The sequence below is a fragment of the Elaeis guineensis genome, chromosome 16 (genome assembly GCF_000442705.2).
Source record: "Elaeis guineensis isolate ETL-2024a chromosome 16, EG11, whole genome shotgun sequence".
Taxonomy (NCBI): domain Eukaryota; kingdom Viridiplantae; phylum Streptophyta; class Magnoliopsida; order Arecales; family Arecaceae; genus Elaeis; species Elaeis guineensis.
The window spans coordinates 29,121,090-29,193,178 of NC_026008.2; the positions used below are offsets into that span (position 1 = coordinate 29,121,090).

At 34.2% G+C, this 72,089-nt stretch overlaps 1 protein-coding gene and 1 non-coding gene across 2 annotated transcripts; both read right to left on the reverse strand.

The window, feature by feature from the left end:
- Positions 1 to 11,823: 11,823 nt before the first annotated feature.
- On the reverse strand, positions 11,824 to 11,929 carry LOC114912659 (small nucleolar RNA R71). Its single transcript, XR_003798365.1, has one exon. It is a non-coding gene; the product is annotated as a small nucleolar RNA R71 (small nucleolar RNA).
- A 12,369-nt stretch (positions 11,930 to 24,298) lies between these two features.
- On the reverse strand, positions 24,299 to 51,654 carry LOC105059366 (phenylalanine--tRNA ligase alpha subunit, cytoplasmic). The gene is made up of 18 exons (XM_010942640.4): positions 51,420 to 51,654; positions 51,203 to 51,325; positions 50,994 to 51,086; positions 49,422 to 49,478; positions 43,416 to 43,474; positions 43,040 to 43,132; positions 41,277 to 41,367; positions 35,680 to 35,717; positions 35,553 to 35,591; positions 34,817 to 34,893; positions 34,646 to 34,730; positions 34,478 to 34,577; positions 31,039 to 31,135; positions 30,594 to 30,665; positions 25,888 to 25,954; positions 25,678 to 25,803; positions 24,995 to 25,049; positions 24,299 to 24,922 (listed from the first exon to the last, which is right to left on the reverse strand). The coding sequence occupies exons 1-18, from the start codon at positions 51,564 to 51,566 to the stop codon at positions 24,869 to 24,871; spliced, it is 1,473 nt and encodes a 490-aa protein (XP_010940942.1). The 5' UTR covers positions 51,567 to 51,654; the 3' UTR covers positions 24,299 to 24,868.
- Positions 51,655 to 72,089: the final 20,435 nt, after the last annotated feature.

The following is a 72,089-nucleotide window of genomic DNA, read 5'->3' on the forward strand; positions in this document are numbered from 1 at the left end:
AAGCATTCTTTATTAGAGCTGGTTGAGGTGTCACCTGAAAAATTTCTAAAGCCGAAAGCATCTTATACTTTAACAAGGGAGCAACTGAAGGATATTTGTGAATGGTGTCAGAATTTTAAATTTTTAGATGATTATGCAAGTAATCTAGCTTGGTGCGTCAATATCAAAGATTGTAGATTTTATGGGCTAAAGAGCTATGATTGCCATGTATTCATGCAATGATTACTCCTATTGGCTTAGCGTGATCTCCTTTCCAACTTTATATGAAGTTTTTTGATCAAGCTTAGCCTTCTATTCAAAGACATTTGTGCTACCAAACTATCTACCGATCACATCTCCAGTCTTGAGGCTACTAGTGTAGAGACCATATATAAGTTGGAGAAGATATTTCCTCCCAGCTTCTTTGACTCCGTGGAGCACCTCTTGATTCATCTGGCATATGAAGCTAGGGTGAGGGGTCTAGTGCAGTACAGGTGGATGTATCCATTTGAAAGATGCATGCACAGTCTCAAAGTGAAAAATAAAGTCTGAGTCGAAGGTTCTATTGTGGAGGCTTATATAATAGAAGAGATTTCAAATTTCAGTCGATACTATTTTAATCCCAATGTGCAGACCAAGCTGACTCAAGTGAGCCGAAATGATGACAGTGGTGCTGAGGGATCAAAGCTGGAGATCTCAATATTTGCCTATCTCGTTTGAGAATTTGGGCATGAGGTTCATCAGATTTTCTCCGATACTGAACTTTGACAAACAGAGGCATATATTTTGCTAAACTGTGTAGAAGTCGACCCATATGTCCTATAAGTGTCCATCATAATCTCAATTTTTTAATCACTTATTTCAGTATATTTATCTTATGCATGTTTAAGTAATATGATGAGATGTTGAAAGGAAAAAATCCGAGCATAAGTGATGAAGAAATATCAACACAACGCTCAGAGAACTTTGCATGTTGGTTCCGTCAATTGATAAGCATACATTGTCATTTTATATATTTTAATTTTTTAATTTATTTTTTTATAATATGCAGGTCATCCAAAGGAGCGAGTCCATACCAATGAAGCTGAGATCATTAGGTTACGGATCTGAAAAATATGTGACATGCTATAATGATTGTTACGTAAATGGTTTCAAATTTTATACCCAGCAATATGAAAATTATAAAAGCACAATAAACAGTGATGTGTGTATAAAAGACAGCTAGTGAAAGATAAGATGGAGAGTGACTACTATGGAATCCTCGAAGAAGTGATCAAGATAAGCTATATTGGAGGTAATAGTGTCATTCTATTTAAGTGCCAATGGTTCGATACTGATAATGGTATGAAGGTTGATCCATGGCATGGGCTTATTGAAATCAAACATGGATCAAAAGCTTATGCCAACGAGCTATTTGGACTAGCTGCACAAGCTGCTCAAGTGTATTATACTCTTTTTCTATCAAGAGAAAGAAGAAGGAAAGATTGGTAAGCTATATACAAAATTAAGTCTCGAGCCGTTCATTACGCGCTCGAAGAAAAAGAAAAACCCCAATTACCAAAATACTTTCAAGAGGATGAGACAGTAAAAGTTCATTAATCATTTGATGATGTGGAATTAGATGCTCCAGAAATTCTCCTATGTGAAGATGGCCAACATGAGGAGGTAGATCCAATTGAGATTATTTTAAAGGATAATCTTCCTTAAGAAGGAGAAGAAGAGGAAGAGGTGGAAGAAGAAAAAAAATCAGAAGAAGATTCCAAAGGATACCAAACATCTGAAAAGGCTGATGAGTAGTGCTAAGTATATAATTCTTGGATCATTCTAATTACTTATCTTACATCATTTTAAATCTTGCATTGCCATCCATAATTGCACAATTAATTTGGTGAATCTATTTATTTTTATTTTCAGAGAGCATACATCATGTCTTCCAGAGGCTGGAGCCGCACCAATCGAGGACAAAGCTCTCGAGGAGAGAACAATCATGCGGCTAGCTCGCATGGTTCTGCACCTCTCTCATCGAACGATAAACTCTAACACTTAATTTATATATTTTTGTTTATATTATTTTGCCTTTTGTTAACTGATATAACATTCTTTGTATTAGATATTTTATGTTTAGGGTCGGAGGATAGGGGGTCACTAGTGACCCCACAGTTGCATGTAGTAGCGACCATCGACTCTCAGACACAATGCCGTGGTTGAGGACCCATCCGACTCATGGCATCTCCTACTCGATTGGAGGATAGAGATATCATCCATATCCAAAGTCGCTCGTAAGTACTATATGCTTAATTAATATGTTTAGAATTTAGTAATTTTAGAGTTAACATTTATTCTTTGAAATCAATTTTGCAACAAGCCTTCTACATCTCATGTCGTTACCGAAATCATACACCAATTGATGTTGAAACTGATGAATGAGTTCTTGAGTTAGCGGTCGAGAGCTCATGATGCAGCCTGAGAGATATTTCTGGTAAGTCAAAACTATTTTAATTTTTAATTTTTTGATACGTTGGTATTTTAATTACATATTAATACATGCTTGCTTCTATCTTGTAGGAGTACTGCTGATTCGAGACTCTCCAAGTTGAGGAGGCTAACCGTCGGACCTTCGAGGAGATGGCTACATAGAGGTTTCGAGATGGCCTTTACAGCCTCAGATAGTCCACCATCCAGCACACCAATTTTCAATCGCCATCAGACTGGAGGTCCTTCATAGATCACTAGATGTGGGAGGACATATGGCAGGCCTTCTATGATTAGTGGAGCAGCAAGAAGTATTCTGATAGGCAGCAAAGGGTCTGATAGAATCAAACTGTCCAGCAGGATTCGATCAAGCACACGGGCAGCTCAATTGGCATACATGTTGTAGCCGATAGACTAGTAAAAAATCTATATCAAAACTCTTCACTAAAATTGTAAAAATTTATATATATATATATTTTAATTAATTTAATTTTATTATTTACTTATTGTAGATATAGCAGCTGGATCGTCCATCAGACCAGCTGCAGTTATGGGAGGCCACACACCAATCTAGGAGAACTGATGACTATTTAGATTCTACGTCATAATAGATCATGGTAAGAACTTCAAATTTTATTTACTAATTAAGTTGTTACAGGATCTAATTTTTATATTAGAACTAATATATTTCTGAACTATGCAGATACGTTATGTGGGGTACGTTGCTGAGAGATACAGCGATGACCGATCTTCTCAGCCCCTTTGACCTTGAGGAGGGATGGTTAAGCACCATCGAAGGGTGAATAGGAGTCAGATCATAGGATTCAGCCACAGCTTCGATCCTCCATTGACTCGATATCTTTCGATATCCTCACAGACTTCGATATCCCAAACCTAGAGTGATGCGCACATAGAGGAGGTCATGCAGAGGCTTTTGAGCCAATGACCTCAGAGCCTCCTGGATGCCATTTATGATGCAGTCGTAGAGCTTTTTCAGAACCTACAACTATGCGATCGGTTGGGTTCGTCATCCCAACTATCACATCAGGTAATTATACTACTAAACTCATTTATTTGTTTTAAGTTTTCATATTTAGAAGCTTCATATATTTAAGTTTGAGTCAGAGAAGGAGATCTAAGGGCTAAAAATTTAATCTGATTATTCAATCGATGGGTCGGAGGTGTCTATAGCTCTGTATCATCGAATAGAATATATAAAAATAATCTGTTCTAGAATCAGAGGAGTATATCGAAAGATACATCTTCATATCAAAAGATAAACCTCTGTATCAAAATTTACTGATATTATTTTATTTTTTTTATTAGAAGATGCTGGAACATCCGGCTCTCATCCACCAGTTACTGGAGAGGAGCAGGAGATGGAGGAGGTGGACGACAATGAGGATCAGACTTGATTTTTTTTATATATTATATTTTTTTGATATTGATTATAAAAAATTATATAATTTATATTTTTAATATAATATAATTAATTTTTAATTTTTATTATCATATTATCTTTGAATTTTAATTATAATAGATATTAAAAATTATAATTCATTATGATTAATTAAAATAAATTTTAAAAAATATTTTTATTAATTTTTAAAAAATAAAATTAATTATTAACAACAGTATTAGCAATGAAAAATATCATCGCTAATAAGTATTAGCGATGGTATTAATGATGATATCATCATCTTTAATATTTTTTAAAAATTTATTTAATTTAAAAATTAAAAAAAAATAGAGACAGTATTAGCGACGGCATTGTTTGTCACTAATAATTATTAGTGACGATATTAGCCATGAAAACACATCGCAAATATTTTTTTAAAATTTTTTAAAAAATTTAATTTAAAAATTAAAAAATTAGCGATAAATTTTTTTTATCACTAACATCATCTCTAATAGTCATATTAGAGACAGCAATATTTTTCATTGCTCATAAGAATATTTAGCAATAAAATTTTTTCAGATTGACTGTTACGATAAATTAGCAACGGCAATATTATTAACGATGGCTGGTGGACTATTAGCGATGGCAGATAGCCATCGCTAATAGTCTGGATTCTTGTTGTGATTAATAGAAAAAGAACTAGTACATATCAATTCTTTAAGTTGAACTTAATCTCTTTATTTAGCAAAAAAATAAAATTCAATAGCATTGTCTACTGTCGAGGCCGAGTGCGTTACAGTCAAAAATTACTGTACTCAATTTTTTTAGATTAAGCAACAACTTAAGGATTATGGCATTGATCAAAATAATTTTTTTTTAAAATATGATAACACAAGTGCCATCAATTTAACAACAAATCACATTCAACACTCAAGAATAAAATATATTAAAATAGGACACACTTTATTAGAGATTATGTTCAAAATTATGATATTGTACTTGAATTTGTTTCAACTGAAAATCAATTAGCTAACATTTTCATAAAATCTTTGAATGAAGATAGATTTAATGTGATTAGAGGTGAGTTAGAAATTTGTGATCCCTTATAATGAAAAATCACTCAATAACTCCTTGCTCATATATTTGTTGGCTTGATCCAAGTTTTTCAAAAATTTTTGAATTGATTTTGAATTTTTTTTGAATTTCTATTACTATGACTCAAGCTGGCTCGACTATGCCATTGAGCTAACTCGACTATCAAGTCGATCCGAATAGGGTATGAGCTGACTCGATGGTCGGGGGCTCAATTTTTTATTTAAAATGATTGACTTTTCAAAAATCCTACTCATTTGCATCCGAGCCTACCCAACCAAACTCTCTCTCGACTCCACTCCAAAACCTTCCAAAAACTCTCCCCACCTCCCTCTACCTTCCAAATCCTTTGGATTTTGAGCAATGGCTCTCACACTACCATCATGAAGAGGAAAGAGATAGAGATGCAGCATGAAGCTCGAACGAAGAGGAAGAGATAGCTCGAGGATCTCCATCTGGTACCCTCTACTTCAATTTTTTTTCTGAATCGAGTCTCCATGGCTTCATGGGCAGTTGTCATGGGAAGAAGGTCAATTTTCAGTTCTTGGATGAAGAAAATTTTTACATTGGGTCTTGGATATGACAGCAAGGATGGAAAAAGTTATGCTCTCTTGAGGTGCCTACTTATCCAAATCTAGTTAGAAAATTTTTTGAAAATTTGAAGTCAGATATAGATTTCTTCTGGTCCATTGTTAAAGGGATAGAGATTGTACTTGATCAGAGGAATTTAGGACACCTGTTAGAAATGCCATCCCCTGGAATCTTCGTTGCTGAACTAGAGAATGATTTTGATGGACTTAGGAGGATTTTGGGCAAAAATGATGTGGAGAACTTTGATTATCACAATGCCAATGTTCTACCTGCCGAGCTGAAGCTTCTACACAGTATGATCTGTTGGATATTCTTTTTTAGGATTGGTCGGTTTGATTAGGTTTATAGGAGAGACTTAGCTGTTATGGTACATATGGTGGAAGAAACTCCAATGAACCTGCCATTCATGATGATTGAGCAGATTAAGAGTGCTGCTGGAAAGTTGAAGACCAAAGTTTGTTTGCCTACGGTATGGTTTTCACCTTGATATTTGTTGATGCTAGCATTGACTTAGATGGTGAGGACTTCAAATTTCTCATCCACATTGATTATTACACCATTCATACTCTACACTGCATGAAATATTAAAAGATGAGTGATGAGTGGGTTAGAGAAGCTGAAGCAGCACAGCCTCATGATTTTGGATCATCTTTCTCCTCTTCTTCAAATTCTGCTGAGCCATCTTCACCTGCACCAGATGCTAGACCCTCATCTCCTGCATTGGCGTCGACCCTTGCTTCAGTGGCTGAAGAGCATCATCTTGGACCCTCTATTTCTCTTCACACACCTGCTATGACTCACAATTTTTTTGCTAACAGGATCGTGGAGCAGGTAGTGGAATGGATGACTAAAAAATTTGGAGCCATATTCTCAGGCCTCAGACAACACATTTCTCAGAGTCTTGAGGAGCAAAGAGTATCATCTGAGGGACAGCTTGAGATGCTCCATCAGCAGATCAACAATTTATCTCAGAGGTTGAAAATTTTGGAGAAGAAACAAAATGGGACATCTGTGAAGATTGAGAGTTTGACTGTGGAGGTTGCTAGAATTGCTAGAAGAGCTAAGGAAATTATCATTTCTCGGCACGGCAGTGCAGAGATTATCATCACTATTATTCGAAGAGTTGAGGCACAGATTGGTTAGCTCTAGGCTTGGATATCCTCATCTTCTACTTAGCCTACACCCTCCTCTAGCCAACCTTACTCATCCACTATTAGACACGCCCTTCAATGTCACTATTAGACCTGACACTAGTTTCCCTCATACTCACCCCGAGCCCTTTGCAAGAACTTGGAGCAAGAAATCAGCACCTTCCTCCTCATCCTCTGATCTAGTTGAACCTATCGTAGAGTTTTCATCTAATGAGTAGTAGTCTCTTTAAGACTTAGATTTTACTTTTTGCTTGTCTTTATGTTTGAAATGACTGAAATTGTGTTGTATTGTTTGGTTGGCAACTTTTTGTAAACAATACAAACATATAATGATCATTATCTATTAATGAATGTTTACTTTAGCTTATCTCGAATGTCTATATTATTTATACTTTTAAATGTTTATTTTGATGTTAACAAAAAGAGAGAGAATTACTGATTGAGCATATTAATTTTAAAATTATAAACATTAAAAATTTTATTTAAAAAATTTTGATATGAAAAATACTTCATAAGAAGCACTTATTAAGGGGGAGTTTAAACTTTAATAGCTAAAAATCTTTTGAGAAGTTCACACATCTAGATTTTGTAAAAAATACAATCCTTTCATATAGCTTATCGAATCAGAAATTACTTATGCATATAGTGTATACTAAAATGTAAAACTTTATTACATTTATACTGTATATCTCTTCACATTGAGTAATTCCTTTTATATATAATATATACTACTATATGCTTAATATTTTGTTAACATCAAAAAGGGAGAGATTGTTATCTCCAAGAATGATTTTGATGATCACAAAATGTTAGAGCAAAATTTGATACTAACATTTTTCATAAATGTCAAAGAATATTTTTTTTGTAAAGAAAAAATGCCATTGAAAGACTGCAAGTGTAATTGAAGATTAATTGAATCAAGTAAAATTGACTTTGAAGATTTTCGGCACAAAAAAAACCTTCTCAAAGATTTAGAGCCAACCCACCTAAGAATCGAGCCAACTCTAACACAAAACGTCCCTGATACTTTCACTTGGTATGCAGCCAAGCCGGCTCAAAATGGATCCGAGTCGACTCTCTCAGGGTGATTTTTGAGTTCTGCAGCTCGAGCCAACTCGAAATGAGATCCAAGCCAACTCTCTCAGGTTGACAGAAAGAAGTATTTTTATGTTTGCAGTTCGAGCTAGGTCGAAGCAAGATCCGAGCTGACTCTCTTAGAAGAACAGAACGATAACTTTTAAAGTCTGCAGCTCAAGCTAGCTTGAAGCAAGATCTGAGCCAACTCTCTCAAGGGGATAGAATGTTGATTTTTTGAGGTCTACAGTTCGAGCCGACTCAAAAGCCAATTCAAGCCGACTGGACGTCTTCTGACAGACATAACGGCTAGTTCTGCAGTATCTATTTTTGTCCAGAAAAAATTTCTAATGGCTATTTTCCACCTCCAATGATAAAAAATGATTAGAATTGAGTTCAAATCAATTAGAGCTTGGAGGGAAGGATTAAGGGATAAAAGAAAAAGTAAGAAAACAAGAAACGAGCACTGTTCATGAGAAAAAGAGTACTTTGAGCATTCAATAGCCTTCAAGATAGTTCACCCACTTCCAACAACTTGTCTCTTGAATTTTCAGAGTGCATTTCAAGGAGAAGAAAGAGCATTCATTGTCGATATTCAAAACATCCTCAAAAGAGAGCTGCAACGACAACAAATCAACTGCTATAGGATTTTTATTGTTGTATTAAATTTCTTCTCTCTATTTGCTATTAAAGTTTCAACAGGGGCTGAAACTTGAAGGGCTAATTTGTACCAAACTTGGATTAGTTTGGAGGAGTCTTAGGATGAGGCTTATAAAGATTTTGATTGGTTGACCTATGTTAAAATCATTGGGTTAGTTTGTGAGCCCAGTGAAAACAAACTTGCTATAATCAGGTCAATTATAGGAAAATTTTTCAAAAGGTTGCTTGGAGAGTGGATGTAGGTGCTTGGGACACACCGAATCATTATAAATTTGCTGTGTTTGTATGTGTGTGATCTTTCTCTTCTTTGGCATTTACTTTCTGATCTTTAATTTGCTACATCTTTTGTTTATATGCATTTTAGTACTACACACACTTGCTTAAATTTGTAAAAGTTTTTAATAACCCAATTCAACCCCCCCCCCCTTTCTTGGGTTGTCTAGCTGGGCAACAGAAACTGGGAGTGCTTAGGGTTATTAATCTCAGAATGCTCAATCACTACATTTTGTTGAAATGGTGGTGGAGGTATTTTATGGAAGAATAGAGATTATGGAGGAAGATCATCCATAATTCACACTACAAATATAAACCACCTAATATTTCAATGGGTTTTACAACTCTCGAAGCCTCTGCCCTGATGAATATTTAATTTAAGCCACTAGAGGCACTAAATACTATAATAATTGATGTTATTTTATTGAAATTTGATGCTCTCTAGTCTATTTTGCAGGTGATGAAGAGTTTGGGTTCATACGATTCAAATTAGACTTAAATCAGATCGGATTTAAGTGAACCAGGCAATCAGTTCCCATTCCAGTATGAATGCGACTGAAAAATCAAGGATCAAGAAGCAGTCTCTCCAATCAAAGATCCAGATTAGAAGATAAATGAAATCAAGTGTGAACATGACTTAAATCTCAAAGGCTCAGATTAAAAGATCACTGTTCATGAAGATCTAAGGATCCTTATTCACGCTCCCACCACTCTTTTCATGAAACTCTAGCCTCTCCACTCTATAAATAGAACCCCAAGACCTCCATCTTCTCCAATCAAGCCAACCTTAAGTTTTCTTCAAGCTTCTCTCTTTCTCTCTCCCTCTTCCTCTTCTCCATAAGTCTATGGTAGGTACTAACCCTAGCACGACACCATATTCCTCCACAGATCTCTTTTTCATATCCCATCAAATCTAGCAGAGGTCCTAATCCTAGTGCTACTATCTTTCTTTTTTATATTTTCATACTACCATCTATCTTTCTTTTTTGGAGTTTCTGTACCAAGCCTTTTAGCCATTCTGTCACTGTCTGCATGGAGGAAGACGAAAAAATTTAAGGAAGCACATCACCATCGAACGCAATTAGAAGATCAACTTGATTTAGTTGTCTTGTATCATAATTTTATTTCTTTTTCTTTATGTATGCTTCTTTATTTGATTAATAAAAAATAATTTTATTGTAATTTTTTTATTTTATTCTTAGTTTTTTACAATCTACTATTTTTTTGTTTGTATTTTCGAAATAATCAATCTAAGATCTCTATAGATACAATTTTGACTCACTCTATCTACATAGTAGTGAGTAGGATTATTTTTGGTGTACTATGATACGCATCAAATTTTGACACTGTTGTCAGAGATCTTAGTGTAATTATTTAAAAAAAAATTAAAAAAATATTTATAAAATAATAAAAAAAATATTTTACTGCTTTCTAAATTTTTATTTCTTACTTTAGATTGCTTGACTGCCTCATATGCTTTACTGCTTTATATTTCTAGTTGATTATTTCCTTTCCTTGCACTCTTGCTTTTCATACTATATTTTGCTAATTGATAATTTATTTTTTATTATTAATTAATTTATTTTAATTACTTAATTACCATCTATTTACTCTTTTTAAAATTTTTATCTTATATTATTTTTTATATATAGTAGATTTACTGCTCTCTAGCTAGATTACTTTATTTGCATGCATAAAAAAATTTTTTACTTTTTATAACCTAGTGATTTACTGCTTTTCATAGCATAAAATAATTTATTATCCTAAAAGTAGATTTGATTTATTACTTTATTTATAGGTTACCTATTTGCCTTTTAATCTTAGCATTATTTACTTTTCATTTAGTTAGATTCACTAGATCTTCTCATACCTAATTAATCTAATTTAAAACTTCTCTCATTCCCTCTTGCTTAAAGATAACATAATATAAAAAGAATACAAAGACACCACATAACACTTGACTAATATAAATAAATCAATTAAATCTTAAAAGCTACTTAATATGTTTGGACACCTTTTCTTTTTGCATTGCATATTTTCATAAAAAATCTTAAGGGCAAAATCTTAATCAACATAAGGTGAAGATTTCATCATCCTTCTTTGGCCCACAAACCACCATCTTATAATTGCATTAACCTAAACCTCTAATTTAAAATCGATTAGATATTGACCCCTAAAGATTTTCGAGCTCAGTAGGACAAGGAACCCTAAAAGTTGGATCGAGTTCAGGTTAGTCAGTTTAACTGGTGTCTAGAAAAGTGGTTCAAAAATTATATCCCGAAGGAAGGTGGTTCATTAATTGGTTCCGTTTGCTTATCTGGCCAACGTAGTTGGTGTCTAAGGAAAGCAACGGGAGGACCCCCACCAACCTTATACTTATCTGGCCAGTTGAGCGGCTAGTCTGCTACTTGGAGTGCTTGAAGGTGATCTTGACAGTTAGGAGCTATCTAGATTTAGGATAACTCATAGTCAGGATTGATTGAACCATTTGTTTGTTAACTAAAAACATCAAACCTAATTAATTCTTCTCTCTCTTCTTAGTCTTAGAACTCCTTAGGTTCTCTTCTTTAGAACTCTTTTCTCTCCCCCTCCTTTTCTCATCTTCTTTTTCAAAAAAAAATTACTAAAATTAAAACTCAGTGAGATCTTTTGGGTGCATGCTAGGATGCCGATCATTACAACCTGATTTACACTCATTAGACCTAGAGCTAGAAAGAATGATTCAAACAAACCAAATCAAAATCATGGATCCAAAATAAGAGATTGACCTACCATGATAATTGAGGGAGTATTTTACTCCCTCATCTTACACCTACTCGTCATGTATCTAACCTCCTCCTGTGGAGGCGGCATAATATGAAATCAAGTCTAGCATTGTGCAAATGCTACTATCATTTTATGGATTGATGAATGAGGATCCGTACAAATATTTGGATGAATTTCTTGAGATATGCTCCACAGTAAAAATCTAAAACTTCTCTGATGATGCTCTCAAGTTGAAACTATTCTCTTCTTCACTTAAAGACAAAGTCAAGCATTGGTTAAACTCCCTAGATTCCATAACCATTTCAACTTGGGACCATCTTCAAAGAGAGTTCCTCAAGAAATACTTTCTAATTAAAAAAATAAATCAAATTAAAAAAGCCATCACTAGTTTTTTTCAATTGGATGGTGAACTTTTTCATGAGATATGGGAAAGGCTAAGGGACCTTATTCGTAAATGCCCCCACCACACTATCCCTAAATGACAACTTGTTTAGTGTTTCTATGATGGTCTATCGAAGAAATATCGACAAATGATCAATGCATCGTGTGGTGGGATATTCATGCTAAAGAGTGAGGATGAGACTTGGCAGCTCTTTGAAACACTTAGTGAAAACTCTCTGCATCACATGTCTGCCACTTTTAGAGAACAACCCATGTCTCAATAAAAAAGAGGTAGAATTAATCTATCAGATTGAAAATGTTATGGATATCCACAGTAAGGTAAATAAGTTATCCCAAAAATTAGACCGTCTTCTGAATACTGGACACTCTCCGATTCTACCAAACCCAGTCCAAGATGTTTGTGCATTATGTGCAAGTTCGACCCATTTTATTAGTGAATGCCCAACTGTATCTCAATTTTCTGAGTTTGTGCATGAGCAGGTCCAGCAAGCTCAAACCCAACAAGCTCGTAGATCAGGAAATGATTCATATTCGAACATTTATAATCCCAGCTAGAGAAACCATCCAAATTTTTCTTGAAGACCACAGCCAGTGGTTGGTCCTGCTATACCTAGACCCAACTATCAAGACCCGACATATAGACATGGACCATACCACCAGTTCCAAAATGCTCCTCAACCATCTACCACTGGTCACAGCTCAGCTTTTGAGGAGAAGGTTCTAAAAGCGCTAAAATGATTAAAAGTCAACACCCAGATCTTAACTCCCATACACAATCCATTGCTCAGCTAGAGATCCAAATAGGTCAACTAGCAACTGCAGTCAGTAGAAGGGAAGGAGAAAAATTATCTAGCCAATTTGAGAGCAATCTGAGAGGACAATTCATGGTTGAGAGCTCCAATGCTTCAGAAACTTTTCTGAACATGCCAAATCAACATGACTTTCAAAAGTGGGAAGGTCATGAAACACAAGAGTAAAACCAATATGATCGACCCTAGACCTCTGACCAAGCCCTAATCGCCCAAGAACAAGGAAGACCCAAAAGTAGAGAATGGACCAACTACATCAGAATCACCTTACTTGCCTAAAGCCTTATTTTCGAGTGCCTTAAAAGCCCCTACTCCTGCGGATAAGAAGGGAGGAAGACTCGATGAGATGTTAGAATTATTTAAGCAAGTCCAAATTAATCTCTTTCTTCTAGATGCAATCAAACAAGTCCCAGCTTACACAAATTTTTGAAAAAATTATGCACCCAAAAATGTAAATCCCGATCACAACTCCCGACGAAAGTATGCCACACCGAACAAGCTAGCTTTGTATTCCAGCATGCTACCCCTCCAAAACTTAAAGATCCAGATGCCCCTACCATTTCTTGCATTATAGGAGACTTTCACATCAAACAAGCTCTCCTGGACCTAAGGGCCAGTGTGAACCTTTTACCTAGCTCAGTTTATAAACTTTTTGGGTTCGAAGAACTGAAACCCATGTCGGTCACTTTACAGTTAGCTGATAGATCAATTAAGACACTACGTGGAATGATCGAAGATATTTTGGTCAAGATAGATGAGTTCTATTTTTCAGTTGATTTTTTAGTCCTTGACATAGAACTGAGTGGCAATCCAAGATAAATTTTTATTATCTTAGGCAGACCCTTCCTAGCTACGACAAATGCGTGTATCAATTGTAGGATAGGAGTCATGGATGTATCGTTTGGAAATAAGAAACTGAGACTAAATGTGTTTAGTGCATCCCAGGGACCATCAACTGATAGTTGCTTCAAGATAGATACATTCGAGGACATCATAGAAGAAGAAACATCAACGATTTGCCCACATGATTCTCGAGACACCTACTTGACGCACTTTAGAGTGGATGACTGTGATATGGAGGGAGGTAGTGAAGAAGTAAATATTCTATTTAATACATCAAATACTGAAACTACTCCCCCTTAGATAATCAAATATGAGCCATTGCCTGCATTAGTCAATACACCCACAGTCCCATCATTAAAATCACCACCTGCACTAGAATTAAAGTCACTTCTAGCTGCACTCAAGTATGCATTCCTAGGACCTAATAACACCCTCTCAGTGATCATTGCATCAGACTTGACCCCAGATCAGGAAGCACAATTGGTTGGTATTCTGAAGGAAAACAAAGAAGCTATCAGCTGATCCATTACCGATCTAAAAGAAATTGACCTCTCCATCTGTATGCACCACATTCATTGTGAGATAAATGCCAAACCCCATCGAGACATGCAGAGGAGACTGAACCCAAACATACGGAAAGTAGTGAAGAAAGAGGTGGTAAAATAGTCAGATGCTGGAATCATCTACCCCATATCCGATAGTAAATAGGTCAGCCCTACCCAAGTTGTACCTAAAAAATCAAGTATTACTGTGGTGGAGAATGAAGAAGGTGAATTATTCCCCACTCGCACTCCATCTAGCTGGCGAGTATGCATTAACTATAGGAAACTAAACGTTATTACTAGAAAGGATCATTTTTCATTACTCTTCATCGATCAAATCTTAGAACGGCTAGCGGGTCAATATTTTTTTTATTTCTTAGATGGTTATTCGAGGTACAATCAGATACCTGTATTCTCGGATGACCAAGAGAAAATCACCTTCACTTGCCCCTATGGCAGTTTCACTTTTTGGCGTATGTCATTTAAGCTTTGCAATGCATCCGCTACATTTCAACGATGCATCTTGATCATTTTCTCAGATATGATGGATAAATATCTCGAAATTTTCATAGATAATTTTTTTATATTGGGAACCACCTTTGAAGATTGTCTTCATAACCTCTCCAAACTCCTTAAGTGCTGTACGGAGATAAATTTAGTTTTAAGTTGGAAAAAAAGTTATTTCATGGTTCGAAAAAGAATCGTATTGAGACATATTATTTCTGAAAAGAGGATTGAGATAGACAAAGTCAAAATTGAGATCATTTCAAAACTACCACCTCCCACTTCAATTCGATAAATACGATACTTCTTAGGTCACGCTGGATTTTACAGATGCTTCATCCAAGATTTTAGCAAGATATCAAGATCCTTGTGCAATCTACGGATCAAGGAACGTCATTTATCTTTAATGAAGAATATCTACAGGCCTTCTACACATTACGAACAGCTTTGACAGCAGCACCCATAATAAAACCCTCTGATTGGTCCTTCCTATTTGAAATCATATGTGACGCTTCTGATTTCATAATAGGGGCCATCTTAGGTCAAAGAATCAATAAGGAGCCACATATGATCTATTATGCTAGCAAAATTCTATCCGATGTCCAATTGAACTACACCATGACAGAAAAAGAGTTACTAGTGATGGTATTCGCTCTTGATAAATTTTGTTCATATCTATTAGGGTCTAAGGTTCTAGTGTATTCTGATCATGTGACTCTGAAATAATTGCTCTCAAAGAAAGATACTAAACCACAATTGATCAGATGGATCCTTCTGCTTCAAGAATTTGACCTAAAAATTTAAGATAAGAAGGGTTCTAAAAATATGATCGCTGATCACATTTCTAGAATTTTAGTTGATCATACGATAGATACAGATGAGGTCAAAGAGAAATTCTTCAACGAATAACTTTTTACAACCTCCTCTGATCAAATCTCATGGTTTGCCCACATCATTAACTATTTGGCAATAGGGCAAGTTCCTCTCCATTGGACAAAATAGGAGAAGGATCAATTTTTCACATAGGTCAAACATTATTATTAAGAAGAATCTGAATTGTTCAAACATTGCCCTAACCAAGTGATTCGATGCTATGTCCCTGAGAGTGAGTATCAAAGTATACTTACTTTTTGTCACTCTCATGCATGTGAAAAATATTTTAATGGGAAGAGAATGATCGCAAAAATATTACAAAGTGGATTTTACTAACTGACATTGTTTAAGGATACACATAAATTTTATCTTGAATACTTGCACTGTTAGCAGACGAGGAATATTTTTAAAAAAAATATGATGCCCCTATCCCCCATCTTGGTCATGGAAGTTTTTGATACCTGGAGAATCGATTTTATGGGCCCCTTTCCTCCATCCTATGGATACGAATATATTTTGATTGCGGTGGATTACGTATCTAAATGGGTTAAAGCTATAGCAACCAGAATAAATGATCATAAGGTGGTAATCAAATTCATCCAACAGAACATTTTAAATCGATTTGATTGTTCAAAAGCCATTATTAGTGATGGAGGTGCACACTTCATGAATAGGCACTTTAAAAATTTAATAAAAAAATATAGAATCACTCACAAAGCTGCCACACCATACCACCCCCAAACTAGTGGCCAAGTAGAAGTCTCCAATAGGAAGATCAAATGAATTCTCGAGAAGATAATTAGGTCTGATCGAAAAGATTGGTCTGGATGATTAGACGGTGCATTATGGGCCTACCGCACTACATACAGAATTTTGATAGAAATATCTCCTTACCGGCTCATTTTTGGAAAAGCCTGTCATCTACCGGTAGAACTAGAACACCATACATTTTGGACCATAAAGTAATTTAATTTCGACATGAAAAATGCAGGTAGTAATAGGAGACTACAATTGAACAAATTAGAAGAGCTACGCAATGAAGCATACGAGAATTCATAAATTTATAAAGTTCAAACTAAAGCTTATCATGATAAATATATTTCACAAAAAATATTCAAACCTAATCAAAAAGTATGGCTTTATAATTCGAGGTTGCGACTATGCCCTACCAAACTCCGTTCACGTTGGGATGGACCATATGTTGTAACTCAGGTGTTCTCTCATAGAGCAATTGAAATCAAAGATCCTAATAAGAAAATATCTTCAAAGTAAATGACCAACGATTGAAACATTGTGGATGAAATCAGAAATGGCGAACAAGTTGACTCAATTGAATTGCAGAATCTAGTCTACAATTGAACTTTGACTTGGTCTGGCTGAAGACCTTAAACTTAACGCTTGTTGGAAGACAACCCAATATTTTATTTTTTTAGTTATCCAGATTTTTTTTATTTTGTAGGAATCTAATAAGAACAACTAGCTAAGTTGAGAAGAGAATATCATCAACATCTGACGAGGGCTCTTGAAAAATATGAAAGAACTTGCAAACAACAGCAAATCAAATGGTATCCTTCCTTTTGTATTTTTTTTCCTTTCCTCTATTAGGGATAATAAAAATTAAGTTGGAGAGAGAATAACTAATTTAATTAAGTCCTCGAGTATCGTCAAAAATAATTAGTTTTGTATATTTAGATTTTATCTCAATTTGAAGTTAACTAGATATCCTAATCAATGAGTGATTAACGATCTAGATAATTTTAGAGATATCAAGGAAGAAATTATTAAGAACATTCAATTAATAGTAGAATTTAGATCAGACTAAATTTTAGAGTGATTCTAGAATCTTTTTTCCACCTACCTCAATGAACAATCTGCTTCATGCGGATATGTGTGAAAATGTCAAAATATATAAAAAATTCATCTTAATCATTGATGAAGAAAAAAAAAAGAGTTTTTAGTATTTCTCACTAAGTAATCAGACTCTTTTGCCTAAGTAAGCATTGTTATTCGCATCAAAAAGTAAGAATGTGAAGAAATCTCTTGTATTGTCAGTTTTAACTCGTAGTCTTTTTGACTCGAGTTAGTAAATCTAAAGGGTGTTTTATACCTAATGCCCTAAAGCCAACTAGTTTGGAAGTCATTGGTCTAAAGCTCGCTTCAAGAATCAATTAGAAAGTTTAAAAGATTAGGACATTGCACTGACTATACATGTAAAGATTCTTCTAAAAAAAAGAAAGAAAGAAAAAAGAAGAGAAAGAATAAGGAGAATAAACTACAAAAAGACACTACACCAAATCCACATTAAGTTAGAGGATTTAAATTGAAGAGTGGAGAGTCGATGAAAGAAAATCTTTAAAAATTTTTATGGCTAATATTCAACCACTAATTGGATCGAATTGATAATATAATGAAGTACCTCTTTAATGATCTAGCCGGATATCTACTACAATTAGGAATGTCTAGGATAACTTTCGATACAAGGATAATTTGATGCACAATGCTAATGTATCTATTTTACTTGAGGATGAATACAAGTTCAAATTGGAGGGTGTGATGAATATTTAATTTAAGCCACTAGAGATACTAAATATTATAATAATTGATGTTATTTTATTAAAATTTGATACTCTCTAGTCTATTTTGTAAGTGATGGAAAGTTTGAGTTCATACGATTCAAATTGAATTTAAATCAGACCAAATTTAAGTGAACCAGATAACCAATTTTCGTTCCAGTGTGAACATGACTTAAAGATCAAGGGTCAAGAAGCAGCCTCTCCAATCAAAAGCTCAGATTAGAAGATAAATGGAACCAAATGTGAATGCGACTTAAATCTCAAAGGCTCAGATTAAAAGATCACTCTTCATAAAGATCCAAGGATCCTTATTCATGCTCTCACCTCTCTTTTCATAAAACCCTAGCCTCTTCACTCTATAAATAGAACCCCAAGGCCTCCATATTCTCCAATCAAGCCAACCCTAAGTTTATTTCAAGCTTCTCTCTTTCTCTATAAATAGAACCCCAAGGCCTCTATATTCTCCAATCAAGCCAATCCTAAGTTCTTTTCAAGCTTCTCTCTTTCTCTCTCCCTCTTCTTCTCCTTCATAAGTCTAAGAGAGGTACTAACCCTAGCACGATATCATATTCCTCCACAGATCCCTTTTTCACATCCCATCAAATCCAGAAGAGGTCCTAATCCTAGTGTCACTATCTTTCTTTTTCATATTTTCATACTACCATCTATCTTTCTTCCTTGGAGTTCCTGTACCAAGCCTTCTAGCCATCCTGCCGCTGTCTGCACGGAGACAGATAAAAAGATTTAAGGAAGCACATCACCATCGGACGCAGCTAGAAGATTAACTTGATTTAGTTGTCTTGTGTCATAATTTTATTTCTTTTTCTTTATATATGCTTCTTATTTGATTAATGAAAAGTAATTTTATTGTAATTTCTATGTTTTATTCTTAGTTTCTTGCAATCTACTATTTTTTTCATTTGTATTTTCGAAATAATCAACCTAAGATCTCTGTGAATACGATCCTGACTCACTCTATCTATATAGTAGTGAGTAGGATTATTTTTGATGTGCTACGACATGCACCATGCCCCCTAGAGAGATGTTTTGAAAAGTCAAAGGTGGTTCTTCCAGAGTGTGAGTTTCGATTTGGATAATGGAAAATAAGTGGCATTCTGGCGTGGTCATTGGCATTTTTGCAGTCTCCTCAGTCCAACCCTTCCTCCAAAATTTGTATTATTAAGTCAGCTAGAAACATCAATAGAAGAAGCTCTGAGGCACCCAACAGAATCTTAAGGCTGATGTGTAACACCCGACAAATCATCAATGAAATATATTTACATGGGGAAAAAGTTGAGGTACTTTGGAAGTGGTCGAAGAACAACATCTACTCGATCAAAAATGCATACCAATTCTTCTCTAATGGAGGGATCTCTTCTCAGTTTGCTAAACATAACTAGAAGCTGCCATTGTTAGAGAAGATCAAACTCTTCAACTGGTTAGTTTTCCACAACAAGATCCTAACAGCAGATAAACTATGCAAAAGAAACTGTTTGTACCAACAAAGTGTAGGATGTGTGGTTGCTTGGAAGAAACGATGGCAAACATCTTCATGGACTGCATATTCTTTAGAGTGGTATGGAAATATTTCACAAACACTATGGCACTTCCTACCCTTGCTTATTCCATTGAAAGTTTATGGATATAATGGAGGTGGCAAATACCAATAATGGAGAGAAGAATGGCATGGGATTGCCTAGCATCAGTGGTAATGTAGTGCCTTGGGAAGGAAAGAAACCAAAAAATTTTCAAAGATGAAGCAAAAGCGCCCGTTAAAATTGTGAAGAATGTTATTTTTCTTCTATAAGAATGGACGTCACAAGATGCAAGGAGAAGCAACAGGACCATCAGCACCCTAATCACGGAAGCTCGAAGGCAATGGGATCTTTCAGCGAGTCAAAGGTTGGAGATGATGTGTCAACGTGAGAAAATACATGGTAACCGTCCCCAGACTTTCTGTTCATGTATAATCACTGAGGAAGAAGCGCTGAGAAACTCAAAAGTCATAGCTTGGTATTCCATTATAGAAGACTGGTTTTAGCCTGCAGGTATTGGCAGTAAAACACAAAGTCTTGAAAATGCTGTATTTGTTTCCAAATGCATTGCCTTAGCCACCTCGGCTGTGGGCAATATTTTGTCCCTACTATTAGGGAGGGCAAAATCGATCCGATCCGATGGGTATGCACCCTATTCAAATCCGATCAAATTTGAAAAATAAGATTTGACTGGATTTAGATTCGGGTTTGAGTAAAACCCAAAAACTGTAACATGAGTATGGGTAGTACTGTTTTCTATCCAAATCCGAATCCGAACCCGATCCGAACCTACGGGTATGAATAATATCCGAATTCATATCCGAATATATATGTTTATAATTCTGTTTTGATTGATAATATGCATAAAATTATTTTAGTTATTTATATGTTTTATATTGAATTGTAATTTTATTTTTATATTTGATTTCTATAAATCTGGACTTATAAATTATATTCTATGTTAAATTAATAATTTTATTTTGATTGATAATATGTATAAAATTATTTTAGTTGTTTATTTTTTTTTAGATATGGGATAGGCATAGGGTGGGTATGGGTTGGGTATGGAAAAATGAGTTACCCATGGGCATCCCCGAATCCATTAGGTATGGGGATGGGTATCTCTTTTTTTATCCAATTGGATATCGAATAGGGTTTGGGTATAGGGTATTAAGTTCGAATTTGAGGATAGATAGTACAATACCCGACCCAAACCCTACCTATTACCATCCCTACCTACTACTATTCACTTTACTTATATTTTAATAAATAAACCAGGTGGTCTTATCCTCCATTTACATAAAAAAAAATTACATGATCTTGGATATCACAGCTGCTACATATTGCTTGTAGAATCTTAGCATATCAGCTCATATCAACCTCCAACAATCATGGGATCCGGTTGTTATATTTATATTTAGTATATGTATCAAATCCTAAGATTTGCTATTTTATTATATTATATTATATTTCTAATATCTTTCTCATAATCATGAGATTGTATTATTATACTCTATCATACTTGATCCTTAAAATCAAAAGGCTCAACTTATATATAAAGCATACTAGTGCCATAAGCATGATAAGCAATTCAAATCTGTTTTCCAACTCAAATTTTTTATGGTATCAATGTAGATTTTTCTTTGATCAATCAAACCCTCTATCTTATTCCCCTATATTCCTCTTAGTATTTATTTTCTTTGGTTCTTTATTCTTCATCGAACAATCATGGCTTCTTTTACTGTTATTTTTGATCCAAATGTTGACGTAACATTTTCATTCTTTCTCCATCACCCAGATAATTCAGACAAAGCCTTGGTCTCTCATGTCCTTACTGATAATAATTATTCTTTATGGAGGCATGCCATAAAGACAACTTTAATAGAGCATACCATTTTGAATTTGAAATCATCAATTTGCTTAGCTAGTGAACTTCTACATCTGGGCACCAGACGGTTGAAAGATCGCACTTACATAACAAGAGGCTTTCAGTTACTTGTATAAGCTATCCATGATTTCATTAAAATTTCCTAGTACGTTTGGATTCAAAGTTTTAGCATGTCGAACTTCTATTTTGCAGTTTTCGTCTTATTATTTTATCAGCATTGAGAAGCAATGTCCTGTTTTATCATTATCGAAAGAATGCTTGCGTATCAATTCATTTAATTGCTGTTGCAATGATGGTACAAAGCAAGGCGCTGCTTTCCGCGGTATTCTTGGGTTGAACTTCATGTCGAGGGGTGGGGTTTGTGTCTTTCGCGAAAGAAGGATTCACTTCCTTGCACGAATCTGTTGGGTCCCGCAATGGTCGTTTTAGATTCTGTGAAGGCAGGTCAGTAATTGCGTTCAGAGCTGTGCAAGACGATATTCCACGGTCGACATCGTGGAACATTTTAACCGCATAATTCAGAGTCTTGTAATGCCACCGCCTCGCATCTCCTATCTATCCGAATTCCGAGCTCCATCTGGATGAGAATTTCTTCGTCCACTGCTTCCGATAAAGCAAAAGCGCACCGCTTCACTGAGCAGGCTTTTAACATAATTTAATTTTTTTTATAAATATTATTCAGCATAAAAAAAATTATTATTTTTTTTTAATATCTCATGACTTCCCGTGAATCCCATAATATTTTATATAATATTAAATAATATCTTATTACTCGATATGATATCCTATGTCACTGGTATTATTTTTTAATTATTATTCATAAGATGTAAAAGAATATCATATTGAGTGTAGATCCGATGATGCGGTGTACCGTACGGTGCGCACCATCCATTGCACGATGAATAGATGTAGAACTGTACAATACACATTATGCACGATTACGTGCAGTCATCTATTATATGATGGATAGTACAGTGCATCATAGATACCGTAAAAATTTTATGCATTTATTATAAATATCATACTATTATTATAGCATCATGTTATTTTCAATGACATCATGTCAATTGTTATAATATTTTATTATTATTTATAATATTTTATTTAAATATAAATAAAATAAAATAAAAAATAAATTTTAAAAAAATATTTAAAAAATTAAAAAAATAAATATTTTATTATTAATCGTGCTGCATGATCCAATCCGATGAGGTGGTACTTTTTTTTTTCTCAAAGACTCGGACAAAAAATTTCTCCATCTACCTGGATTCAAGACGCGATGCAGCCCACCTGTGCTTTCCGACTCCGCCCATGAATCGAGACCCGCCTCCGCTTTCCGACTCCGCCCAGGAATCGGAGTCTCCATTACCGCCGCCTATAAATAACCCACGACCCTAACGTCTCTCAGCACAGGTAGAAGACAGTATGGCAGGCGCAGTTCCACCCTCTCCCTCCGATGATGACAACCTCGCCGCCAACCTTGGAGCCAATCACCCGAGCTTCCTCCACCCATCCGACTCCCACCACGCCTACTACCACCATCGCCTCTCCGAGCGCGTCTCCTACCTCCCGTCCACTCGTCAAACAAGCCCCATGACACCGGCTCCGGTCGTTGGCGGCATGGTCCGGCCACCCTGGCATCACCGACGGCTCATCGAACTGACGGCTTCTTTCGTCGCCCGGCATGGCCCCGAGTTCGAGAAGCGGATGTTCCCCTACAACCCCAGCATCGCCAGGTGCGACTTTTTCGACCCCTCGCATCCCTACCATGCCTACTACCAGCACTGTCTTTCCCAGCTCCGGTCCAAACCGGCGGGCCCCGCGATGGATGCGAGGGTGGCTAATGGAATCGATCAGCCTCCCCGGTACGTGCGAAAGGTCATCGAAATCACAGCGACTTCCACGGTCAAGTATGGACTTCGCCACGAGAAGTGGATAGCCGAGGTGTTTGGCGACCGCCCCACGCACAAGTTTCTTGTCCCCTCTCATCCCTACCATGCCTACTACCAGCAGCAGATCGCCCATGCTCGTGCCCTGCTCTGCTCCTCCTCCAAGCAGTAAAACGATGGGATTTTTTTTTTTTCGTCGTGGTGTTCTGTTTGAAATATTTAAAGTCCCAACTATGAACTGTTTCCAGATTTCTGTAAGAAGTTATTAATCGGTATGCCGGATAGGACCTGTCCAATGAATTCCCTCTCGACTAACTGCGGTTTAATAAAAGCATATCTTCATTTTCTCAATGGTCAAAATCCCAATCATGTTGTTTTTTTCCCTTTCTTGTTAAATTCCATTGATGTGTATAGCCTACCACGCTACATAACTTTGCCGTGCAATGGTTATTGCTGAGCCATCTGTATTCCTAATGTAACATGAACCGTATAGAAAGTAAATTAATTGTACTTATTGAGGAAAGGGTGCCATATTGACAAACATATTCCAAGGGAAATAATGATTAATCCGATAAACTTCCACCACATATGAACCGTTAGATAATTTGGACCGATGACTGCTTGTTTTCATTTTTGAATTCGGTCGACCAATGTCTGAACTTTGAAATGCTTCCGTAACATGATTCTCTCTCCGTGTGTGCATTTATGTGCACGTGCGCGTATGAGCAGGCGTGTGTCGGCGCATGCCACGTGCAGGTGCGCAACCATGCGTGGTTGTCTGTTGTTAAAATACCTCGCAAGCTTGACAGAGGAATTAGTTGGATTTTATGACCCCCAAGGATTGCAAAACAGGGCGAACCCTTCCAGCCAGCATCATTCAGCGATGAACGGGGATTGCTTTTTCTGGTTAAAGGCAGATTTAATAAAATTGGGATAAAGTATTTTGTGACACCTGCGGGTTTTCAAGGGAGAGTCGTTCTACATCAGAGCAACAAAAATCAAGTAACAATTCCATTACGCACGGTATGGCTGTCTCATGTTATCCCAGGGACCCAAACAGAGGCCCCTAATGAACTTCTCACTCTTGGCCATGCTTATGTTTTGCTCCTGCAATTATGCCAAGACAAGCACATATAGATGAATGTCTAATGACTTAATCAAGCATGACCGACGTTCCAAGATACCAAGTACAATAAATTTAGTCCTCGCCATGCTTCTATTTGCCACAACTGCAATGGCCTAATGCATAACTTCCGTATTCCAAGACAGCAGAAAATACTCTTGAACACCCATTGCATTGGTGGGGTAAGCACGCTGTGAACTTTTAGAAGGCATGACCACAATCTTTGCTGGTTTCCTCCTCCATTATCTCTGACTTCACAAGCTTTGAATTTCAATGAGTACAAGAATTCAGGATCACAGAACTTATGACTTCTCTGAAATATTACCTGCTCTAAGAGCAAAAAATGATCCACCTATATGTAGTGATAATTAGTGCCGAGAAATTTCAGCAGATGCATCATGACCGTATCACTCAAGCTAACGTAGCAGATCTAGAGCAATCCCAAGCGGCAGATTGGATTGTTCTTTATAAGATTGAAATCCACCTGCAAATAATGGAAATGGAAGCTTAGATTCATATTATTCTTATGATCCTATGACAATTGAAACTATCATACCTTGGGTCCAAAGAGATCTCGAATGTTGTCGATCCCATATAAAATCATTGTGGGCCTGGTTTACAAAAAATTAAAAAAAAAATGAAGAACAAATAAACATATTCATAACAGCTCTAAAAAGATGATCAAGGGACTCGAATGCAATTTTGACCAGAAAGAGTTGCATTAAAGATCACCCAGACATGCAGGCCTAAGATATTAAATATGTGCTAGTCACACCAGAAAAATGCCAACACATTGCTGGTAACATGTCTAAGAATATACCACACAGTGGAAGTAAAGATGGCAAAGGCAGTGATCACAGTAGATTAAACATGTCTAATCATTTTATATTTGTTGCCCTCTAACATTTCTATACTAGATTCTGCACTTTGGCCCTCTCCATGTAAATATTATATTTGATGCCATTACTTGAGTTCACAAAACTCCAGATAGAAGGGAGATCCCACGCCAATCCAATCATCCACCAACTCGATAACGAAAAGACTGAAAAAATTGGTCAGCTTACACTTGCAATCATAGCAATTCTAAAAGTTCCACTACAACAATTGACTTGTTTTTTAAGTTTATTTTAGATATAATTTACATGTCTCAAACAAATAAAGCTGGCATTGCTAATCGAGATGCTTCTGTGATCCAAAACCAGTGACAATCCTTTCAAAATAAATGAAGTCTCAAATTACCTTTCAAGAGAAAGACCCCATGCAATAACATTAACATCTTGAGGAAGACCCATAGGGAGCAGCATTTCAGGCCTAAACATGCCAGAATTTCCAACCTCCACCCATTTCTTCAAACCTTCATGGTAACTGAAAAGCAGAACCAAATGAGATAACAGGCACAGAGAGAGGCATACACCAAAATCTTCCAATAAATGAGAAAAAGCCTCCCACCTGAAAACCTCCATGCTTGGTTCAGTATAGGGATTATAAGCAGGTTTGAATCGCAGCTTGGACATTCCTAAAATCCAAGGTAATAACAGATATATACTCAGTAAGAAAGAAGCACATGATGTGCCAAAAAACTAGGTGCAAGCTAATTGTAACTAAGGTTTTGAATTGCACAAGTTTATAGGATTGCTTATCCAGACTGAACAGGAGAAATCAAGAAATGAATGTCTAAGGCATTTGTACAATAGCAATGCAAAAGCAGGATATACTGGAGCAATTTGACAAACAGCACTGACAAATGGAAATGCTCAGAGACTAACCAACTGTAAACAAAATCACATGACAACATACCAGCAGGTAATGGCATAAGAACATACATGAAAAAGGACAGCATTGTAATTTAAATTGTTTACATTAAAATTTTCGGGAAAAGGATTGAAAATTCGACTTCTGATTAACAACATTCTCCGTGATTAAAAGCAACTGCACCTGATGAACTTGCTTTCAATTTGGCCCTTGGATTGTTGTTTGTGACATAGAAGATGAATTGGATTCAGAGTATCAAACATCATCTTCTCTTCTTTTCATCCGAACACTTTTCAAGTCTCAGGGAACTTCGAGGTTTGTAGAAGCCCATTTTGTCCACCAACAGAAAAGGGGATAAAAGAAAGAACGAGAGGGAAAACCTACGCAACCTTGTAGGGTTGCTCTAAGCTGCATGCAAGTAACATGGTAGGTTGACCAGCTAACCTTAGTCAACCAAAGTTGCCTTGGCTAGCTTTTCTTCACCAATTTAAAGAGTGTAGATGTTGAGGTCCATGTCTAAAATGTTTTCAAAACTTTGATTACATCATACACTTGAGTAGAAGCCACCTACATAAAATGGAATAAGACTTTGTAAGGATCTCCTAGCAAGTTTTGAAGGGCTACCCGACTTGGAACTAATGTTTCAAATAAAGAATTAATTAAACCTCTCGAGACCTCGGATGAATTGAGCTTTTCTATCTAAAATTGCTCTATTTGGGCAATAAGCCTAAAAATGCTTCCCAATATCATAAACCAAAAGGGGTAGTTTTAGCAAGCAAAAGCATGACAGCATGAATACATTCTCCATGCATGCACATTTAAATCATGTAGAAGAGGGATAACAAAAAGGTAATGCATGAAATATAGAGTATTAGTTTGTCTCATGATTGAATGCTACACATACAGACACAAGCTGATGAATTTTAAAAAAAATCATGGATTTTGAAACATTGATATTTTGTCTTCAAAATCCAATCTCTAATAAATATGATATACTAGACAGAGTTCTGGAGTAAAAGATGCTGAAGCGCCTACAATCTAGTGAGTTATGCATTGCCATACAACTAGGTGTACAGACATGAATTCACACATATACATACTTACAGCAACAGCATCAATTTCACAGCCATGCCTAACAATCATATATCATTAGACATGTAACTGACGATTGACGCCAATCAGCATGATCAGCATCCAAAATGTCTAGAAACATAATTTTAAATATATTGGCAGCTCATTACTTGTGCATCAAAAACTAAATTAAAGGTTCTTCAACACCAGAACAGAATTTGTGTTAATCTATGGTTGGAAACTACCTAAACCACTTGGCAGACATATTTTAAGATATGTAGAACAAATGGCCAATGTGGATATTAAACTTGGAGTGATCATCACGTATTTTGTAAAAGTGCATAAAAATGTTAGTTAAGACCTGCAAACAGTAGTGTCTCCAGTAGATTCATCGATACATATGAAAGTAAATGAAACTGCATATTTGAAACAGCTATATATTATGACATACTTTCATGATATTCAGACGAGAGCATATAAAAAGGGGGCTTCAACCTAATAATCAAGCATCAACAAGAATAATAAAAGACAGGTGGATCAGCTTCCTATTAGATAGAACATTAACACAAGAAGGTAAATTGCACCTACCATAACAATAGAGCCTTGCATAAATCAAAAATATGTGCAGCAACCTATAAGATTGTCCATGTGAACTCATTTCTCAAAACAATAGGGAAAATCTTCATAGTTAATGCCATTTTTATTCAAAATATCCTAGAATCTAAAACTTTTTTGGCAAGTTGTCAGGGTGAAGGGAAAAAACAAAATTTCCACATGTCGATCTAATAGGTCATGTATGATTTGCCGTCTACCAAATGTATATATAAGGCATCCTGATGAAAGTAAAGGATATTTTGCAGATTTATACCAACCGATCTTTTAATGAAATTCTTGATCCTGTGTCTAAGGTTAAAAATGAGTAATTTTCCTTTGATCTCGGCATATATGGATCTCTGGGCAATACATAAAGGTTTCTCTCTTTTGACCTTTAAGTCCCCTGCACTTTCCATATCCCTAATGCATCCATGCTTATTTGTTCTGCTAGAATTTAGCATCTAATGGCTTGCACAACACTGCCCCTAACAGGAATACTTTGTAAACAGGAACTGATATGGACAATCTCATATAGTAGGACATAAGCTTAGCATATATGATTATGGTAATGGTTTTGGTTGTGGCCCAACAAGTTTTTCACAGGCAATAGATGTAGTTTCAGCTTTGGATCTGAAAAACCTATGACAACACTGCATTGTAATAGTTATTAGCATTTTAGTCTCCAGAATTATCCTTTTTTATGTATTCTATTTTTACATAAAGACCTATAGAAACTAATACCTGTATATACCAGTCCTACATTAACACTAAAGCAATAGTCCAATGTAAAGAAAAGAACAATGCAACATCAATATTGCACTAGCACATAAATATTTGATCACCTAAATACCAGTAAGAAGGAAATTAAAAACTAATTAGGAGAATAATGCCTATTTTATATTTGCCTTACCATAGATATTCATGGAAAAACAATTGTTCAACTAGGTGCGTCATCAACAAAATGTCGAGGATTTAGACAAAAATAATTGATTTGTAAGAGCCTATATATAACAAAGGTATTTCCATGAGTTGAATGCAGCAAACTAGCTACCAATACTACCAAAGTTTACAAACAATGACAAAATAATTAAAGAAATTGATCTAACCCGAAATTCAGGTTTTCTCAATTGCTCATGCTCAGACATGCTTGTTCATGCAAGCATGTGCATATTTTTAATCCATCTTGCTTTATTTGTTCTATTTTGAAGCTCAATCTCCACAAACACACTGAAATGCAACCCCAAACCAAGATTCCTTATGAGGGGTGTTTAACACTAGATTATATAAGCTGCCTCTATCTTTAAATACTAAATACTGAAACTTTGGAAAGGGGTTTTCTAAGGCTGTAGATACCGGTACTGAATCACATACCATTTTTTCCATTGGAATGGTATGGTATTGATAACAAAATCTACTGAACTTAACATATTTCGAAAAATTGAAAAACCATCAGTGCTGACCGGCATGGCCTGTGTGGTATTGATACTGCTGTTTCGATGTCCCAGCACTGGTACTAATGCCGATTTCATGCCAGAATGGTATGGCACCAAATATCCTTAAAGAATAGATATCACCAAAAAGTAACCCAAATATTCTTTAGGTATTGACGCTAATATCAAGATGCAATCTAGATACATTGGAGCAGAGGATATCCACATGGTTGAATTTGATGTTTTTTGCGCATAATACAAATTCCCTAGCACAATATCATCTAGTAACAATGGCACTGTCAAAGTGTATTTAGTTTAGAACTATCTTAATAATGTGGTGAAGTTCACAGGTCACAACCAAATTGGTAGTCTATTTTGTACATTATTATATATTCTTCTGAAGCTTTTGGAATTTTTGAACATATGCCCTTGTAATATTGTTTATTTGTGTATAACTCACTTTTTTACTGTCAGCAACGATATGTCCACTGATTCCCAAAAAACTTTCCCAGTTAGTTGTCCATCAGCAAATAAGAAATGAAACCAAGGTCCACTATCTTGGTACCGGATACCATATCAGTACTTCACCAGTTCGGCATAGTACCGTATGCATTCTATGCTAAAATAGTTTCCAAACCATTTTTCTCAATGTTTATCTCGGTAAATCTCGATATAGGTCGATACGTTTTGGTACGGATCAGTATGCACCTCCGTATGGGGCAGGACATCCTAGAATGAGCGGTATGGGGCTTGTACCAACTCGAAGTGGGGTTTCATACCAATTTCCTTTCTGTACGATATGGCACACCCCGTACCAATTTCCTTCCGATACAATATGGTACATCCCATATCAGGCAATATGGGACGATACAGCAGACCATGCAGGAAACATTATATGCACCAATAAGTCCATATCATAATGTTGCAATTTCATGATGTAATTGTCCTCTTATTTCTAATGTTCTAAGACAATCAAAACATTTGTCATCCAATGGTAAACCAAAATGAAGAATGACACTTGATTAGATTCAAAGTAAGTTTCAAAATCTTATGCTTAAAGAGGGCCTACCACCTAGGCACCAACTTAAAAGCTGGTAGCCCTGAATTTTCAGGATTATGTCTTCTTTCATCACAATTTAGCATTTCTCCTAAATATTATCTTTTGCAAACTGAAAAATGGTCCGCAATTAATTGCTATAATTACATGTAGATGGATCGACACAAAAAAACATAAAAGCATGATCAGAACTTTCTTAAGAAAGAGTGATGGTGCGAAACTGTGGGGAACGGGCAGATGCAGTGTCATACCAAGGCGTGTAAAGAAGTCCTCCAATACTCCAAGCAGATCAGCAAGGGTGAGCCCATGATCGCATATAAGACCTAAGATAAGAGATCAAAAGACAAAATGGATCAATAAGAGCTTGATAGCATCTTAAATCACAAGTGTAAAGTTATTTAAATCAGCATAACTTCGACATGTGATATGGATGTCATGTCCCAGTGTCTAGAAGAAACTGACATGGGAATATTCTAAAAATTGGACACAGAGACATTGGAGTATATTATATATGTAAATGTAAATATGATGATATGAAGTGACACAGTGTTGTGAAAGATCGCAGGTGTCCAAGTGCCCAACACATCAAAAAAACAAAAACAAAATTTGAACCGTGCACGTAACACTGATTTATACTTTTCTATGATGATTCATTCAAAAGATACAAAATGTAGTATCAATGTTGAAAAGAGGTACCTTCAATCTGATGGAACTCTGCAAGATGAGTCCGGTCTACTGCTTCATTACGAAAAACACGATCAATAGAGAAATACCTCTTAGGCCTGAAAGGTTTCTGAGCAGAGTATAACATTAATTAGTAGAAAGTTCAAGAAGATAAAAATACCAGCACCAGCAACTAAACCTCAAAGAACATAAATAAATTAACAAAGCTACTGGCTACTGCATTCCAATACTTTATATACAAGGAAATCCAAATTTGACTACTCAATTATTCTTAAAACTTCCCAATACTAATTTATGACAATTGTCAAAATCAGAATGCCTTGAAAAAGGCTTCAGGACTTGAAAATTTGAAAGTACAAAACAATAATCTTGTCTTTCAACTTGAACAAGTGCAGCTTAAGCAAACCAAAATGAGAACTTGAATATAGATAGAGAGATGTGAGTCTGGCTTCAGGTGCTTCAGGATCATCGATAGCAGTGATAACACAACATCACATTCCCAAGTATAGTTGGGAGAGACAGGATCATCTCCGGCAAGCATCACAATAGTGCTGTAATTAACTTAAAGATATTATTCAAATATCATGTATTGTTTTCAAAAAAAAAAAATAGTAACAAAAAATTCAACCTTGCATACTTCAGATGTGCACGACTAAAGCAGTTAGGTTCAGAAAGCTTAACATGACCATGTATTTCATCTACATCAAAACTACTATAAACAAATAGTTGGTCTTGCAAACAAAAGTTTGGTACTTGCATTTAGATAACCAAGGTTCACTATGCTAGTACTGGGGCCCGTACCAATCGGCGAATGCACCATTTTGTACAAACCCATTCCTTTCCATATCGGGCCCAAACTGATGCAGCCAAAAGGATGGGGAAGAGGGAGAACAAGAGATAGAGAAAGGCAGGGGGGAAGAAGAGAGAGGGAGGGGAAGGGAGGGAGAGAGGTGGTGAAGCCGGCGAAGGCTAGTGGAGCAAGGCCTGACATGGCAGCAAGAGCGGGGGAGAGAGAATGTAAGAGAGGAAGAGAGAGAGGGGGGGAGAGAGGGAGAGTAAGGGATACCGGATTATCGCCGAGGCCACCAAAGTGTCGCCAAGGCCGTCGGGCCCACTACCAACTTCATCTAATAGTCGGCAAAATAAAAAAGAAAATATAGGCCCTTAGGGGCCTTGGTGGCTCTCTCCCACTCCTTACCTCCCCCCTCTCTTTTCCTTCCTTTCATTTTCCTCACCCCCTCCTTCATTGGTTTCTTGTTTCAAATGTTAGAACCATCCCGCTCCACCGCTAGCACGACTCGATATGCCCCGAATCAGGTGGTTCAGGACAGTTGCGTGTTCCTTGTACTAAAGAAACAAGTGTTGTTGAAGGCAATCAACTAGGCACCTACCTGGGCTAGGCTACCTAGGCCAAATGCCCAAACCTACTTAAATGCTTAATGCACGAATTTTACATATCTATATATATATATATATATATATATATATATATATATATATATATATATATATATATATATATATATATATATATATATATATATATATATATATAGAGAGAGAGAGAGAGAGAGAGAGAGAGAGAGAGAATTCTTTGCCTATTTGAGCAAAATATGATACTATTGCAGATCATTAAGGCTGCCACTGATCCAGGCAGTAGGGTGATTACTGTGTAGGTGACAGTAGAAGCCAGAGGAGGTGGTGCCAGGTATAGCATTTTTTTCCTCTCCCTTTCTCTGACACATGCCCCAGGGTAATCAAACAGTAGTCAGGTATGGTAACCAACTTTTGGTACAGGAAACTCCTAAACTTGCATGGTTTGTACAGGATGGAGTCTAACTCTAGGAGGCAAGAATTAATTTATCAAGAATGGAAAACAGGAAATCATTTTACAACATGACCAAGAAATGCATATCAAAGTCTCTCATTGTTCACATACAACACAGGTTTTCAGCTAATTGTAGAAGCAATAATCATTTCAGAAATCAACCTTCCTACACCATACAAGGTTCTAAATGGTTGAAGAGCTAAGGTGTCTCTAACAGAATATAGACTACAATATAATCATGGCATGAATTATTGTATTCTCTTTTATGTTGCAAATTGAATGATGAGTTGTATGGTATTAGATATTCAAAAGTTGTTTCAACTCTAATTTGAAGTAGACTGCAGCACGTAACCCTTTGATTTCTCAAAATTCTTCCACCCTACCTTGAACCTGTACCCTGAAGCTCAAATCACTTCTGACGCAAAGTAAGAAAACAACTTCATGAATCATGAGATCAACATAATATACACAAGTACATATTAACCAAGGCGCTCCTTTGAAAGAATAAAAGGATGTCAAGCAAAAAGTTGAAGATCCATGAAGTTTAAGGTTTAAGGCGCCATAAAAATCTTAGGAATAACAAGAAGATTCTTATAGGATTCAATGCTTTTCCTAACATGAACAGCGTGGACCCCATGAAGAAATCGAAGGCAGAGAACAAGGAAAGTCGCTAGAGCAGGAATACAAAAAAAAGGCACATTATTGACACCACCAAATTTGCAGGCCACTTAACATTCCATGCACAGGTCCAGAACATTGAAAGTCGACATGAGGATAAGAGGAAGAGTTCGAAGAGCAGGTCTCACCTTGCTGTGCCATGAAAGGATGAAAAGGAAGGAACAGATGAGTGGGGAAGAGAGTTTGTAGGAATCAGGAGGAGATTATGCACTCAGGAAAAAGAATTATAACAAATTGATAATCTGAACTCTGAAGTATCAGAAGCGAAGCCAGTTCTGACAAAAACCCATTTGAGTTGTAAAACTTATTCTTGTGTTTTATGGAAACTTGTAACACCAAAAACTTGATTTTGTTCTCACCAGACATGCAGTTGAACAACAAAATAAGTTGCATGTAAACTAGATTCCAGAGAAATGGAACCAAAGAAACTGAGTAATCTTCCTAATACCGGCCTTCTTCTGGTTTACACTCTTGTTTTTGTATAGATTTTTGTCCATCCAAATCTTTAATATAACTACACAATTCCCATCTCCAATGGTCACAGCTAATAGCACCTATAAATTCAAGATGAAGGGATTTAAACTAGAAGATTAATAAGAAAATACAATGAAACACAATAACTGGACTCCTTTCACTTCTACCTCTTGGCTTCATTTAATGGTGGATAACCTAGAACAAATGGCCTATGAAATGTTCAAATCAAATGTTTAATAATCTTCAGTGTTTTATCAGGTTTATTGCATTTAACTCCTTCACAAACTCAGTCAATGTTCATCTCCACACACCGAACACATAACTCTCAACGTATATAAGAATGTTTTACTTAATATATTGCATGTTTGGAACAAATAAGGAAACTATCATATATTTGAAACTAAAAATATTATCAATTAAAGGCATAAACAGTTGAAAATTAGAAATCTCTGAGATTGTGAGTATGAGCACCTGCTGAGCAAGCATGTAAAGCATTCTCGTAGAAACTGCAGTTGTATGAGTTCGAAGTAGGTTTTTGTCTGCTTCTTCTCTTTTCCAGTCATATCCATACCTGTAAAGTACAATAATATCAGTAAGAAACATGATGAATATGAATCATCACATAATTAAAGAACATACCCCTTGGACCCATAACCACCAGATTCATGAACACGCTTTACCCTCACCACATAATCTTCAGGTAATTGTCTTGTAGCAGCAGGAACTGCAACACCAAAGCATCAGATGACCTTTTATTCCAGAATATATCAGGAAACATGCAAATTTCAATCAGATCTCGAGGCACTAGACCTTTAAGAAAGAAAGTGTCATGTGAATCACGAGCAGGGTGCTGTTGCGGCTGGAATAATGCATCAAAATTCCAAAAGCTATACATAAACCATTGAAATAACCATCAATAAGAGCTATGATACTAAAAAATTAACTACAAAAGCTCATAAGGAGGTATATACAGGCAGGTGCGCGGACATGGAGACAAAGTAGAGAATTTTCAAAATACAGGATATAAAGAATACCAGATATAGACCTAAGCCATTCATATTGAGTTATATCATAATGATAAGAGTGTTGATATAGTCATTCGCTCTAAACTGAAAATAGAAAATGCGCAATTTGACATCTTAAATATCATGGAAAAATATCCATTTCTAAACTCAATCATAGAGAAGATGTACATAATTTTATGACTTCAGCATAGTAAAATAGCATTCAGGTAGCAAACCGCAACCTTTTACATCTGCTTTGTCCAGATTGTTTTTAAAGTATATATTTCTACAAAAAAAAGTAATATACGGAGCCAGGATGTAATGACACAGGATCTTGTTTGACCTATAAGTTCAAGTTTATCATATTCTCCATTTCCATGGAACTTGCTACTCCTTATATACATCTTTATCTCAAAATGAAATTCAGCTGGGCAGACCATCATCAATTAGTATGAAAGATTGGTTAGAGTATGTTAACCCTTCACACACTGCTTCTCATGTTAATGATTAAAGCATGATACAGAATTGGTAATCCTTGCTACCTGCTTTCTACAAAGTTGTTTGTTGGCATCTCCTCGAAACTGCACGCACCAAGAAAGTATTGAGAATCACAAGCAGGAACACAATTGCAATATGTAACAAGTAAAAGAAAGCTTCATGTTTGCTTACCCCATCTGAAGGAAGATATTCTGGATTTCCTCACGAACCTGAAACGAAGTGAATTAGTAAATTTGGAAGCTTCAGCAGAAACAAACAACTTGTCACTGACAGATTCTGAAACTGACTTGGCAACTCACACAAAGCTAAAATTGTGAAACGTCCCTGATCTTGCATAACATCCAAATTGTCAAACACAATCAATTTTTCTCCTTTCTTTTTCCAACGTTAGTTTCATTGAATTAATGGAAAGACACTTAAAAAAATTGATCATGCTATATTTTTTTAACATGCATATCAGCACATGTTGAATTGTCAATGGTTCACTGAAAACACAAAAATCGAACACTAGGGGTCAACCCACAATCAAATTGAGAACTCATGACCTGGCTGCCACAGCAGTTCAATCTGGCTCACCGACTCAGAATATTGGTTTTCATCATCAACCTCTTCATTCATAAATCTTGAATCTAACAAGAGGCTCCAAAAGAAACCAAGAGAGCACTGAACACTACCATCATTCAGGTGCTGGACACCAAGCAAGGATTTAACTCCTAGCAGGATGGCAGGGCATCCCACCATTCTAAGTGTCAGGATGTCGCACCCTCCTAATGAGTGTTAGGAGGGGATGGGGCATCTGCTGTCCCGAGTAGCAGTATGCATCACGAACATACGCTGTCCCGAGTATCAAGATGCATCACATCTTATTCCATGAAAAAACTAGGACAATCTCATTCCATAGGATCAGAATCCTTGCAACCTATACTGTGCATCTGCCAAGATTCACCCAACTCATGGAAGAAAGACATATAGATGAACAACAATAACATGATTGGTGTTAATTATTGAGATGAAATGCTTGATATTGCAATGGCTAGATTGATAGGCATTGCAATAGTAAGACATCCTACCATATTTATGATATGGTAGGTCCCAGTTAATGAGTGATAACAAACACAAAGTATGATGAATATTGTCGTCAGGATCAGATATTGCAATGGCTAGATTGATAGGCATTGCAATAGTGAGACATCCTACCATATTTATTATATGGTAGGTCTCAATTAATGAGTGACAACAAATGCAAAGTATGATGAAAATTGTTGTCAGGATCTATGGTCCACAATCATGACCAAAATAACTTCAACAGTCCAGATCAAATCCCCAGATCAAGGCCAATATTTACTTAAGATCAAAATTGATATTAGGGTCAACTTGTGGTTCATACAATCAAGGTTTCATGTCCCGATGGGATGGGGGGCATCCCAGCCATCTCGTCATGTTTCTATGAGAAACAGGACTCGGGACTCTGAAACCCATCCACTCACAGAGACACGAAGAAAAAGGAAAGTAAGAAAAGAAGAAAAGATAAAGAAAAGGCAAAAATGAAAGGAAAAAAGAAGAAAAATGAAAAAAAAAAAAGGAAGGGCGAAGAAAAGAAAGAAAAATAGAAGGAAAAAAAGGATGATAGAGGAAAAGAAAGAAAAGACCGAAGAAAGAAAAAAAAAAGGAAAGAAGAAGGGGAGAAAGATCCAGGATATCCACGAGGATGCATGACCAATACTGCTGTTAGGACGGAACGAGACAGTAGGATATGCCATTCCATGGAGAAATCGGGATACCTTTGTCCCACAGAATTTAAAACCTTGATATGATCATTAGATCATAAGATCTAGAACCGCCTCTATCCAAAAAAAAAAGATCTAAAATGTAGTCATGTTTTTATACGCTAAAGCTATTAGAATACCCATCTTTTAACATCCATTAATTTTTTTGACTTTTATAGTGACCAATTCATTATGATAAACTTCCAAAGCATCGACTTAGCAATGTCCTTTAAATTTTCAACATTTAAGAGCAAAGAGAAAAGATATTTAGCTGTTCTCGAGCTAAACCTAGAGCTTAATTTCTTTTCTTATCGCCTTACTATTTTTGAAAAATTGATTCCTCCTCCAATATCTTACCTTAAAGGAGAAATAAGTTCAATAAGCCTTTATCTAAATATATTATCTTGGTCAAATAACTCCAGATATTCTATGGACTTATGTGGTGAAATAAAACTATACTTACTACTCATACATAGCATTTGTTTCTTAACATGATATATATGAGCTTATAGTTGTTGGAATATGTAAACTTTCTTAAATGATGGTTCCTAACTCATCATTCATTCAAATCACAATTTAATCATGCTTCTCACTTTTCATGTTCTTCGAAACTTCTTTTTAATGTTTAAAAAGAAATCGAAAAGAATTTACAGTTTGCTTCTCACTTATACATAGCATTTATTTCTTGACATGATATGTATGAGCTTATAGTTGTTGGAATATGTCAATTTTCTTAAATGATGATTCCTAACTCATTATTTATTCAAATCACAATTTAATCATGCTTCTCATTTTTCATGTTCTTCAAAACTTCTTTTCAATGTTTAAAAAGAACTCGAAAAGAATTTACAGTTTGCTTCTCACCAACATGTTGTGAATCATTCAATCTACTTTGACTCCCTCTACAACTCACAACATGCTCTTAATCTTAACAATATTGATCATAAACATTTCCTTAGTACACAAACTTCCTAGAAGGGGGGAAGAGAAAAATATAAGCAACGACCCAACTTCATCATTAGCTACCAAGAGAAGCATACACAAAAAAGGATTATTTTTCCTTTTCCACATCTAATCCTAATGGCATCACTCCCCAAGCAGACATGACAAATAAATCAATAATGATTCATCAAGGATGAAGAAGGCCAATGAACAACCATGTTTTAGAAGTAACAGCTATATGGTGCAAAAAAGGAAATGGAAGCTTTGCACATTATTTCTTGTCTATTCAATTTACTCAACACTATCTTCCCATAGTGCAATCAGGCAACCCATCAACAATTTACCATGACTGAACGATCAGACATCTTGTTCACAACCATAGTTTGCCAGTAATGATTAATGAGGCTTATAGTATGTACGGACTTGGTAAACAGTTGTGTCCATAATTCCAGTTTGTAGTCGAGGGTTGTATATCATAGCAGAAAAGAAAAACATGGTGCAAAAAGATATAGGTCCCTCAAAGTCTATCTGACATAGCAAGTTCTCAAGATGTTTTTTAACTACTTTAGAATCCACAGGTGGTAGATATTCAAAGCAACCCCTGTATTTTGATGCCTTTAAACTCATTCACAATTAAGGATAGATTCCATGTCCATCTCCCCCATAGTCCTTAATCTTCACCACCAATCACTTCCCAAATACTAGCAAATAACCACAGTAAATTTAAGACTCCAAGTTTCCCTTCCTGTATTTTTGTCAAAATACCTGTAGATCTAAAATAACATTGTTCTATAGAAGAATTCAATCAAATAATGACAGGTTCTTGAAGTTCTTGAGTTGTCTATCATTGATGCTATTCATACATGCAAATTCAACCCATAAAACCTTTGGTCTTTTTTCCTCTCTGTTAAAGCACCAACACCTCCAAAACCGCACCAATAATTCAAACTACAAAACCCACACCAAGCCCCTTGCTACCAAACAGTATATTTAATTGCAATGTTGCATACCATAGATAATAAGAAATTAATGGTCATGATTCGAATTATTTATCAAGCAAGTGTTGTCTTTATGTTATATAAGGAAAACATAGAAATAGGCTGGACTTGATCATTGTCCAACATGTTCCTATGAAAACTAAGAATTATATATCCATTTTATCCGAGAAAATGACCTTACTAACACATACTGCTTACATGAATTCTGATGCATGCAAAGCTATGAGTCATCATTTTCATCCCAACTGTTAGTAATGGAAATTTGACTCTGATTGCTGGCAATGATTCCTTGATACATTATGCCATCTGTAATTTGAGTCCTTAGGGAGTCATTTATGGTGAAAATTAACAAATATGAGGGATTCTTGGAAGGTTAGATCAGATTGCAATGTAGCAAATTTTAAGTTAAATATCCACCTCCAAGCTGCTAAGCTCATTAGACAGATTAATCAAATAAAGCAATACAGAGAGAAAGATTCAGGCACCCATATGCCCTCTTGGGCATCCATTAAGTCCCTCGACACATGGGTTTCTCTTGTTCTTTTCTCTCTCAACATGCCATTTATAGAGGGGCCTTTGATGGATTTTCTGTGGGTCTTAAGGTCTCATTTCTTTGGGTTCCTTGTTGTGGTACATGTTCATCTTTTCTCTTCCTCAACTTCTACTGCTTCTTTCATCTCATCACTTGTTTTTCTTTAGCTTCTTCATATTCTCTTGTTTGCCTGCTGGGTGTTATTTTGAGTGCTTGTTAAACCTGACTTAATCCTTAAATGTCATCTAAGTTCCCTATATGTTGTCATTTGTGGTGTGGACCCCAATAAAATTGTTCATACAGCCAAACTAATAAGTCCGGTATGTAGCTTTTTCTGCACAGTGACACTATATATCCATTAATGCCTTCTATTATTCTTATATGATACCAGAATGCCCTTGTTGATGATTCATACAGAATAGGGCCACATTACATCTACTATTCAATGAATACAATTAACAAGAATCACCAAGTTGATACCGAGGCTCAAACACCCCAATTGCAGCTCTCCAGAAAATTACAGACCTCCATAAGAACCTTAACAATTCAGCAATATAAAAAGTCCCAATACATTTAAAACCTATGATGACTTCTATTTAAATCACCCATCCCTTACCCACCGATGGAAAACCACAAAAGCTCTTCTCTTGTTACAACTTTTAAAATGTTTGTCATTATCATGATATATGGTTGTTTACCTATCATCCTGACTTTAATATTTAACCAGACTATTTAAGTTTCAAGGCAAAAAGGGTGAAATTAAAGTGATCTCATGCAACATACTTGCTCTCAATTTTTCATTCTCTGCAGATTGCACATCAGGCAATTATCTTTAAAAAATGTCTTTATGGTAATGAAATCTTAAGCTTTAACGATACAAAGTCCAGTTGATGCTCGCCAAACTGTTGAGTGCATATTTAATTCACTCATTTATTAAATAGATGAAATATACTAGTGTTGATGCTAGACAAAATTTATAGTAATGGCCCATGTAATAGCATGGTTTGCACTATCATTCAGTACCAGGCATTCTGAATTGCACTCATAATGAACTGATACTCAGTAACCCCCCTTACTGAGTGTCAATAACAAGAACCAGAACATACCAATACTATATCAGTTGGATACCGGTACAGGTACCAAAACGGTATTGCAACCTTGTGTAATAGCCTCATAAAGTAGAATAATATTGTTAAACAACCAGCAAAATTGATATTCTATGAAAAGTGCGAATAAGCACTTACAAAAATGTATGATATAAATAATGCCTATTACTAATGATACTATGAATGGTTTAAGTATTGGACTCTATGTATCAGGTATCGTGGATCATATTAATAGGGAACAACTACTCTACAAGCTTCCCCTATTGAAACTATGCACTGGACTGGTGTATGGCACCAAGAGCCATATCAGTTATGTACCACTACAGATGGTGGTATTGGTACTAGAAACCTTGTCGCTGTGGAATCAAGATACATTTAAGACCCAAATAAAAAGAATGGTAAGAAAAGATGAGTTCAACAATACCTCTAGCAATGGTTGCAAATAGCCGACTTGGATTGGTTGCCCTTGAGCACAGAGGTTGTACTCCTTGAACTCCAAGTCCTTCCAATCACCCCTTAAAAAGGCAGAAATCACATAAGATTTTCCATCGCAATGATCTTTACAACATTGAATTGTACAAGAAGAATAAGCAAGCAAGCCTACTTTTGTCGGCATGTGTAGGAAATGGGTGCATTATATGAACTAGAACTAGAAACATGCAGATACAAGGGCAAAATGTGGAAGCTGGAAGATGCGCAAGGGAGAAAAGAAGACAGAGAGCATTCTTTTCTCTTACAATAGCATTGGGAATCTACAGGTTTAATTATAGAGGGCAATAACCTCTAAAAGTCCAGCTACAAAAGGACACACAACTACAAACAAAGAGCTCCAATAGTACAAGCTTCTCCCATTAAAATAGTAGAGATAAGATAAACAGACCACCAGTGAAGAAAAGCTAAATTAGGATAAATAATCTAAAGAAAAAGCTGAGTGTACATAAGGAACAAGCAAAAAAACTAAAAATAAGAAACAAGGTATAATACATTACAAGGTCCCAAAAACCACCACCTAATTTTGACCAAAAATACAACAAAATCTGCATTATTTTTGCATGCCATGTTGGCTAGCTTAGCTACATTCCTGATTCAGTGGAGAACAAAGATGAAAATGAAATGAACAGCACTTCCATATACCGCCATTCCTCTCCAATGAATCTTCTATTACTTTCATTCAAAGGATTTCACAAATAATACATGCAATAAGATTTTAAAAATCAGCAGCTTGTCTCTCCTAAATCCTCATTCCCATCCCTTACCACATCAGACATGACACGAGGTTCACCCACTGAAAATCACAAGTATGCAAAACCCCATATATATTACATGACATTTTACAAGTAATCAAAAGTAAACATTTTCCTTCACTAAACAAATCACATATGCATTGGCTATACCAAACACCTCTTTCACAATTAACTGAATATTAAGATGTTAAAACAATAAGGCCATAAAGAGGGCTTACTGTTTATAACACGCTCAAGGATTGAATCTCCTAGTTTGTTGCAAAGCAATGGTCCGCAATAATTAATCATAACAGTAAAATACCAGCAACATCACCAAAATTTCTCTAGAGAATGGCTGGAAGGAGTTTTTTTTTTTTTTTAATCTCTACATTCAATTATATACCAATACAACCTCAAAGCTGTAGCAGCAACAGATGGGCTTGCCCAAACCAAAGCATGCAGAAGACTCTTCAAAGATCTTGTACCATAAAACTTTAGCATATGTACAAAGGCGACATGCAATTTGTAATCACCAATGAAAACCAGCAAGTTGAGACTGAACATCAATTTAATGTTAATATTCAAATAAAGACTCCACAACAAGTGTTGTAACATCATATGTAACTTTAAAAATAATAACTTATAGCAAAGAATTATCATTTCTAAGTTCCTGACTGACCAGCATCTTAATGGTTTACAAAGCAAATGTCAATGATATTCAGGAAGCTCAAATATGATATCAATGATGAGAAATTTTCAAGGTGAAAGCTTTAACCAACTCCTTTTTATATATTGCTTAGAAGAACATTTTTACAGTTCGCAAACATTTAAGTTAATTAAGTTGCATTACTAACACATAACTTAAAGGTCAAGCAAAACTCCAGAAAAGTGTGGTAACATGCCATTCATCATGCTTCTTTTCTGTAGGCAGTGACATTCATTCACAACTAAGGGGAAGGAATACCTTTGCAGATGTTCTCGAGTCAAATCAGTTGCAGCCTTTTTCCTCTCTGGAGCATACTTAGGACCCTTTCTTAAAGCATAGGCCTTCCATGTCCTATAGATAGGCAAGTTCCAAAAATAAAGATGATTAGGAGAAAGAGCAGCAGTACAAAGAAAGTAAATCAATTCAGAATAAATAAATTTGCTGAGAATAACAATTTCTTATTAATCAAAATGTGTTCATCTAACATTATATTTCCAATTAGCTAAAAGCACCTGCACTCCCAGATATATGTGCAAGCGAGAGAGAGAGAGAGAGAGAGAGAGAGAGAGAGAGAGATCAAAAAACAATAAATAGACAGATTCATCAAGCAAATTGATGAGAAAGTGAGCATTACTGAAGGGTAATGAGCTTTCTTTTCTTCAAAGCATCAATGTCTTCTTTCTTATCAACAACCTGTAATAACAATAACATTAGTTTGGTAAACTGCAAAGATATGAGCATACAGGATCAGATCATCCATGTCAAGTAAATTTGATGATAGATTTAGTATATGAAATGTTCAAAAACATTGGAACTTCTATTCATTTGGTCAACCGGAGGCTAGTTTCTACAGCTTAATATTTCCAAATTAATAAGCCATGTTAACATTTCTAAGTTTCATTCTTGGTTCCTGTACTGGTACTTTGCCAGTCAGAATGGTAGGGTAGAGTACAACCTTATGCCAACACATGGTACACTACTGGAGTCAGCACAACACTCATGCCATGTGCTGCTACGACGGCATATACATAGACCCCGTAGTAAAACTAATAAACAGCAACTGATAATCAAGTTTGGAGCATAATCTAAATCCTTTGTTATGACTCCACAATAAAATAGAGATCAATTTATCACAAAGTAATAGAATTTTTGCTCACTATTTATCTCATCATTGTGACCAGATTGGATATGTTTATGGAAAACATTTCAACAGAAAAAAACAAGACTTGCTGGTGGAATCCTTTAGATATTTATAGAATATGGGAGAAGTATCACTAATGATAATGGTGGCAAATAGTTACGCATAGATTCATTTCTTGACTTACACCAGTCTGGGATTGTAAGGAAGCAGATAGTGTATTAAATAATCAATGAAGCATCCCAATAAGATAACTTCCACTTATGGAAAAAGGTCGAGCAAATGATTCAGCAGTTCCACCAGACAACAAATGCTGATATTCATGAATGATTATGCTTATATTAAAATGAAACTAGATGAGTAGAATTTAGTGAGGTTATAAGTCTTGGCTGAAATCTGTTTCAGTCGAGATCAAACCAAAACTGGCCCCTAGTTTCGGGTTTTGGTTAGTGTTGACGGTTTCAATCTATTTCAACCAAAACTGATCGTAAAGTGGCCATGGAAGCTCTTTTAAAAGCATTCTTTTGTTTTTTTTTTCCCTATCATATCTTTCCCAGTTCTTTGTTTACTTGAATACATCAACTATGTAGTACAAATTTTCAAAGGATTTTTTTTTACCTTGAGTTAAAAGGGGTATAATAATTAAAATTCTTGATGTCCAAGGCTTTTAACAACCCTTATCTCAATACCTTTTAAAGATTATTCTAAACCAAGGTTTTACATCCTGGTAGGACAAGGGTGCCCCAACCATCCCGTCCCATTCCTATGAGAAAACGGGACCGAGAGAGGATCGGGACTTCAAAACCCATCCATGCAGGGAAAAAAGAAGAAAGAGGAAAGAAAAAGAAGGAAGATGAAACAAGGAAGAAAGTGGAAGGAAAGAAGAAGAAGAAAAATGAAGAAAAGGAAAGAAAAGAAAAGAAAGGTAGGTAGAAGAAAAAAAGAAAAGGAAGGTAGGTAGAAGAAAAAAAGAAAAGGAAGGTAGGTAGAAGAAAAAGAAAGAAACGAAGGAAAGAAAGAAAAGAATAAGGGGAGAGAGATGGAGGATAGCTACCAGGATGTATGACCGGAGTGGTTGTCGGGATAGGACAGGACAGCGGGGTGTCCCATTCCATGAAGATACTAGGACACCTCCATTCCAATGGAATTTAAAATCTTGTTCTAAAAAACTAAATACAATATATGTTACGAAAAAATTATTCTTGTATACAATAAATAAAACATTCCATAACCTCTTTAATTGGAGGGGAGCCATCCCATGTTTATCCTTATGTCTATAAATACTCCCCCCTCCCCACAAAAAAAAAAAAGAAGAGAAAAAAACATTGTGATGATGATGATGATGGTCACTTTTATTTGCATGACTCACCTTGCAATAGTATGTGGTATTGTACTTGTCTTGTTAATTTATGTTTGATTGATTGATATTTGGTATTTTACAAAAGCGATTCATATACTCATATGATATATTTAAGGCAGATTCAACATAGTTTATTTCAAACTGAAACTACCCAAATGAAATAAATTATGATCCTAGCTACCTAAAACACGATCAAATGATGGGAAATGATTTGCCTATAGTTTAACTTCAACCTAAAGCTATCCAAACTGTATAATTTATGAATCTAGATAACTTAAAACACAATCAAATGATGGAAAATAATTTCCATCATTTTCTTTATTTTTCATAATTTTTATTTATTTTAAGATATTTTTTTCTTTTTTGGCCGAAAATCTGAAACTCAAAGCAAAACTATCTAAACAGTCAAAAATATCTGAACCAAAATTTTAAATCTTGGAATTTAGGACTTAAAAAGTTGTGAATATGAATGTAAGATGTGGGCTAATGGTAATACAAATTAGGGTCGAAACGGTAGTGAATTGATGAAATTCATGAAGTAAATAAAGAGAAAGGTGCGTAACAAAACAAAATGCAAATAAAATATCATCATTTGGTCATAAGACCGTCAAGACACTTCAATCTCATTGCAACATTGGAGAAGCAAATGCTACCAAGAAGCATTTTGTGTAACTGTTACAAACTAGAAAACTTGTCCATACAGCATAAATGTAAGAACAAATTTATATTGGAAATTGCTGTCAATTGCATTTGGCATTTGTAGAAACATCCCTAAAAGTGAAGGTCTTTAAAACGTATGATAGATAGACAGGGAAAACACATGCATGTTACATTTAAAATAAACATGTTTACATTTAAAATAGTAGGAAAACAAAAAACATGTAGTCGACTTTGGCAAGTGGGGTAATGAAATGGTGCCAGCAATAAGGCAAATATGATAAAGATAAAATGTTGTGATATATTCATGAAGAAAAATGTTAGAAACATTCTTCAAGAAGAATAAAGATTGAAAGTTTGAAACTAGGTGTAGACAAAGCTATTGACAATAAATTAGTCAGAATTAATGTTAAACAAAGTTGGAGAACTTGTTGAAGAGAGGACCTTGGCAAAGAGATGCTTAACAACCATTCTGAAACTAAATGGTCATAATGCCAATGTTAAGTGGTGATATACCATTGATAAGAAGAAATGATGAAGCAATGACATACTTGAACTTAAAAGATTCATTATTTTTTATTATGGTGACTCATTCTGAATCATGGATATATAATTTGGTATCAATGTTCTTCTTATTTCATGTCATTCATCTAGACTAGGATTAGTAGAGTAGATGAGTTGATACTGAAGTGTTAAATTTTCCATTTGTGACTCCTCATGCTCATGTCAAACACAAAAATCCAAGTTGCTATTTTTATTACATTGTTTTTGATACAAGTAAGAGACCAACAAGAAGAAAGCATGATAGGAGGGACAATTTGATGGTATTTATCATTCATGTGTTTAACCAGACAACCCATTCAATAGTTATTAGATAGAATAATTATAGTAATAAATTATCTGGCCTTGCATCAAATATTCATGGTCCATATGAATCCAAACTCCCCGGGCATTCCTATGTCAGGATACCTCCCATGTTATTGCTGTTGGAAGGAGGGTATGTCCTAAAAGCCATTTGGCATAATAAACATGATATCCTAATATATTTTTATGTGTATCTCGCATACCCTGATCGCAAATTGCTAGAGTGTTGTATCACACATCAGCCTTAGAGGCTAGAGCCAAAAAAGAGTCCACAACTGTCACTTAGGGATAGCATGACCAAGTAGGCAGTTGTCTATCCCATGAGGACAAGTGGGTCATATAGACACTTGAAAATAATTTATAGTTACAGGTGAGGTTAGGCATCAAACTAAAATGACCTGCCATTGTATACAATATCCGATAATGGATTAGAATGACTATTTTCTTGTTGTCATTAATTAGTTGACTTTGCACTAGCATGTGGATATATTTCATATGGAACAATCAACGGGATGAGCCATATCTTGGAAGCCACAATCAAAGTTGAGATGAGAATCGTGCATACATAGAATGCAAGCAGTCCCCTAACATGATGACACAACCACCCACTATGATCTTGGTACAATAAATTTGGGTCCAAACCTGTATATCGAATATGATACCCTAGATTTATCTTTGATAGGGAGCGCATTGATTTATTGTTCCTTATAATGAGTAGGGGTAAGGATTGTCCAACAAGGAATCCACCTATGGCAATCTATCCACACTAGAACAGAGACACATCAGACACAGAAAATCCTAGATAGTATTTAAATTAATTCATTTTTTATATTTTATAAATAAATAAAATATTTTATTCAAAATTGGTTTTGCATGTGCATTGATTCTCAATGGTGTTTGACACATGATCTAGGATTTTGGTGGGCCATGAAATCGATTGGCTATCAATTTGACAATTCTAATATTTTTCCAATAGTCAATCATGGATAAAGGAAAGTGAAGGGATTGAATTGCAAAAAATGGTTACTGTACATGAAGAGAGACTTTTCTATTCATTCTATCTACCAAGGTTCAGCACAATCATATATTTTATATGGGGAGGCTGGTCCAACTTGCTTCATTATGATTGTGGTCTGTCCATCAAGTAAGATGAGACATGGTAGATTAGAAATCCAAGCTTACCTCGAGGTCCCATATTTGTCCATTATTCTTCATCTTTTTCTCTCTCAAGTCCTTAGCAAACTTAAGCTCAATCAGATTGAGCAGACGAACCAAGACCTTGATATAGGAATTGGTTCATGTGGGCTGACAAGACCGAAGAAGGGGGACTAATGGACCAGACTGAAACCCCGGACTAGGGTTTACTGAGTGGCTGGTTAATAGGGCTAGCCCTAGCTGGCCAAACACATGCGGAAGCCCTTAGTGACTGCCACTTACCAAGGGTTTCCTATGGTGGAACCGCATGGCCTACTACCAACCTGGGGATGTGGAGTTTGAGTAGCGTGTGGTTTTAATATCTCATGTTAGGATCTCAAGCAAGAGGTCTCAAGGTGCCACCCACTAAAGAGAGAGACTGAGAGAAGGAAGAAAGAAAGAAGAACGAGACAAGGATATTTTCAAGTAATTCTTGGAAGGCCTGCTAGTTGTGAGTACTTTGTGGTGCCTATAGAAGTCTTCATCCATTTCCATGCATCTCATATTCATATTATCAAACATCTTTGCAGGTATTAATCTATCTTGATATGCATATAATCTATCAAAAAAGAGCAACCCAGTCTTGATGTTCACATCATGATGTTAGACTACACTATTTGCCCTTCAACTACGAGCCTTTCTAAATCTTCTCTCAATCTCATCCATGTTAGCCTTTTCTTTCTTAATGCTTTAACACCAATTTGAGCTCCTCTCCTTATCAAGGCCTAACCAAATTTTTGTGGCACATGCGTATACTATCTTAATTAATTCTCCAACACTTTATCTTCAATGAATGTGAGTTTTATGTCACCTTAATATAAACATTTCTCATCTTGTTTTTCCTAAAGTTTGACACACATCAATCGTAACTCAACTAATACCACAACATCATGTTTAGTTTGACCCTCTTCATTGCACAACTTTTCGAATAGAAGTATACTGCAGGATTCACAAACAACGTACAAATAATATCTTATGTACACACATATGATGGATTTTCCAAACAATTACCAACCTCCAAGTTACTTAGTAATGTCAATCAAAGCAAGATGGCTTTTTGCCCATAAGACAACTCAAGAGGTTGCACAATAACTAGAGGGTCACAACAAGCAATCAGAAGTATCGTTCAAGCATGATACACAACCACTCCAACATTTTTTTTGGTTACAAACTAAAACTACACAGGTGTAATAAATAAAAAATATTATAAGATTGATAAATTATGCATACCAGCAAAGCTGATGAGTTAAATCATGATACATATTGCATATCTATACTATTCAAGTGCTATAGCTGACTGCAACAACAAACTTCTCTGCAAATTAAAACTATCCCATAAACAAGTAGCAATATCGTACTCAGCTGTGAAAGTATGCCTATGCAATTGATATGAAAGATAAATCATGTGTAATAAATAAGCATGTAACCTCTCCATCTTCAATTTTTTTAAGTTGATCTTTGACTTTATCCTCCACATTTTCAACCTACAAAAACAATAAAAAAAAATGAATATCTGTTAAAAGAATATATCATCAGGCAACATCTGACGATATCTGAGCACAGTACAAACAAGGTCTAATCCTATGAGTTGAAGAATCATATAATGACAAATGCACCCACATAATATTACCATACTAGTATAAATTACCCTTAATTCAAAAAGAATTGATGCAAAAGAAGAAAAAAAAAACATGAGTATTATGTATTCCTGAGGTACACAATTAAGAAAGTTCAAAAATAATATCTATCTAGTTATACCATAAGCAAGTGAGCATCAGGGCTCATTCCACTCTATTCTCACAATGTCATAACTTGACTTGCAATTCAACCTACTATATCTAGTTCAACAAGACTAGCAAACAAGACCTAGAATTATCAGGCACATATTGTTAATGCAAGCAAACTAGCTTACTTAAGAAGCAATCTTATAGGGCATCCGAGCTAAGAAAGGTTGAATATTTTGTATTTTAACACTTAAATGCAGGTGGTAATGTTTAAAAATTACATACTTTGCACTGTTACTTGGCAGTGCTGGGTAAATTCTCAACATGAAAGATATTGAGCAAGGGTTGTTTCATATTTTAGTTACAGCATATTTTGATTTTTTTTTTTAAGAGAAATATGGCGTGTTGCTTTTTTATTCAAATAGTATAAAATATACTTAAATTGACTCATATCATGAACTAAGATGAATGGGATAAAATATATTTAAATTAAATCATGTAACTAATTAAGAAGAACATGTGGCTCATGTAATGGAACAAAAATATAATATGGCTCTTGTTAATTAGATAACATGAAGTCTTCACAATGCATCTCTTTGAACCATGACAACATTTTGATGTTTTAAGCATTTAACAAGAGTTGAACCTTCACGACTTCATAAGTTCGATCTCAAGCTGTCTAATGACCAAATGCCCTAACCACAAGAATATGCCTCTTCAAAATCTTATACCAGATACGTGGATTGACAAAACCATCAACAATTGAAACTAACAAGTAAAGAACATTTAGCATAAGTTTTCTTTTCTTGTATGGCCTATCTGTTTCACTTTTCATGGGACACGAGATTGGAACAACTGGAAATGGCAGCATATAGTAAACCTTGAATATGAAAGCACAGATACAAGGGCATCTAGAATTCATTTCATCAGACCATACAAAAGCAGAGTAAACAAACAAGAATGTTAAACTCTCCTAATCCACTGGTGCATTTTCAACAATTTATACATAAAAATATCAATCCAACAATGTGAACTTCTCATCACATGGGTGCAGTAGTCATAGTAGAATGGGCGTTTTTCCTACAGTTGCATAGCCTTCTATCTTGAGTGGCAGTATGAACCTTAGTTTTCAAGTGGATTTTGCAGTACCAATTAAAAATATAACCCTAAATACAGTCAGCATTGTCAATACCAAGTCCATTCAAAGCAGTTCAGAAAGCAAACTTACTTCCACGCATATGACAGATTCGAAAGATAAGGGCGAGAGAGTTCTACCTTTCTAAAGACCAGCTGTTTTTTAATCTCCACCCATTTGTTCTTCATAGCCCAGTTGAGACCTATGTTGACAATGTTGTCTCCCAATTTTTTCTGAATCGTTAATACTGAGTTGAATTAGTTCCAATGGAATCTCTTCCACCTCAGATTGCAACTTTCTTTAATACAATTAATTCAGATCAACATCTAACGGCAGAACAACTCCATACCTTAAGATCATCACGAGTGATTCCCTCAGGAGGAACAGCCAAGAAGAACTGCACCTCCGGGGAGCCATCCGCAGCATATGATTTCCCCTCGTCGGTGAGAACGAAGCTCTCCTTCTTGATATCCTGCGTGAAATCCGGAGAAGCATTAAGATTTTCTTCCGTCGCCTAGATCAGGGCTTGGGGATGAAACTAGGGTTTTGAGGGGGCAGGGGATGACCAGGCTCTCGATGATCTCGAAGCCGCGGAGACTCTTGATGACGTTCTCGAGATCGGTGTGGTCGATTCCGACGGAGGCGGCGAAGACTTGGGAGTCGGGGATCTCGTCCTCCTCCTTGAGGAACTCTAATATTGCCTTTTCCGCCATTGTGGAGAGAGCCGCCGCTGCCCGTTCGCGGACGGCTGCTTAAACCTCAAACCTGTCTAGCGTTTGGAGAACCTTCCTGCATAAAAATCACATGGAAGAAATAGATAAATAATAAATGGGGCAAAATAGTATTTAAGATAGCATGGGAGAGAAATCTACAGCCAAACTAGCATGCAACCCACACTAAAAAAAAAAAAATTAGGGTCCATTGAGCATTAAAGATTTATCAAAAAAATCTATATTTTTTTAATAAATATTTATAAATAATATTTAGATAAAAAATAATTTATTCATATTTTTTATATATTAAAAATAGCTCAAAAATTTATTGCTCATGTTCTTTTGCATTACTAATTTTCTAGATAAGTTATTAAAATTTATCCATATTTTTTATTATATAAATATTATAATATACTATTTTATTATTATATATTATTATATATATAATAATATATTATATTATTTTTATTTATTATATTAATATAATATAATATATATTATATAATATTATTATATATAATAATATAATATAATATATTGCTACATTATTATATTATAATATATCATAATATACTAATGTATAATAATATATTATATTTTTATATATTATTATATTATTATTATAATTTATTATAGTATATTACAATATATTATAGTATATTATGTTAATCTTATATTAATATAATAATAATATAGTATATAATAATATAATTTCTTATATTATTACATTATGATATATTATATTAGTTTTTTGTTATAAATTATTATATTATATTATATTATATTATTTGAATATTTCTTATAAATTTGATATTTCTTTTAAATTTGCCTATTTCTTTTAAATTTGCTACAAAATTTAATTTCCTAAAAAAAGAAAGAACTTATATCAAAGTGTACAATAAATTTATAGTCAAATATTAGAGTATATTCGAAGCTCATGTGCATTTAATTTCAATAACTCTGCAGTCGTCTTTGTAGCTTTGTCCCATCGATTAATAATAGTTCATTGCCACCTGTTCCATAAAATTGATCAAAGCAGTGTTTTCATCCTACACTAAATATTTATACATATGTTTAGATTGAATCAAAAATTTCAATATTTATTAAATATAATATTATAAAATTCTGTGTGTCAACTTATGTCAATATTCTTGTGTTTCCGGCATATTCATGTCTATATAAAATCTTGATGCCAAGCATGTTAGAAAATATATTTTTTCTATAAATATAGAAGATACAAATTATTTTGATCATAAGAATATTAATTATTTCATTAAAAAGAATATCATATTAGAAAAGTTATCTTCATATATTCTTACATCCATCTCTATCAAAATAATGACACCACTTTTTTTTTTTCATGAATCATGTTATGATTCATTTTTTAGTAAATTTAGCCTAAAAGATAATGGACATTTTTTGCATACACTACAAAAATATGCAACATATTTATGTATATATAAAAATATTATATGGTTAAAAAATAAGTAATTATAATAATTGCATAATAGTTTTTGCTTCTAGTAATTAAAAAAAAAGTTAGGCCAATATGTGTTACAGTAGATTTTTTTATTTTCAACATTCTTTTATAAACTAGCTTTTGATCAACATATGTTAGCTCAAGTGATCCAAAAATTGTTATATGATCGATTATATATGCAAAATAAATAGTTTAATATAATAGAAGTATATATAATTTTTTGTAATCTAGCTTTCAAAAGGTAATAGGTAAAATTTATGCCTACTTGTCAAATGAAGATCATTAAAATTTCTAGCTATTAATTCGTCAAAACTAATAAAATTAATTTTTTGAAGAGATATAGAGCTATTATCACTATTAGCTTCCAGTACAATCATCCATCTATTGATACAAATAATATATTGATAAACGATAGCCCTAAAACATTTTTTATTAAAAGTGATATTAATTTTTAAAAAAATATACATTTCCCTCAATGAGGATTATGGATAGATGCCCTAATAGTACTTTTCTATAGATCATAAATTTAGATAAACCATATATATATATATATATATATATATATATATATATTGGTAAAAAAATAGTAAAAAATGTTTAAATGACCTCTTCATTTATCAAGATGCAATTGACACTCAACAGTTGATTATCGGTATTAGAATTTTTTGAATTCCAAATCCTTGCAAGTTTGATTTTGATCCTCCATATTTGTTTTTCCAATGATAATTATACTCCATGTCTTTCTTGTTAATCTATTTCTTAAAAAAACTATAATTTAGAAAACATCAAAAAATATATAGATTATATGGAATAATATTTCTATCGATCAATAATATATTACTTTGTTCTAAAAAAAAAATACCTAGAGGCAAATCAATAAATATTTCATGATAGAAAATATTTTTTGTACAATCTTTTCACTCCATATATTAATTCTTTATCATAATATTAATTCTTTGAGGTAATGTAACATGAGAAAGTGTCACATAAAGTCGATCGAGACTGAATATTGGAGTTGGTAAATATAATCCAACTTTATTTAATATTTAATCTTAATTTTTGTTAATTATCATAGCATAGTAGGCTTATCAGAAATTATCTTCTAATTCAAGTGAATAGTCATTTCATTTCAGTTACTTATATAATAATGTGAGGGATGTTGGTACCAATATGACTATCTATTTTACTTCTATAACCTTTGTGGTTAAATTACTTATAATCAATCTTGTGTTGATATAGAGCCTAATACTTTGATTGATATTTTATAGTAAAATTATTGAAGCACCTATTTTCAATCTCAAGTCATATTATGGAACACCACTGAATTTTAAAAAATTTAAAAATTTGGTAGGATACGAAATATTTTTAGGAGCAATATTTATTGGCATGCTATATACTATATCCAAAGTTAAATATTTTTTCTTCATCATCCAATAGAGATAGCAAATACATATTTATTTCATCAACAATTTCATTTGTAAGTATAATTATATCTCTTTCTTTTAAATATGTAGAATCATTATGATTTTTTATAAATCCATATAAGTAGTCGAGGTAATATATCGAACATAATATTTTTTGGTTTTTACAAGCAATGCATCTGGAATTTTTATCCGCCATGCCTCTTCTTCATCTTCTTGTAATTTGATGGGGGATACTTTTTCATCACCAATATTCAAAATCTATTTACTGAAATTGATCAATGATATTCTCAATTCTTTATCAATATTATTATCCAATAATTGCATATCCCTTCTTAGAAGAAATATTTTATGATGATTTCATAAATATTATCTACTTATTGATGCATCAATTATTTTTGTTCCATCTCCTCCAAGAACTACTATGAGAAATTTGCCTAAAATATTCTCCAAGAAGTATAGTTTTTCCATCAATGATTTATCTTCAGCATTTGAATATGTTGTTTGTAAAATATCTTTCAAAGTTTTATCAAGTACTTTGAAAAAAATTTTGTGATTGAAATGAACTTCATCCAAAATGATTAAACTTGTAGATTCAATCAACTTTGCAAGTTAATTAAGTGGCCTTTTTGATTTCATATATTAAACATTCATCAACATTAATTGGTATTTGAAGCTTCAATATGTAATTCATCCATCAAGTACAAAAGGGATCCTATTCTTGAAAGGACAATAATTAAAACAATCTTTTTCTTTAATCGTATTTTTGAAATAATTATTTGCTAGAGATAGGTTTTGCATGTTCCTCCATGACTATGTACAAAAAATAAGCCACCCTTATTTTCATTCATAGCATTCAATATTACATCATAAATAAGTTTTTATTCTTTATTCAATTTTTAGAATAATCTTAGATGTCCCTCTTGTAGTTTATGGACATCATAATCAAGCTATTCTCTCAATAATTTATTGTTTAATTCTTCTATTATTACTCTATTAGGCATCAAAAAATTATAATCAGAAAGCGAATATTGATTTTTATTGAATAGTTTCTCTAATTCAAAAAGAACATGATTCTTCAATTATGATTATCAAATTTGCAAATTGGGAAGATCCAATATATTTTTTAATCTACAAATAATATTATCTGTAAAATTTTTTTAATATATTTTCAGTAGCTTATTTGGATCAGCTACTTCATAATAAACAATCAAAATAATGAAAAGTTATCTTATTTGCCCAATGAGAAGCATCATTCGATGCTTCAATCCATTCTTTATTATTGCCTAATAAACCAAATACGTTGCATATAGATTGGAATATAAAATGAATAATACCATTTAATATTTTGATTTTATTGTAATTTCTAGCTCCTTTCACTATGGTCAAAAACATTATTCAATAATATAATTCCCCTGCATTTAGATGAATGTAAGCTATCCATCCGATTCTTCTATTTTCTCTTCATCTAAATTTTATCTCTAAAATTCCATATCCACTTTGTAGAAAGTTCTGTATAAGTAAGCTATCAAGTATCTTCAAATATTTTATTGGTTTGCATCTGTACACCATCTCTCCCTCTCACACAGCTCTCAACACTCAGAGTCATAATTTAACAATGGTCGTTATAACAATTTTGGCTATTATTAGTATGTATAAATTATTTAGAAAAAAAAGTAATGGTTGTTATAATGGATTATTTAATGCTACAACATATATTATATATAGCACAAATAACTAATACTCATTATTCGATACTTGTATGACTCCTTAATAAAATGATATTTTCTTTGAAATTTAATTTTAGAATGCCATAATGCTTATTATAACTCAACAAGTAATGGTAGTAATTGGCATTTGCATTGACCTACTAATAAAATAATATTTTTCAAAATTCAACTTTTCCAAAACTTTCCACCAAAATAACTCTATATCACCTAAAAGAAATAATTTTTCTAAGTAAATAGTAGTTTGGACAATAATGCTATTAATTTTCCACAATCATTAACTATTTTTTGTTATGGTGCTTTTTTAATGGCCATTATAATTGTTATAAGCAGCATTAATAGTTTTTACGATGGTCCTATAATTATGTAACAATGTTGTTGGATAATGTATAATAACAGTTTAGGTGTGAAATCATTACAATAGAGTAATTTAAATGGATTGTTTCATTACTAAGTAATTAATTATGATAATCATTTTTTTTCCTTTGTTACTCTCTCTCTATATACACATACATCCTGTTTGTATCAGCCATTATTTTAAACTTGAAACATTGAGATGCTATGAGAAAAAGAGCAAAGTATTAATAATATTTTTTTTTAAAGCAAGTGAACATGTAATATTACATTGATTATTTATTCAGGTTAGTTTGGTAATATTCTAGAATAAATTATTTCTTGTCATATATGATGGATTTTACTTGTCTTTATGTTGCCCTAAGAATTCATTTTAATGACTACAAAATAACTAATGGGAGTACGAATAATTTTTATTTTTGGAGAAGCTTAAATATGCATTTCAAGATATTAAAAAGTTTTTGAATTGATAAAATGTTTGAAGTTGGACCAAAGCTATAATTTCATCAAGTTAGAGATCAAGACAACACTTTTTGAAAGCCTCAAAATATTAAAGAAGACTTCAAAATATTTGAAAAAAAATTCAAAAGCTTTGGAAGTCAAAAATTGAAGAAAACCAAATCTGAACGAAAAGGAGAGGACCTCAAGGTCAACCCTATTCGAAAAGGGATCACTGGCATGCTATTTTTGATCAGCACGTAAAAAGAGAACGATCCATGGGTCGATCTCTATTGTTTTGCTAACCAAAAATAGAAATGGTATATTTCTATTCTATTGTAGAGGTCAATCCATCGACGACCTCTGTGCTAGGGGACGACTCATGGGTCAACCTCTAAGATGGAAACCTATATAATAGCTAGTTTTTCAGTCCATTTTTAACATATTTAATACTCTCTAATCGTTCTTTAATGGCTATAAACGGCTGCTAAACTTTTTTCTGTATTGCTTGAAGATAAAAAGACATTCAAAAAGAGAGAAAACATAAGAAAAATCAAGAAAAAAGGGTTTGAAAAGAAGTTTCAGCTCCAAGACAAAGAAACCTTTATTTGAAACTCTACCACCTCTCAAAAGGAGTTTCAACTCTTCATTTCATCTGAGGGTGATCTCAAAGACTTTTGATACATTGAGTAAAGTATATTTAAAATTTTATTATGCTCATTAAGGAGCTAAATCTGATTTATATTGTCATTTTTTTTTATTCTTACTTGCTATATTGTGTAAAATTTTAGGAGATTCAAAACTTGAGAAAGATTGATCCAAGCTTTAAATCAGAGTATATTGGATTGGCTTGTATCAGATAAACAAGTATTTAGCTTGAAAAGGTAGGGTCATTGGGATCTGACATTGTAATCGTTACATATGATTAGTGGATTAGAATTTCTAAATAGGAACTTTGAGAGCGGACGTATATGCAAGATTGATACCGAATCACTATAAATCCTCTTTATTTGTAGTAACTTGTTTACTCTTCTTTCATCCTTATGTTATTCTCTTACCTATTAGTTTTATTATTCAATATATTGTTTACTATTACCACTGCACATTACACTTCAACCTCTCAACATATTTTTTTGGTTCATTCTTTATTAAAATTTTTAACAACCTAATTCACCCCTCTTCTTGAGTTGCATAACTGAAAACAAGTGGCATTAGAGCCTGATACTTTAGCCTTTCTTGATTTCACCATCAAGAATTACAGATCTATGGCAACTCAAGTCGATATTTTATTTGTTGGAGGTAATCCACAAACCGACCTTCATTTTTTAATAAGTCCAACTATATCTATTGGAAAGCTCGAATAAAGATTTTTATTCAAGCACTCGATTATAACATGTAGAGTATCATAATTTTTTTTTGATAGAAGTGGGTATCATAGTTAATAGACCATACACACCCACTAAATTAGTTGAAGGTATGCAATCAACTAAATCTGAAAATGAATGAGATGAAGTTAATAAGAAAATGACTCAACTTAATACTAAAGCTACGAATATATTATATTGTGCTCTAGATGCAATTGAATTTAATCACATTTCAACTTGTAATTCTACTAAAGAAATTTGGAATAAATTAGAGGTAACACATGAAGGTACTAATCAGGTCAAAGAGTCAAAAATTAATATGCTTGTCCATAAATATGAACGTTTTAAAATAAAACCTGATAGATCTATTATCCAAATATTTACTCATTTTACTGATATTATAAATGATCTTAAGAGCCTTGGCAAATCTTACTCTAATAGTGATCTTGTGAAAAAGGTTCTTAGGTCTCTAATAAGAGTATGGGAAGCAAAGGTCATTACAATTCAAGAGATGATGGATCTCAATACTTTACCTTTAGAGGAGCTTCTCAGATCACTCATGATGTATGAATTGACCATGAGACAACACAATGAAGAAGAGATTAAGAAGAAGAAAATAATTGTTCTCAAGTCCACTACTTAAGAAGAAGAGAAATTGGATCAAACTAAAAATGACGATGAGGATGAAGAATAAGTATTCATCACTCAAAAATTCAAAAAGATTTATGAAGAAAAGAAGGTAAGGAATAAGAAACAGGCCACTAATAAAAGAAGAGCCAAGCAAAGAAAAAGATAATGAGCATCCTCTTATATGCTATGAGTATAAAAAATCGGGTCACTTCAGATCGAATTGCCCACAACTCAAGAAGGCCCCCAAAAAATTTAAAAAAAAAGTAATAGTGGCTACATGGAGTGACAGTGACGATTTGAGCTCTGACCACGACACTAATGAAGAAGCAAACTTGTATTTTATGGTATATGAAAATAAGGTAATCTTTGAACCTTCAAGTAAATTTACTTTTGAACTTCAAGAGGTATTTTTTGACTTATTAGATGATTTAAAAAAGTTAGGTCTGAAAAATAAAGAACTGAAAATGTAAAATCAGTATTTGTTAAAAGAAAAGAAAGTTGTTTCAAATGAAAACAGAATCTTAACTCAAAAAATCAAAACTTAAATATGGAAGTAGCTAAATTGAAATTAATTGTAGAAAAGTTTACTTTAAGTTCAGATAAACTTCAAATGATTCTTGACAATCAAAGGGTGGTGTATAACAAAGTCGGTCTTGGTTATAACCGCTAAATGAACAAAAATTTTTAAAAAATATTTTTGTAAACTCTCCTCTTGATAAATTATCAAAAGTTTCATATTTCAGCTATGGTAAAATAGGTCATAAATCATATGCGTATCTTTTTAGCAAATCCGAAAGCTCTAATGTAAAGATATTATGGGTTCTAAAAGGAACCATAGTGACTAATCAAAAAGAATCCAAAAAAATTTGGATACCTAAAGTTAAAATCTGATTTTCTATGTAGATATGTCTTGCAATCCATGGATCAAAATGAAAGTGGTATCTTGATAGTGGGTGCTCAAGACATATGACGGGTGATGAATCTTAATTCATTACTTTTGATGCAAAAGATAGAGAGATAGTCACCTTTAGAGATAATGACAAAGGAAAGATCATCGGCATATGTAATATTAATATCACTCCCTCCAAATCCACTGAAAATATTTTATTGGTTGATGGCCTTAAACATAATCTTCTAAGCATTATTCAACTTTGTGATTAGCACTTCAAAGTAATTTTTGAATCTTCAATGTGTATTGTAACTAGCCTCAATGATGATGGCATAAGGTTTATTGGACATAGGTATGATAATATTTATATGGTAGATTTAGATGATTTTTTCATACAAAACATACAATATCTAGTAATAATAAATACCAAAATCAATGAGGCTAGTTAGTTTTGGCACCGTAGACTTACTCACATTAATATGAACTCTCTCAAAACTTATCGAAAAAGATTTAATTGTTGGTTTGCCTAAATTGAATTTAAAAAAAAATAGAGTTTGTGATATATGCCAACTAGGTAAGCAAACTAAAGTTTTATTCAAATCTAAAAATATAGTTTCAACTTCTAAGCTATTAGAATTATTGCATATAGATTTGTTTGAACCTACTAGAACTACTAGCTTAGGTAGTAAACGATATGATTGTATAATTATCAATAATTTTTCTTATTTTATGTGGATTCTTAATTTTTTTGGCATATAAGGATGATGCATTTTCAATTTTTTTTAAATTTTATCAAATGGTTTCAAATGAAAAAAGTTCTTCAATTTTTAATATACGTAGTGATCATGGAACCAAGTTTGAAAATAAAGATTTTGAAAGGTTGTGTGAAAAAAAGAGATCGAATATAATTTTTCTGCACCTAGGACATTCCAACAAAATAAGATAGTAGAAAAAAAAATAAAACTCTTAAAAAAATAGCTCGTACCATACTATGTGAAAACAATATTCTAAAATATTTTTGGATAAAAGCAATTAATACAGCATGCTATATTCTAAATCATACATTAATTAGATCTATTTTAAAAAAATACTTTATGAACTATGAAAAGAAAGAAAATCAAATATTGGATATTTTCATATTTTTGGTTATTGATATTTTATTTTAAATAATGACAAAGATAAATTTAAAAAATTTGATGCAAAATCCGATGAAGCTATATTTCTTGGTACTAATAAAGCATTTAGAGTTTTTAACAAAAGGACCTTAATTGTAGAAGAATTATTACATATATTCTTTGATGAGGCTAATGATCTTCCATCAAGGAAGAGAAAGATTATTGATGATGTAGGTTCAATAATGGAAGGGACTAATGAACTCACTCTAAAAGACTCATTGATCCAAAATGACAAAGAACATGAAGACAAATATGATGATGAGGGAGAGGAACAACATGATCTACAAAAACAACCTCAAGGTACAAATAATCTTACAAGAAAATGGAGGTATGTTTACAACCATCCCAAAGAACTTATTATTGGAGATCCTTCACATAGGATAAAAACTCGTTTATCACTTAGATATGCATGTTATCATTTTACTTTTGTTTCTCATTTTGAACCAAAACTATAAATAAAGCTGAAAAGGACCACAATTGGATTAATGCAATGCAAGAAGAACTCAATCAATTTAAAAGAAACAATGTATAGACTTTAATAGCTAGACTAAAGATAGAGCTGGAACTAGGCTCAGACCGACCCGAGGTCCAGCGGACCAGTCTGACTTCAGGCCTGACCCGAAACAGTTCAGACCGGGCTTGGGCCTATTTATAGGATCCATTTGTCTTTCTGGTCAGGCTCGGGTACACCTTTAGCCCGATCTGAATCCAGCCCGAGCCCGAACCCAAAGTTTAGCCCGATTAGAGCTCGATAATCCATGGTGGATAACATGCCATATTACCCATTACGGTAATGTATCCACGATGAATAACATGCCACGTTACCCTTTGTATTTCATCAGTTCCCAATTGACACAGAGGGCATGGTGGATTGAGGGGTGGGGGTGGGTGTGGCGTGGAGAAGCTGTTGGCACCGAGAGGATGAAAAATGAGGGCGGAGGGAGGTGGAGGAGCTACAGGCATCGAGGGGGAGGGGGATCGAGTGCTGCGACGGATGGGAAGGGCGAGGGGCAGATCAAGGTGGAGTTCGCAAAGTGCGAGTGCCGCAGGCTGACGGAGGAGTGCACGCCGGCATTCATCGCATGATTATGGGAGCGGTACAATGGGCGATGGGTCTACAGCCTCTACGACAAGGTCGTCAAGGAAGAGATCTACTGCATAAGGTGGAGGATTTCCACAGTGCAGGTGCTCCACCGCCACATGAGTTTCTCGCAGGACTTTTGTTCGGCATCCCCACCGGCTAACCCGATGGAAGATCTAATCGCTGTCATGTGCTACCTCCTCCGATGGAGCCTCGACTCATCGAGGGCTTTTCGATCCACCCTCGTCAATCCTCACAGAAAGGATGACGATTGTGATGATGACTTTGAGATGGAAGAGCTACGGGCGGAGGAGCTGCAAACGGGCGGAGGAGATGTAGGTGGTGTCAGGTGGGGGGTTGGGCGCGGAGATGCTATAGACAGAGGGAGACAGAGGAGCCATGGTAGGAAAAGGTTAGGGCTCAATTTTTTTATTTCTTATTTTTATTTTATTTTTTTAAAGATAGGGAAGTGGCTGAAAATTGGGCTATCCCAATTGGGTTCGGATCAGGCTCGGACTCGGGCCCAAGCCGGGTTCGGGTTTGAGTTTTTTACAAACTTTCGGGCCTAAGCCCGATCTGAAGCCTGACAAAAAATTTTGGGTTGGGCTTAAGTAGGGGTGTGGCTCGGTCCGATCCAACCTATTTCCAGTCTTACCTAAAGATTATCCCATAATTGAAACTAAATGGATATTTAGGAATAAATTAGATAAAATAAAAATATAATTAGAAATAAATCAAGCTTAGCAGCCAAGGGATACAATCAAGAAGAGAAAATTAATTTTGATGAAACTTTTACACCAATAGCAAGATTAGAGGCCATTAGACTTTTGCTTGCTTATGTATATTACATGAACTTTAAATTATTTCAAATGAATGTTAAAAGTACCTTTCTAAATAGATATATAAATGAAGAAGTAGATGTTGAGCAACCCTCCGACTTTGAAAATTATGCTTTTCTTAACCATATTTTCAAATTAAATATTGCCTTATAAGGTTTAAAACAAGTGACTAGAGCATGGTATGAAAGTCAGTAAATTTTTGCAAAATAATGATTTTTCAAGAGAAAAAGTAGATACTACTCTTTTTATTAAAAGAGATCATGATGATATTCTAATTATTCAAATATATCTTGATGATATTATATTTGAGTCTACTAATGAAGCTTTAAGTCAAGACTTTGTCAAGCTCATGCAGGAGGAGTTCGAGATGAGCATGATGGGAGAACTCATATTTTTTCTCAAACTTCAGATCAAATAAACAAAGGAAGCAATCTCCATCAATCAAAGTTAATATACAAGAGAACTACTAAAGAGATTTGGGATGGAGACCGTCAAAACTATCGACACCCCTATGAGTCTTTCGTGCAAGCTTGATAAGGATAAGGGAGGTAAAAGTGTTGATTTAAAGCTTTATAGAGACATGATAGGTTTATTATTATATCTTACTGCTAATAAACCTGATATTATGTTGAGTGTGTATATGTGTACAAAATTTTAATCTAATCCTAAAGAATCACACCTAAATATTGTTAAAAGGATATTAAAATATTTAAAAGAAACTCAAATTTTAGACTTATGATTTTCCAAACATTCATCAATAGACTTAATAGGATATTCAGATGCAAAGTTTGCTGGATGTAAGTTAGATAGAAAAATATTAGTGGAACTTGTCAATTCTTTGCAGTAAATTTAATTTTATATTTTAGTAAAAAATAAAATTTGATAGCATTGTCTACAATCGAGACCGAATATATTACAGTCGAAAGTTGCTGTACTTAAATCTTATAAATTAAGCAACAACTCGAAGATTTTGAAATCAAACTTAATAATATTTTCATAAGATGTGACAATACTAGTGTAATAAATTTAACCAAAAATCTTATACAATATTCAAAATTCAAACATATAGAAATTAGACACCATTTTATTAGAGAATATATTCAAAATAATGATGTAATACTTGAATTTATTTATTTTAAAAAATAATTAGCTGATATATTTACAAAAGTATTAAATGAAGTCATATTTTGTGAAATTATAAGAGAATTAGAAATTCTTGACCCATTTGCTTAAATATCCTTTCCTTTATCCAAATTTGATATATTCTCTAGATTTCTTTGGATAAAATCTTTTAAGGCAAAATTCCTTGTTGTGCATGATCATATTCATCTTTCCCATCATTCTCAATTTTTTTCAGATTTTTCTCATTTATTTTTGAAATTTGGCTTTTTGCCGAAAAATGATCGACCCCTAGGTCGTCCCATAAGAAAAGTGGACGATCCAAGGGATGCCCATAAGGGCTTTATGGTCATTTTTTCAAGGGCCCATGGGATGTCCTATTTTTGGACTCCTTGAAACCTATTTTTTCCGCTGTCTGGGTCGTCCCTTTCCTTCATGAATCAAGCTCCACTCTCCTCTTCCCACCATCTAGCCCATCTCCTCTCTAAGAAATCCTTGATCTAACCTCCTCCCACTCAATTCCTCCCAAATCCCACCCTAAATCTGTTAGATTTCTCAACCTTCCTTCATTTTTTGGGTTGAAATCAACTAATTTTTGAAACTCCTTTCAAATCCCAAACCCTTCCTTTACCAACCAAGAATCTAAGTCCCCTTCTTCTTCTGCACCTCAAATCTGGTTCCCTACCTGTCTTTCCCTATTTTTTCTTTCTTTGGAGCTACTTTTTCCATCCTTTTGATCGGTGGTCTTACTGTCCCTTGCTATCCCATGGCGCCGAAGATGAAATTCCCTCAAAGGAGGAAGTCCACTCATGCGTTAGAAGAAGAGTAAAGGAAGAAGAAGTCGGCTCCAACTCCTATTCCATCCTCCTCTATGCCAGTCACTCTCAATAAGGTACCTTTTTTAGAAAGGAAAGTTGAGTTAGGGAAGAATATTGATTTTAATTTTTTTGAGTCAGAGGGTTTTTCCAATAGAGAAAAGATCAAAAGGCAAGGATGGACTTTTTACTATATGCTTAAGGAAACTATTTATGTTGATCTTGTAAGAAAATTATATCAGAATTTCAATTTTTATGATGGAATAACAAGATCTCTGATTAAGGGTGCAGAAATTATTTTGGATCTTTATCATTTTGGAGAAATTCTACACCTTCCTTTGAAAGATCTTGTGAGGAGGAACTTTCCAATAAAAAAGATGGTTTTAAAGCAATTTTAGGAAGAGAGGATGTAAAGAAAATTAGCAAAATTGAAGGAAAAAATTTAGATATTGAAATGAGACTTCTTCATCACATGATCACAAAATTATTTTTACCTAGAGGAGGTGGATATAACTTTATTTTAGAGAGGGATATTTATATTATGTATCATATTATCTGTGAAATCCCCATCAATCTCTCTGTGCTTATATTTGGGGCAATGCGTAAGATCTTAAATAGATCTAAAGCATATTTACCTTATGCAATGGCTCTCACACTTATCTTCAGAGGATTTAGAGTTAGTTTTGAGGGGGAGGCCACCAGTCGTCTATCCCATATGGACACTTACAATCGCAACACTCTTCATCGGATGGGTTACTCAAAAGTTAATGGCCATTGGAGTAAAGGGACTTAGGAGGAAGAGGATAGAGCTGCGGGAGAGGGACCTTCTTCACCACCTCATGAGCATAGATCTCTAGATATTCAGTTTATTTCATTTTCTGAGGTAGATTCTTTTGAGGCAATTAGGAGGGATTTCTTTGAGTCACAGTCTGGGTGTCAATTCGATCACTCATCTATCAGACCGGTAGATGATCAGCTTCAAACTCTCTCATAGCAAGTTGCTGGGATCCTTCTAGCAGTCAGGAGCACATCGAGCACATTTCAGAGGAAGAGTTTTCAGATGATCCCATTATCTGATCAGTCTATGGTTCCTCATATATCTACAGTGATGCAGATATTCTTTGCCATGAATGCATAGATTGAGCAGCTTAAGGGTGCAGTTCTGAGGCCCACTGACAGAGTTCTTGACTTACAAAGAGAGGTGATGTCTCTATCACATTCTAGGCCGAGAGAGGACACCACATAGATTACAGAGTTATCAATAGAGGCTGGGAGACTCCACGGTATGATTGAGTCAGAGATCGAGGCTTTGACATAGGAGATCAAATGAGGCTATTGCTGGTGGGGTTAGTTCTCTTATACGGTCCATGTCGAGAGTATTAGGACAACTTGACTCCATGAGACTTATCCTATTAGCTAGAGTTCCTTCTTTTTCTCAGCCTTTTGGATCATCCCCTCGTTCCTCTATCCATGTCAGTTCCTCCGACAAGAGTGGGGCAGGCGTGGTCGTGGTCGTGGTCTTGCCCCTGACATCCCTCATGATATTTTTGATTTTGATGATTTTGATTCTGATGATTAGTTAGCATTGAGGTTTCTTTATTGTCTTCTCTTGTATGAAACTTTGCATGAAACATTGGATGTCAGCCATTTTTGTGTTTTGATGTCCTGGGCTAACATTACATATACACTTATGGTTGATGTACTGAACTTTTGTATCTTTTCTTAATATGAACTCATGTGGCTTTTTGGCTTACATTTTGTAGTAAATGAGAAATGCAATTCTTGTTGGCACTATCTTGAGTATTTTCTTTGGTACATTTTGTTACAGATTCTTTTGTTATTTAGCAGTAGATTCTTTATATATAATCAAAAAAGGAAAGTAGATTTTAATTGATGATGCCAAAAAGGGGGAGTAAATATATTGTTTGGTATAAGCAAAATTTTCAAAAATTTTCAACTCTTTTTCAATACAAATTTATAAAAATTCTTAAATGGATGTGGCAAGTTTTTAAACTTATCCTCTAATGATGCACTATATCACCTACCTTTTGGCCTTGATACCATATTTTGAAACTATAGAGCTCATATCTTAAATAGCTATATCAATTTAATACACTTATATATTGCCTCAGTTTAAAGTTCATATATCCTTAATAGAAATACCTTACTCAAATGCTCTATTTTTGCTTCTACTCAAATATTTTGTCATCATCAAAAAGGGAGAGATTGTTATCTCAAGAATTGATTTTAATGACTACAAAATATTTGAGGAGAGCTCTGTTGTTAAAATCGTACGAGTCATGATTCAACTCGTACGATTTATGATAATTCAAAGTCCGACCGAGTCGAATCAAAATGAAGAATCGAGAAAGTAAAGGAATTACACCTGAATCATGGACTCATCGGCAGAATCGTGCGACTCATGAGATCATCCGATACCGACAAGTCAAAAAAGATAAGTTCTCAGAATCTCGATTTGTTGTTGATCGTTGTTTTTGGAAGCCGAAAAGCCAAATTTTGGCCAAAAAAAAAGATTAGATGTTGACAAAATTTGCTGTAAATCAAAGAGATTTGAAATCTATTCATCTTCTTCGACTGCTTCTCTATCTTCTCCGACTCCTTCAAGCCTTCGAAGACTATGGCGAAAAGAGGAAGAGGTCGCATGGAAAGGAGGAAGCCTCGAAGCTTTTGAAGCATCCCCACGAGTTCGCCGTTAGTCTAGTAGGTATCATTGCACTCTCCATTTTTCTTCTCCAAACCTCCAAAGCTTTTTTTTTTGATTGGATCAAAGTAAAAAGCCTTCTTTCATGATCTCCCTATTTCTCTTCTCCGAAACCTCGAAGTTTTTTTTTTTAATCGAACTGAATCTGTCTTCTCGATCTTCTTTTCTCTCTTCTCTGAAACTGTCGATCTCTCTATTTCTCTTTCGATCTTCTCTGAAGCCACCTAGATGCTTTCTTTTTTTTTGACCGAATAGAAGCTCTTGGTTATGTTTTCTCAAAGCTTCTAAGCTGAGTGGGCTGGTCCTCTTTTTTTATTTTTGATCAGAGCTTGGGCTTGTCTCATTGCCCCTTGTGTGGTCATGTGGCACAGTCAGCCACTTAATAAAAAAAAATACTTTAATAGAAATTGTATTACTTTTTAACAATTTATTTTTTAACAGAGATTGACTTACTTTTTAACAGGGATTGACTTACTTTTTAAATAGTTTATTTTTTTAATAATTTTTATTTTTTAGCAAGGATTGGCTTGCATACTTTACAGTGAAATTCTTTACTATTATTTTATTGAATAATGACACCTAGAAAAAAAACTAAAGTTATGAATCCAACTTTAAATCATTGTAAAAAAATTTGATGATGGTAAAGGGGCGATGAAAATTGATTACATCTTGTCTGTAATTATTGTAACAAGAACTTTTGGGGAGGAGAGAATAGAATGAAAAATCATCTTACGGGTACATAGAACAATATTTCTCTTTGTGCTCAAGTTTTCAAAGAAATTCAATTTTTTTTTAAAAAATTATTGGGGGAGAAAGAAATAGAGAAAACTTTTGGTGATGATGTTAAGTGCTTTGAAGTAGATGAGCCAAATGCAAAAATAAAGAAGGATGCTATGGATTCATTTATGATAAAAGGAAGGAGAAATATATGTGAACAATAGACAATGAATAAAATGGTTAAAAAAAGAGAACCAATAGTTAGAGATATTTGTAGATTTCTATATGGACATGCATTGGCATTCAATTTGATCAAAAATCCTTTATTTGCTCAAATGATGAAATCTATTGGTGAGTATGGAAGGGGATTGAAACTCCCTTCTTATCATGAAGCTATAGTTATTTTCTTGAAGAAAGAGGTACAAAGTATTAATGAATGTTTGATGAAATATAAAGATTAGTAGAAAAAAATAGGATGTTCAATCATGTTCAATGGTTGGACTGATGGAAAAAATTGATCTATTGCTAATTTTCTCATAAATAGTCTAAGTGGGACTGTATTTTTGAAATCATTAGATACCTTTGATATTAGTAAGGATCAAATAAGTTATTTGAATTGCTTGACAGCTTCATAGAGGAGATTGGAGAGCAAAATATAGTTCAAGTGATGATGGATAGTGTCTCTACTTATGTTGGCATGGGTAGACTGTTAGAAAAAAAAGAAAGCAAAGAGAAAATATCTTTTTTGATCTCCATATACAGCCCATTATTTAGATTTAATACTTAGTGACATTGAAAATATTCTATTTTTTTTAATACACTTGCCAAGGTGAGTCAAATTATAGTTTACATTTACCATCATACTTGAGTTCTTAGTTTGTTTAGAAAATATTCTAAAAATAAAGAATTGATAAGACTAGTGGTTACTAGATTTGCAATATTCTATCTTACTTTGAGAAGCATATTAGATAGAAAGATTGTTTTAAAGCTTTTGTTTGCTTTAGAAAAATGGGCAAGAAGCACTTATGCATGCAAATTTGAAGCTAGAAAAGTTCAAAAAATTATATTGAGTGATAATAGATTTTGAAAAACTATAAAATATTATTTGAAGTGTGTCTTTCTTTTAATAAAAGTGTTGAGACTTGTTGATGGAGATGCAAAATCGACTATGGGTTATATCTATGAAGCAATGGATAGAGCACAGGAACAAATTGACAAAAACTTCAACAATGTTAAGAAGAGATATGATCGGATTTGAGAGATTATTGATACTCATTGGGACTTACAACTCCATAAATCACTTCATACGACAGCATATTATCTTAATCCCAAGTAAGTCATTTTTTTAATTTATATTATTCTATTAATAAATTTTATTATTTATAATTTAAATTTATTTTTTGATTTTTGATCTTTAAGTTTCAATATGATCCTAATTTTAATGCTGATGTTGAAGTAAAAATTGGATTGTTTAAGATAATTGAGAGAATGTATCCAGATGCTGAGATCAGAGTCATCATTGATCTATAACTTGAAAAAATTAGGAAGGTCAAGCATTTATTTGGGATGGATATGATGGTACCAATAAAAAATAAAAAATAAACAGATAATTATAATTTAAATTTTATTAATTTATTTTTATTTATATAATTTAAACTTAATTTACTTATTTGATTTGTCTATCTTTATGGTGGAAGAGTTTTAAAGAATAGTGCAAAGAACTTCAAAGGCTAGCAATTCGAGTACTAAGTCTTACTTGTAGTGCCACCGAATGTAACAGAAATTGAAGCATATTTGAACAGATTCATTCCAAAAAAAGAAACTATTTGACGTAACAAAGGTTGAATGTTTTGGTGTTTGTCAAGTGTAATATTCAACTTGAGATGAGACAACAAAAAAGACAAGAAAGGGGGGAGACATATGATCCGATATACTAATCAGATATAGAATCAGATGATGAGTAGATAACTAAACAAGAAAAGCCATGCTTACCGGATGATGTGTCTTGGTTAGATATAAATGAATATTTTAATATTGATCAGGGACCTTATAATAGAAAAAGGAAGAGAGGTATGCAAATTATTTTTTAATTTTAATTTTTAATTTTTAATTTTTTAAATAATTATATTATTTTCTTATTTAGCTTTGTTGATTTTTAAAATATTTTTGTAGGACCAAGGAACTTAACTATTGATAGTAAAGATAAAGGAAAAGAAAAGGTTGTTGAGGAAGATATTGAAGTGATAGAAGAAGATGAAGATAATGAAAAAGAAGAGGAAGAAGAAGAGAATCAAAAGATGATTATGCTTGAAGATGATGATGATGACGATGGCCCATATCTCTTGTTATGGAGGTATGCGTCTTTCCATTTAGATGACATGATCATCAAATTCATTACATAAAATAAAGTATTATTACATTTTTTATCATTTTTATAATATTAATTTTATTTTTATGCTAATATCTATTATTTTATAAAAAAATAAATTTATTACTGAAGCTTACGATTTGAGTCACGATTCGAGTTGCGATTCCAGTTAAGACATGGGTGATTCATGAGTCGAATCTCGTTTTAATAACTTTGGAGGGGACTACTAATGATTTTTATTTTTGGAGAAGCTTAAATATACATTTCAGGATATTGAAGAGTTTTTGAATTGATAAAATATTAGAAGTTGGGCCAAAGCTACAATTTCATCAAGTTGGAGATCGAGATAATACTTTTCGGAAGCTTCAAAAATATTAAAGAAGACTTTGGAAGATTTGGAGAAAATTTCAAAAGCTTTGAAAGTCAAAAATTAAAGAAAAATCAAATCTGGACGAAAGGAGACGGCCCCTAGGTTGATCCTTTTCAAAAGGGATCACTAGCATGCTATTTTTGGCCAGCACGTAAAAAAGAGACGACCCATAGATCGACCTCTTTTCCAAGGGATAACCCATGGATCGATCTCTGTTGTTCCGCTAGCCAAAAATAGAAACGAAGTGTTTCTGTTCTATTGCAAAGGTTGACCCATGGGATGACCTTTGTGCCAGGGGTCGACCCATGGGTGGACCCCTAAGATGAAAACCTACGTAACGGTCAATTTTTCAGCATGCTTTTGGCACATTTAATACTCCCTAATTATTCTCCAATGGTTGTAAATGGCTACTAAACTTTCTCTAGCACCAATTGAAGGTATAAAGGTATTCAAAAGAAGAGAAAATATAAAAAAAATCAAGAAAAAAAAGGATTGAAAAGAAGTTTCAGCTCCAAGACAAAGAAACCTTCATTTCAAGCTCTACTACCTCTGAAAAGAAGTTTCAACTCTTCATTCTATCTGAGGGTGTTCTCAAAGGCTTCTCCTATATTGAGAAAGTATATTTAAAGTTTTATTGTGCTCATTAAGGAGCTAAACTTGATTTGTATTGTCATTTTTCTTGATTCTTGTTTGTCGTGTTGTGTAAAAATTTTGGAGGATTCAAAATTTGGGAATAATTGATCCGAGCCTTAAATCGGAGTCTATTGGGTTGGTTTATACAAGGTAAATAAGTGTCTAGCTTGAAAAATTAGAGTCGGTGGGATTCGATGTTGTAATCGTTGCATATAATTAGTGGATTGAAATTCTCAAGTAGGAGCTTGGAGAGTGGATGTAGATGCAAGATTGGCACCGAACTACTATAAATATTTTTTATTTGTGGTGACTTATTTACTCTTCTTGCATTCTTATGTTATTCTCTTACCTACTAGTTTCATTATTCAAAATACTGTTCAC

Coding starts and splice junctions, on each gene's coding strand:
- LOC105059366 (XM_010942640.4), bottom strand. CDS start 51,566: ATGGCGGAAAAGGCAATATTAGAGTTCCTCAAGGAGGAGGACGAGATC. Junction 31,136..34,477: donor TTTACATGCTTGCTCAGCAG/GTGCTCATACTC, acceptor TACTCTGCTCAG/AAACCTTTCAGGCCTAAGAG. Junction 25,804..25,887: donor CCAAGCATGGAGGTTTTCAG/GTGGGAGGCTTT, acceptor TCTGCTTTTCAG/TTACCATGAAGGTTTGAAGA.